Source organism: Monodon monoceros, unplaced genomic scaffold (assembly GCF_005190385.1).
Source record: "Monodon monoceros isolate NGI ecotype Baffin Bay Population unplaced genomic scaffold, NGI_Narwhal_1 Super_Scaffold_13, whole genome shotgun sequence".
Classification (NCBI taxonomy): Eukaryota; Metazoa; Chordata; class Mammalia; order Artiodactyla; family Monodontidae; genus Monodon; species Monodon monoceros.
In genome coordinates, this window is record NW_021703769.1 from 60,023,738 (window position 1) to 60,095,826 (window position 72,089).

Below are 72,089 nucleotides of genomic sequence, written 5' to 3' on the forward strand. Positions count from 1 at the left end.
CAAAGCAGCTTTACAAAACATCTGGTCAATAATAAAGGAAATTCAGGGCTGGCTGAATTTTTTTCCTCTAAGTTATGACATTTTAATTTAGATCATTAACAGGAGAATTCAACATAGTTTCCCAGTGTGGGTCAGATGGAAGAAAGTATTGGAGTTTTAAAAAATAAAAAATTGAAAGTCAGAAATTATTTTCTTTCCAGACTGATATTTATTTCTATGCAGTAATTATTAACAAAATCAGATGTGAGCTTGCTTGGGTCAAATAGGTCTTGGTGCTGTGCTGGTGCTGGGTAGAGCAGACCAAGTTATGCTGCAGTAAGAGGAAGTACCAACATCTCAAGGGTTTTACCCAAGTTTATTTCTTGCTCCTGCAAAGCTCTCTGTGTCTAGGCAGCTTTCCAGGGAAGCCACCCTCCATGGGGTAGCTGCTTCCATCTGTGGCACTTCCACTTCAACAGACATTTCACTACAGCGGGAGAAAGAAGATGGAGAATCACACAGTGGCTCTTAAATGCTTTCACCTAGGAGTGACAGATGATATTTATGCTTCCAGCCCCTTGGTCAGAATTAGTCACATGTTTATCAACCAGAGGAGGCTGGGAAATGTAGTCTTTTAGTTGCCCAGGAAGAGAAGGAGGATGGGAAATAGTGACTACCACAGTGGAATACCTTTGGTACGTGGAGGGAAGGCAATAGATTTCTTGAAAACCAATGAGGAGGAAGCAGAGAGGAATAAAGGATGCAGGCAAGTGGAGAGGAGACTATATGCGGTTGCTACTCAGTTCAGTTGTTCCTCAAAATGCACCTGTGCACCAGCCTGTCCATGACACTGACATAAGGAACATGTCACAGTAAAGCTAAATTGACAGTATGGTCCGTCATTATTGCTAGGTTGACAATAATGAATGGCTTTACATTTTTTTGGTTTTAAAATGTCTTTTCTTTTACGAAATGATGGTGATCATAGCTAGTAAGTGCTTATTTAATGTCGTAAGCTGGCAAAATTAAAAATTGGCACCTGCCCATAACTTTCCCCATTTTTTTAAAGTTACTGTGTCAGTCTGTAAAATGAGATTCTGGGAGCCACTGATCTAGTTAATGGTTTTGCCTAGAACTTGCTTTAGCTGCTTTTGAGCACCCACTCAGCGCTGTTTAGCATGTTTCCTCATTCATCCCCCACAACAACAAAGAGGAAGGTTTTATTATCCCAGATTTACAGATAAGGCCACAGCGACTGAGAAGAAACTGCTGCTGGTTATAATTTCTCAGCTGTCCCACTTTCCAACCCTATAATAAATTCTTTTTCCCATACTACTGTTTGTGGCTCTGCCTCTCTGATTGAGTCCTTGCTGATGCACACAGCCATCTTCATCCCAGGGTCTGCTTCTGGGGAATCTGACTGAAGGCAAAATGCTTGATAAATGATGGCTACATGACCTTCCAAGGTCACGTGGTTAATTAAGGCAATGCTGGACCTCAGTCCAGATCTACATGACTGAAGTCCATGTTCTGTCCCCAGAGCACACTGCCACTTTAGACACTGAGCTACCCAAAGCAGCAAATTAAGAGGAACTTCTAGGTCACATTCACCTAGATCATATTGGCAGAAATTCCTCCAGATATATAAGAATGATATTTAATATCTAAGCCCATTAATCAAGCACGCCCTGCCTGCACACTCTCACCAGAAGGAGTTACCATCGCAGACTCATGCACCACAGTGCCTGAGAGCAGAATCTGACTAATTCTCAGCACAGGTGCTCTTGTCGAATATTGATAGCTGGTCTGAAGACAAAATAAAGTATTTCTGGCTCTTCCTACACCAGCAGGTGTTTCTCACTCCTGGTGCCTGAAATGTATGTGCCTTCTAAGACTGTTTCTAAGTGTTAGAAACAAACAGCATTTGGAAAGCTGCATACATCATATGAAGTTGTTCTGCTTTTACAAGGGATTTGCTAAGTCTGATGTGTGAGCATAAATATTTGTATATTCATAAATTTTTGGTACTGATGCACCTAAAATTCACTGTTCCTGAGAAAGGCAGGAAGAGGCAGGACAACTATGAAAAAGCATGGCTTTTTTGAGAGTTCTCCAAGAAACAAATTTGTAAATATCCAAATTTCTTTATGTCATTAAAACCCAAAGTGTTATGAATTAAGATTAAAATATCAAACTTTCAGTAGGGTATGGGGAAGCCTCAAATAAAACTTTATTTTTCTAACTTAATAAAACATTACTACCAAAATGAGGTAATTTTTATACCAAATATTTTCCATCTATATAAATTTCTAATAATCCCTCTTATGTCTATACTTTCTTCTCAGTAGATGAGAATAAGTTCTAGAGATCATAAGTTATTTTAAAACTACTTTTATTCTGGGACTTCAAAAAACACACGGAATATACTTTCTTTTGAGTTCTCTGTAACTTGGGACCCATAATCCATTGCCATAAAATATCACAGATCTTATTATTCATAAGCAATATTATGGTGGAATAGTTAAATGATGCAAAGATTTGTTTCTTTAAAATTATGATTCACATTTGAGGCCTATAAAAAGGCACTGAAATGTAAGGAAAGATAATATTACCCTAAAGGCTCAGAGAAAAAGCATAACTTAAAAGTGATTTTCTAAAAGAAATGGAAAGAATTTTTTAAAATACTTGTCGGTAAATAGCAAGTAAGTTTACATTTATCCTTAGCTGATAGGTAGATAGATAGATAAGGAATCAACAATCCTCTATAAAACAAAAGTAGAGAGCCTCAAAAGAAAAAAAGCCATATGAAATTTAAAAAAAAGAACTCAAGGAAATCTAAACTCTAGTAGAAGAATTAAAATCCACACTGAAGATAACTTAAAGCATAAGGGACACTAGAAAACTGTGCTATAGAGAACAAATTTGGAAAATGCTAAAGAGTATAGAAAAAGAAAAAAAAGCAATGAAAATCCATATTTTTGAAAGATAGAAATACAAAAGCAATAACCATAGAACAAAATATCAGATATAAGACCAAACATGTTTATTGTAACAGTAAGTGGGTTAAATTTCTCTGTCAAATGGTTAGGAATTTCAAATAAGGTTTTAAAAACTAAAACTCTATTTTGCTTAAAAAAAAACTCTCTATTTTGCTTTTAAAAAAAAAATATATATATATATATATGTCTTGGAAAGGAAGAGTGAAGTAACTGAAGAAGACCTATCAGGAAAATGCAAACAAAAATGAAGCCATGGATGAGAGATAGAGTAGGTGAGAATTCAGCACGTAAGCACACGTGCTGAATGGACAGGTTGCATGGACAGGTTGTGCTAGAGGCATCCTGTACCGGCTCACAGAGCTGAGTGGACACACCTCTTCCTACCTCTACCTTTGGAGATCTGGTTTGCCGGCATACCACTGTATACACTTCTTTTCTTCAGTCTACTCCTTAACATTTCCCAGTTTTAAGGATACAACTTCTCCTTTTAGATCTTGGTTATGATCATTAAAGAACTTTCATTTATTGTGATGGTTAATATTTATGTGTCAACTTCACTTAACCTTGGGTACCCACACATTTGGACAAACATTATTCTGGGTGTTTCTGTGAGGTTGTTTTTGGACAAAATTAACATTTTAATCAATAGAGTAAAAAGATTGCCCTCCATAATGTAGGTGAGCCCTATCCAATCCACTGAAGGCTTGACTAGGAAACAAAGAACAACCTTCCCCCTAGTAAGAGGGAATTCTCCAGTAGACTGACTCTGGACTTCATTTGGACCATCGATTCTTCCAGATCTCCAGATCGCTTGCTTTCAAACTGGAACTGCACCATTCATTTTCCTGGATCTTCAGTCTGCTGGCCCACACTGCAGATTTGAACCTGGCCAGACTCCATAATCAGGTGAGCCAATTCATTATAATAAATAAATATATATATACACACCCATACACACACACATCCTATTAGTCCTGTTTCTCTGAAGAGCTCTGATTAATACATTTATACATTACATGCTTCACTTTAAAGGTTTTTAAAAAATATTTGTGTTGTAATATGGGCAATAATTATTTAGATTTAATGTAAGCATTAGTAATTTAATTATTTGCCACCAATTGTTTTATACCATGAATTCCACATATTTGGTTTCTTTAATTTGATTCATTTTTTGGTTGTCTGAAATATGATGGCAGGTAGTTATTTTCAGGAAGTGTATGTTAAGGGTATACATCTTGAGCGTGTCTGAGAATGTCTTTCTGTTGCATTCTCATATGAACAGCAGAGGAGGCAGGTATCAAGATCTTAATGCAATATCTCATCCTCTCCAAGTTCTGTGCAAGTTGCTCCATTGTCTTTGATCATTGGTTTGCAGATAAGGAAAATCTTAACCTTAACTTTTTTCCGTAATAAGTAGTGCTCTTCATGTTCTTTTTCTTCTCCTTAAAATGCAAACATTTCACTAGATTAGCCTATTTCATTGATTAAAGATGAAATTTTTTGCATTTTTATACCCTCTGGAATCAAGATACACCTTACAGTTTCTGTCTACCATATGGCAGTAGTGTCATCATTCTGCAAACCCTTCTATCGACACCTCTGAAAAATATCAAGCATGAAACCCTCTTAAACTCAATACTGTATGGGTTATACTCTTTGTTAGTCTATTTTCATTAGTCTATTTTTGCCCATGCTTAGTAAGCCATAAATTTAATACCTAAATCTTTATTCAGCTAAAAATCAAAGTATCTTCTATTATTTATTTAAAATATTCCTTCTCTATTTACTGTTTGTTCCTTCTGAAATTCTTCTCATTCTTCTCCCTCTGTCCTACATTTCCTTTATCTTTTCTTAAGTCAATGTCCATGTCTTTATCTTCTTCTTCTGAGTTTTGGGAGAAATTTTAGAGCATGTCTCCCCCTTCACTGATTCCATTTTCTGCAATAGACAACCTATATATATATGATTGTATCATCACAGATTTTAATTTATCCACTGTGTATGTTTTCTCCATACAATCCTTCCCAATCTCCACCTCTTTCCTCTTTAAGATCACCCGCAAATATAATGTTTACAATGCAATGCTCCAAAGAATTGTGTTAAAACATAATTTAGAAAACTTCTAAACATTGATTTTTCTCCCATTTCTTGCAGCACCTCTAGCTCACCAGGCAATTTTTGTTCTGATTGTTAAGTTTGATCCCCCTCTTTTGAAATCAGATTTTCTTTCATATACCAGTTGGGTTTTTCTTATGTGCTTGCACATCTGTGGTGATGAGCAGCGATGTCAAAGCCATTGTGTCCGGTGTCAGTGGTGTGTCTGTCCGGCTCAGAGTTTGAGTAAAACATGGTTCACCTCCTCCACATTCAACTTTAGGCAGCCTTTCCCCCACTCTTTCCTTCTCCTCATCCTGTAAGCGAAATTCCTCCCAGAGAATGGAACTGGCCAATGTGGCTTTATTAAAGAGAAAGCCAGTTCATCTGGCCCTCTCCACCCTGTCCCTAACATCTATCCCTCTTCCTCCTGGTAACCAGGGTTTTCCCCTCTCGCCTCCAACAAGCCACCTCTCCAGGGTCCAGTCAACAGATCTGACTTGAGTCGTCACATGTATTTCTTTCTGAAGAATTTGCTATATAACTGCACAGCCATTCTCTAAACCCTCATCAGTCATTATTCCTACCAAGGCAAAGTACACCCCAGGGGGACATTTTATATTTCCTAAAATGATGTGAGATAATTAAGATGCTATTAACTAGTCTTGAATCATTTTGGAGTCTTTTAAATTCTTTACCTAACGAGATTAGGGACTCACACTAATATTATGGGAAGGTAATTTATTTCCTTCATCAAAATAAACAAGCAATTGCTCACATCCCAAAAGATGGTAAACACTATCTATATTTGTGGAGTTATATTTGGGAATAGGATATGAAAAGATGAGAAAGCCTGCATAACTTATTGTTGATTTCATCAAGGTGGAAATCTGTATTTACACAAGTCAATTAGAACAAAAATAATAAAGCATACTAATCATTATATGCACACAGATCAAGAATAAGTTTTTGGGGGCTTCCCTGGTGGCGCAGTGGTTGGGAGTCTGCCTGCCGATGCAGGAGACGCGGGTTCGTGCCCGGGTGCGGGAAGATCCCACATGCCGCGGAGTGGCTGGGCCCATGAGCCATGGCTGCTGAGCCTGCGCGTCCGGAGCCTGTGCTCCGCAACGGGAGAGGCCACAGCAGTGAGAGGCCCGCGTACCGCAAAAAAAAAAAAAAAAAGAATAAGTTTTTGCAGCTATATTCACACATGGTGTATGTGCTACATATTGACAAAGCTCAAACTCATTGATCTACAGTATATATTATATAGATATTATATATTGATCTATATAGATCTGTAATATATATTATACACAATCTATATTACATATAGATCAATACAATATATATACCTACATACACATATAATCTAAAATGCATCTATATTTAAACTGAATTGAATCCATAAGTCTATTTTTCAGTTCCTTCCCTTGGATTTAATGCTTACTCAAAATAAATTCACCCAAAAAGTTAATATTCAATTTCTATTTATTTGCAATCTTCTTTCTTGGAACCATAGTAATTTTTCTGGAGGAAGAAACAAGGAAAAGTTTCATCTAAATATAATTTCTTTATTTAATTTTAATAATATATTTTAATATACAACTGGTGTTAGGAATAAAATGTGTGGTGAATAAAATGATTGGGGGAGAAATGTGTATTTTCTCAGAGTGCTAACAATTTGATATGAAATATAGCTCTTTGAAGCTTCAGCTCACACTAACAAAACTACCTCCATACTGTCTTTTGACATCTATGGTTACCAAGTTGCTCTGTTCTTGCAGGTATACACTTCATTCAAAAATATCTTTTCCCTAATATTTACTGAGCTCTGTCTATGCAGCAGATTAACTCAGTTAATCCTCAAAACATTTCCATGAGTTAACTTTCATTTCTGTATACCCATTTCACAGGTGAAAAGTCTGAGGATCAAGAAATTTGCCACAGCCATATAATTAGTAAGATGCAGAAGCAGGACTCAAAGATACAGCTCTCTGGTTCCAGGACCTGTGCTTTTGTGAGTACATTGGGCTGAACCTCCTGGAATGAGGCTTCTTTTTGGCTACTTTGGTTACACAGATACACTGTTATAGACTTTCCAAAAGTGCTGTTATCCAATTAGCTAAAATGCCTATGGAAATCAAGAACGGATTCTTACTAGGAAATCTAAATTTCAATGTTTTTCAATAAATCAAGGAAAAAAATTATATGATCATATCCATAGACGCTTAAGAATATTTGATAAAATCCAACGTCCATTCCAGAATTTAAATAAACTACTAAAAAGGAGAAATAACATATACGAAAACTACCCCAGACCAGAAGAAACATCTTAAAATGGAAACAAACAGTTCCACTAAAGCCAAAGGCAAGGCATGACCATTATTAAACTTTGTTCTGCAGAAACCTCCCAGCCAAGTCCCAGAGCTCTGGAAACCAGACTCATGTGTCCCCAGGTAGAAACCTGGTGGATTCTTCTCCCAAAAAACACTTCTCAAGAGGAAAGACCTAGAGAAGGTGAAGTACGGAGATCCCTCAATGAAACCAATTAGTCCGCCAGCCCCACTCACACACACAGAGCTTCCAGTCATCCCTTTGGTGCCCCACTCTTTAATATTAACAGCGAGCCAGTGATCACCAAGCATGTGATGACAGCCTCTAACAGACAGGATGGAAGTAGGAAAAGGAACTTCTAGGAGACAGAGACTGGCTGTCACATCTCTTTACAGACCATGAAAAGGCCATTTACACACTTTTGCCGCATCCTAGCAGCTGGGGATATGGACAGACATCTCCATTTTGGGCTTTGGATGTGAAACAAGTGATACAAAGAAACAGGGACAGAGGAGAATGTGTCCACCATCCAGTGGTGGCCACAGTGGCTCATACTCCTCCTGGGGAATAGCTCTACCTATGGTCTTGGTCCCTAATTTCCCTGGTTTCTGTTCTTAGTAACCTGATTCTCTAGCCTTCCTGGCAATTCTGTGAACCACAGAATAGCTTTCAACAAAAAGCTTTCTGCTTTTTAATAAACCAGAATCAATTTCAATTGCTCACCCTCAAGCACCTATCTTACACTGATCTCCAAATTATATTGTTAGGTGAAAAGCAATATGATAAGTATAATATCATTCAAATAAAAGCAAAAGCTGTCTACAAAAAATAGTTATGGTTACTTTTTCTCTTCTTCCTTTTACTGTTCTGTATTTTCCCATTTTTGTGCACTAAACATACGTATAATAATGTTAAAATGTGCTTAATAATTGGTAAATGCATTTCCTGTCTGTCACAAGTCAGATTCTCCAGGGAGTAGACTTTGAGAAAAAGATTTCCATACAGGAAATTCATTGGGGTGTTCTCAACACCTATAAGGAAGTAAAGAAAGCAAGACTGATCAAAAGGAGAGGTTGAATTGTGATGCAGTCACAACAAAGGCCTCAGCTGATCCTATAAGGTGTTCTGGAGCTGGGTTGGCCTGAATTGGGGAAAGAGAACTTCCGACCCCTGCATCAACCAATCCTTAGTTGTGGCCACCCCTGTAAAGAGCCAGGGAGTAATCTTGAGCAAAGCACCTCTTTTTAGCTGAAGGCAATTCTTAGAAAGGAACTCAGCCAAGAACTTACAACTGCCAGTATTCCCAGCAGCTGAGAGAATGAATGTTTCAGTACTGGAAGGGAGTGATCTGGTCAGCACATTAAAGTATCCACTACAGTCTACCCCTTGTCAGATCCATGTGTTTCACATAATTAAGTCTGTGAGCAGCTTCTCCAGGATTCTGTTGGGTCTCTTTTCCTGGGGCAAATTTCCACAGGATAATTAATGTGATGAACTATGGCCCCCATCACTAAAGCAGGTCCCAGTGCCAAAACTGCTTCTTTTTATGCCCCCTCCTCCAACCAGCCATTCTAGATTCCCCTCACCCATGGCTAGCACTTCTGCAGGTCAAGGTGGCTTATCTGGTGGAGCAATCTAGACCCTCTTTTTTTTTTTTTTTTACATCTTTATTGGAGTATAATTGCTTTACAATGGTGTGTTAATTTCTGCTTTACAACAAAGTGAATCAGTCATACATATACATATGTTCCCATATCTCCTCCCTCTTGCGTCTCCCTCCCTCCCATCCTCCCTATCCCACCCCTCCAGGCGGTCACAAAGCACGGAGCTGATCTCCCTGTGCTATGCAGCTGCTTTAGACCCTCTTATCTGAGGAGTCTGAGCACCTGGTCACATGTGTTTCTCAGGCCAACCAAAATTGCCATCAAAATTGGGCCAATGAGTATCAAAAGACACCCAAGGATTTCTTCAGTGAGAAATACACTTCTGTTGTTTATAAGCTACCCAATCTGTGGTATCTTGTTATAGCAGCCCAAACAGGCTACAACACATAGATAACATACCACCGCCTCCAAAGTACTTGCCACTTCTTGCCCATTTGGTATGTCAATGATGTCATCAGTAGAGTGAGCCAATAGGATGTTCTATGGGATGTCTAGATGACCAAGGACCTTTGGGACTATATTTTGACAAAGGGAAGGAAAGTTAATAAGACTGGGGCAAGAAAATAAATGTATACTGTTGTCCATCCTAAGTAAATGCAAACTGTTTCTGGTCCTCCTTTCTGATAGGGGTGAAAATCAGCACATTTCTTCCATCAGTAGTCACATGCCATGTACCTGAGGACATATTGATCTCCTCCAGCAAAAGATACCATATCTGGCACAGCAGCTATGTTCCAGTTACCTACTTGTAACAAACCATTCAATGCCTTAAAACAATAACAAGCATTTATTTTGCTCTAATTCTGGAGATCAGCTCAGCTCAGGTGGGCAGTTCTCAATCAGGGTCTCTCATGTGGTTACAGTTAGTCAGTGCCTGGGGTCAGGGTCATCACAAAGCCTTTTTCACTCATATGTCTGGTCCCTGGGCTGGGATGACTCAAATAGCTACAGGTTGAAACATCCAAGGTTGCTCAGGCAAGTCTCAATCTCTCTCTCTCTCTCTCTCTCTCTCTCTCTCTCTCTCTCTCTCTCTCTCTCTCTCTCTCTCTCTCTCTCCTCTCTTCTCTCTTCTCTCTCTCTCTCTCTCTTCCCCTCTCCTCCCTCTCTCTCACCCATATCTCGAAGTAGTGTTTTGACACGGTAGACTCAGGGTAGCCAGACTGGTTACATGGCAACTGAAGGCTCCCAGAGTGAGTGTCCCAAAAGAAACCAACATGGCCTTTACTAAACTAACCTTGGAAGTCATGCAGCAGAATCACTTCTGCCACATTTTAATCATCAGGATAGTCACAAAGCCCCCTCTAGATTCAAGGACAGGGGATCTGAACAGCACCTCTTGAGGGAAGAGTGTCAAAGAATTTGCAGGTAGGTTTCAAAAGCATCCCATGCTGCAACTGGGGCCACTACTTTGCTGAGTTTGCAGTATCCACTCTCGCCTACCAGGATTCATCTGACTTTTGTAGGGGACAGACCAGTGAATTAAATGAAGGTATGATGGGGATTGCTACCCCCTGCAATATTGTTTTTTATATACTATTCTGGCTGAAGTGGGAGAGAAGGGTCATTTTAGACACTTGCAGTTGGCCTGCTCCCACTATGGTAGTTTTTACTCCACAGGCCAGGGAAGCAATGCTGGGCTCTCGCAAACACCTAATATATCCATTCCAATCATATCTGGCTAGCCCCAGGAAGGAGAAGGGATGAGGCAGCTTTCTTCAGCTGAGAGCAAGACTTAGAGACTCAGATGAGAACTGTTGGCCTCCAACATTTCCAGCAGATGAGGAAATAAATATTTCTGCTTTGAATGGAGTATGAGGAAGCACACCACAGCATCCACTGCACTGACTATAGTGTATGATAAAATTTGATATGGTTAAAAAATTCAAGGATTTATCTGGAAGTGACATAGGAGAGAAAAGAGAAAGAATGCCATTTATTCTTTTTTCAAGATTGGGTAAAGAATCAACCTTTTGATTTATTAGTCCTAAAGAATAATCTCCATGAATAAGCTATTCACAATCTCATTTCTCCCACCAAAATGATACACAAACTATCATACTATTTCTTCCTTTCTGTTATTCCAAGCACTTGTCTTGACTTCTAAACATCATTCTCACTCCAAATGTCAATGCTGTATATCATATCTCTCTGTGGAGGCAAAACTAGGCCTGATTAGATTTATGTTAAATAACAATCAATTCTACTTTTGAAATGAGCCAGCTTTGAATTCCCTAAACCTATTTTTTATTGGGAAAGTACCTTCACCCGATGGCATTTCTTAGAAAAATATAAGAAGCAAACTCCAAATCAAGCATCTCAGAGGTCAAGAAAGGACCAGGCCATGAAGAAATGACAAAATGGGATTTTTTTTCAAATGGCTATAATTTAGATTCATTTATTTACTAAATTAATGCTTTTAACCCCAAAATTTAGTTCAATGTATAATAACTGTTTTAGCTTTTATTGAATTACATTTTTATTTGTTAATTTTATTTATTTTTTAATACTTTTTTAAACTATATGATTCAAAATAGCAAAAAGAATTAAAAGATAAACAATGAAAAACAAAAATCTCCCTCTCATCCTGAATCCAATCTGTCCAATTTCCTTCAACAGAAAACCAACTATCTTAGTTTCTTATATCCTGCCAGATTTTTTTATGTATATTCAAGCATAAATCTATATTCACAAAAATTATCTTACACAAAAGGTAGCATATTTTATACATTGTTCTGCACCTTGCTTTTTTCACTCAACAAAATCAATTGTTTTTGATTAATAAAAAACCACAGTGTTTGGGGGGGATTTTTTACAGTAAAATATTATTATTTGGGATTTTTGGATAATCATAGTATTATTGCAAGTATGCTTAAAATGATAGCTATGTATTACTTATAAATTACAAAATTAAGTCTGTATACAGGCCCCACCCCAATGACAAGGTCCTACAATAAAATTACATGATTTATTTCTTTTTAATATTAAGTCAAAAGTCACTACAGGCAATGTGGTCCAATAATCAGACCCAAATTTAATGTCTTCTTCTATCATCCCTGCCCTCTTCTACAAGACGGCAGGTAGAACCACATTTGGAGAAAACATCAGAAGTCTACATTTAAGACCCTTGTGAATAGGTCCCCAGGGAAATGGCCCCTCCCATCACTAGCCCAACTTTCCCCCACAAGACTAACTCCAAATCAGGCAAATGGATTACAACAGCAGAGTCATCAGTGCCTACTAACAAAGCCAGATAACTCTTAGAACATTGTCATTTGCAAGGTCAAACCTCTTTGCCAGAGCCAGTTCCAAGGCATGTACAGTCACACAGGCTCAGGAAGGCCCCATGCTTGGTAGAATGCTCTGCGGTCACCACCTTGAAATTCTCAATTTTTTAACAAGATGCCCTGAATTTTTATTTTGCACCGCCCTCTGCCTCTTCTCAGAATGCATTCTAAGACAGAGGGTGCAGTAAGGGAAAAAGAATGTCTCCAAAAATAAGGAAAAACACACTCTACAAAACTTGCGGGATTTAAGTATTATTTTCCCCGTGGGGTTCCTCCTAAATCCCTACAAAAGGTTAACTGCTAACCCATAGGAACCACTATCATTTTCACAAAAGGCTACTTTTTGCACAGGGGGCAGGTAATTGCTTTTTGTGTTCCACATCATTCTTACTTTTTTTTTTCCTTTTCTGTTAATGATGAATGGCTTGTCAAAGCAGCAATAATATTTTTATTTTAATTACCATCCATCTAAAGTCCTTATTTCCAAGAGAAAAGATTAGTTTAATGATTAAACTCCCTCTGCTTCTATGAGTAAAAATTAGTCAACCAAATACTGTCTTCTTTTAGTGGACTTAACAATACAGCATTAGTACACAGGTGATTTCATTTTCAGACAATTGATATGTGTGATACACACCAATGGATCTCCCACGGACCTTAGGTCGTGAGCAGAACTCTACAGGTTTTGCAACTGCTTCCCCAGTCCTGTGTGTACCAACCATTGCCCACAGACAGAATCAGTAATAGAGGTCCTATACTAAAGTTTCTCAAATGTTTGTAGACGCTGTTAGAATTAATAAGTCAAAAATCTATATGAAATAATGTCATATGAAAGTATTGCTGAATTCATAGTAACTTTTTAAATGCATTGTCCCAACCAACAGACATAAAAAATCCGACTGCCTTCCTGAAGGATCCATCCAAGAGTATTCTGAGTTTATGTTAAAGGGATGCTTAAGCGTGGAAAGGATGGGGACCATCTGAGCCCCGTGTTCAAATCTAAACAACTCAGGATGGCATTCAAGGCCTTCCAGTGTCAAGCATCTAAGGAGGCAGTAGGTGTGAAGAACACAGGTTTAGAAGTTAGGTGGACTGTGTTCCATGCTCCACGATTAGCTGGGTAGCCTTGGACAAGCTAGTTAACTTCTATGTCTTCTTCTCCTCACCTGTAAAATAAGGTGAACATAGCAGTACCTACCTTGTTATCTCAGTGGACACCACCCCAGGACACCTTGATCTCAAAGGAGGGGGATCGTGGTGGTGGAGGGAGCCCCCACTCCCATCTAAGGGGAGGAAGGAGCAGAACAGAGTGAGTTGGGGCTGGGACGGTGCTTAGTGATATGCCCTGCACAGGCATGTAATAGTCTGACCATAGTGTCTGCACGTAGCAAGCCTACAATAAGTATCACTTAGTTATTTTCACAATGGTTAAGTCACTTGCCTGCCTTCTCTAGCTGACTGGCCATCCTAACCTGTGTGATGATTAAAAGCACCTTCTAGAGCAGTGCTTCTCAATCTTTTTGTTCATTACCTTTTAAGACATTACTTTTCCTAATGGACTTCTCCATGATATTTTAACACCACAGATATATTGTAATTCTATTTATGAGGATTCATTTCATGAGCCAGCTTGGCTGAGCCATGGACAGGATGCTGGGATTGCAAACCCCACCCCTGCCATATAGACTGAGTGGTGAGGGGAAGGCTGTAGGCTCTGGGTGGGAGGTTCCTGTGACTCATGGCCTCGTGGGCCTTTTCCTTTAGTCCTGTCCTTCCAGTCAGTGGGCTGGACATCTTTTCTGAGAGCCAGTTCCAGGATTTCCCTAGAAACCTCCTTGATTGCCCCTCATTCCCCACACCCCCAGTCAGTCTTCCCTCAAGTTCTGAGCCAACACCCTCATCATTCCTCCATGTAAATATCTTCTTTTCCTCTCACAATCATCCTTAAGGTGTTTTAAAGCCAGAACCCGAAAGATTAGCAACCACAAGCTACTTTCCCCTTATTGAAGGGCAGGGAGGAGCCTCAGAATGTTTGGTTTCCATCCTTAGAGTACATGTGCCTCAGGTCCTAGAATGGGTTGGATCACTTAAAGCAGCTGTCATTAAGTTTCTGATTTTAAATTGGTTGAATATTCATACCCTGTTATATTCTTTGGCTCGCTTAATCTCTACAACAACCCCATGAGGTAGGTTGTATTATCAGCCCCATTTTACTTTATTTATTTATTTTTTGTATAGTTGATTTACAATGATTACAATGTTATGTTAGTTGCTGGTATACAACAAAGTGATTCAGATATAGATATAGATATTCTTTTTCAGATTATTTTCCATTATGGTTTATTACAGGATATTGAATATATTGGGTTGACCAAAAAGTTCGTTTTCGTAACATCTTATGGAAAATCCCAAGCGAACTTTTTGGCCAACCCAATAGTTCCCCATGCTATACAGTAGGGCCTTGTTGCTTATCTATTTTATATATAGTGGTTTGTATCTGCTAATCCCAAACTCCTAATTTATCCCTTACCCCCTTTCCCCTTTGGTAACCATGTTTATTTTCTATGTCTGTGAGTCTGTTTCTGTCTTGTAAATAAGTTCATTTGTGTCATATTTTAGATTCCACATATAAGTACTATCATATGGTATTTATCTTTCTCTGTCTGAGTTACTTCACTTAGTATAATAATCTCTAGGTCCATCATGTTGCTGCAAATAGCATTATTTCATTCTTTTTTACATCAGCCCCATTTTAAAGATGAGGCAACTCAGGCACAGAGAGGTTAAATAACTTACATAGTTCACACAGCTGGTAGGTAGCTGTGCTGGTTTTCAAGCCCAGGTCTTTCTGATACAGACCAGGGTTCTTGGCCTTCCCCAATCAATAGAAATTGACCAGAGGCCCGACAAGAAATTCAGGCAAGGCTTTACTGGGGCCCCTGCTGCAGCAGGGGGCAGTGAGAACAAGCAACGGGTTCCCTTGCTTGCTACTCCCCAAGGGGGTGGGGGGGAGCTGGATCCTTACATGGGGTGAGGGTGGGGGTGTGTCCAGGGACTGGGCAGGAGGGCTGGCTTAGGTGTTTTGCCCACCCCTCTGGTGATGCTGAGTGCAGGGGGCATGCTCAGTACCCTACTTTTGCTCCCAACACACTGTTTTTGCTCCAGGCTCTTCAGAAGTGGCAGTTGGGTTTTTTGGTCTCTTTGTATCATTTGTTCAGAATTTGCCCTAACTGTGCATACATGCAGTTATTTTTAGTCCCATATAGTTTCTTTGTATTTTGTTGCTGGAGGAGAGGTATGTCCAGGTGCAAGCATTGCAACACTGCAGCAAAGGGACCTGGGACCAGGTCCCAGGCCTGTCTCATTTCTGACTTACAGCCTGAATGCTTAGACGACACAAGTAAGCTCTAAGAGGCCCAGTGGTGATCTGGCCCTAGCAGAGGAGCTAAATCTAGGAAAAGTTCCCTTTATCTTTTCCCCAGCTTCTAGATTTAGTAGGCATTCCCCATATGTATGTGAAAGACTGAGGTTGCTAAGAGAAATTACAGTGGCCTACCTACAGCAGTCAAGCTAGGGTTAACTGAGGTGTGTTAGTTTCTACCTCTGGTCAGGAGGAAAATAATGCTTAATCTCACTCCCAGCCCAATGCCAAAGACCAATGGACTGCTGCCTGAGCTGTGTCCTTGTGGGCAAAACTGAAACTTGCGAAGTGATCTGGAGGGGAGATGGCTCTGATGATCAGAACAATCTAAAAATAAGGAAATGTTTGAAGAATTGTTGTGACAGTGACATAGGGGAAAAAAAAGAATCCTTTACCTTAAGTGGAAAACTTTTGCCCACGGACAAAACTACAATGTCTAGATACCTGTTAGAATTTACAAAAGTCTGTTTCCCCAGATACCAACTTTTGACGTTGTGGGCCAGCACACACATATTAAATCTAGAATTCACGAGGTAATACTATGCAGTGCTGATGACGTATTTATTTAGTACCTGGGAAGTTTTTTCTTTTGTTTTCATTATAAAAGCAATATAAGTTCATGGTAAGAAAGTCAAACAGAACAGAAGGGAGTAAACTGAAATGTAAAGGTCTCACCCTACACAAACCACCCATTTCAACTCCCCAGAAGTAATTCCTTTTGTTAAGAGCTTTTCTATGCAATCATAAGGAAATAATATCTGTTGGCTGGTTTTTTAAACAAATGGGACCATCCTATACATCATTGTTTAGAAATTACTTTTTTAGTATGTAATAGCATGGATTGGGTATCTTGTCACCTACAGCTTATAATTGTTGTATGATATCCCACTTATGGGATGCAGGAAGAAGTTTTGACTAGTCTCCTAGTATTGGAAATTCAGGAGAAATGCCTGAGAAATAATGATAGTTCACAAAATTATATGATGAATAAACACCTTCATACACAAGTTCCCCATTAGAATATAAGTTCTATGGTGGCACAGATTTTACCTGTTTTGTTTACTGACACATAGTGGGTGCCAAATAAACATTTGTGGGGTAAATATCATGTGTATATGGATCTATACAGATATTTTTTTAATTTCTATATATATTGACCAAGCACCCTCCAATATTATTGTTTCATTATATACTCCCATGTGCTTTGTTTTATTTTGCTTTGTTTTGTTTTGTTTTCACCAGCTGGGGACTTCATCTTTAGAGCTCAGTGTAGTAGTAATAGTGAATGTTTGTGTATTAGTTTCCTGTTGCTGCCATAACAAATTACCACAAATGTCGTGGCTTAAAACAGTTCATTATCTTCCAGTTCTGGGGGTCAGAAGTCCAAAATGGGTTGGCAGGGATGTGTTCCTTCTGGAGGCTTTACAGGAGACTTCATTTCCTTGCCTTTTTCAGCTACTAAAGGCTGCATTCTTTGGTTTGTGGCCTCTTCCACACCATTCCAACCTCTGCTTCTTGTCACATCTCCTTCTCTGACTCTGACCCTCTTGTCTCTCTTCTTCCCTTATATGGACTGTTGTAATTACATTGGGCCCACCTTGATAATCCAAGGTAATCTCTCCATCTTGAAATCTCTAACTTAATCACATCTGCAAAGTCCCATTTGCCACATAAGGTAATATATTCACAGGTTCCAGGGATTAGGACATGGACATCGTTGGAGAGCCATTACTTTGCATATCACAGCTGCGGAATCATGTTTGAATTTCAGCGTTGTCACTTCAACATGCATACCCTACATATGTTGAGTCCCTACTTATCATGTCCTGAACTAAATCTAAGAAATACACTAACTAGCTCAGTGGTCTTGCCCAAGTCACATAACCTCCCTGAGCCTCCAATTCTCAGTTGCAAAAGTGGAGGGATTCATATCTGTCTCATAGGAACTGCTGTATGGAGAATGTCTCCAGTCTTTTCCATTTGACCAGCATTTAGGAACTACTATATACTGTTTTAATCTTGAAAAAATGTGAATGTAAAACACTGGATTAAGCAGTAAGAGGCAGAGAAACAGATCTTCTTGTAAACTTCTGATGTGAATGTAAATTGGTACAGGCTTTCTAGAGGGCAATGTGGTACTATGAATATAATGAAAAGGCTTATATATGTTTGTTCTCTTTATCCTAGTAAGTATCCACTTCTAAAGTGCATCTTAGGGGCATGGTTGAATTTATGTCCAAAGATACTCAGTGAAATATTACTTACAATATGACAGGGGGAACAGAAACAGACTAAATGTCCACTAATAAGGAGCTGGGTAAATAAGTATGGTACATCCTCATTGCAGAAATCTCATCAGCCATATAAAAGGATTTTGTAAAAGAACATTAAATACCATGTTCAGAGGCTTGTCAAATGATAGTGACAAACCCGGGATTTAAGTCAGGGTTACTTATTACATCAGCAAAAGAATTCTGTGTGGTGAGAGAGCTTTTATATACCAAAAAAAAAAAAGACTAAAAGTGTAGATATCATGATGTTACAGTGGTTATTTCTGGGTAATGGAATAAGAAGTGGTTTTTATTTTTGCTTACTTATAAAGTATTTTTAATTTTCTAACAATGAAGATTGGGGAAAAGGGACGTCGACACAGAACAATTCCTCTAGTGAAATTAACAGGCGTTTCTAGGTATAGAACCAATACTACCGAAGGTGTCCCCCTAGTGGAAGACGGGACGCGGCGGCCGCTGGAACACCTGATTGCGACTTTTCACATAGCTAATTGTATTCAAGACTTTCCGAGAGAAACAAGAGCCTAAAGTTAGCAAGCTATGCTGCTTATTCAAAATTTTTTTAAAAAGAGGGGCCCATTGCAAAAGAAAGGAGCAAACCTCACCCTGGGAAGCAGGTGCTACCAATTCTAGGCGCAATCCTTAGATTGACAATTAACTTTTTCAATTGTCAAGGTCGGGGAACTAAGCTCCTTGGGTTTAATTCTCCTCTCTCGCTTGGTGGTAGCTTATGTTCTAGGTCCAGGTCTAGGTCTAGGTCTAGGCCGCCTTACTCCCAAATCAAAGGTACAGACAAGGTGAAATAACTGAAGACTGGGGCGCAGCCTGAAGCCTGAAAAGAGACACCTGTTGGGAGCGCTAGCACCTCCCCGCGACTCAACGAATCTTCGGTTCCTCTCGGCTCCTCTCGGCTCCTCTTCGGCTGAGTTCGGCCTCGCTCGTCTTCTAGGGCTCGGCTCTCTTCGGCTGCGTTCGGCCGGCTCGCGTCCTCTCGGGCTCGGCTCTCTTCGGCCGCGCTCTGTTCGCTCTCGTCTCGGACTCGGCTCTCTTCGGCTACGTTCGGCCGCGGCGCCGAAGGGCGCCCATGGAACCGGGTTTGCCGGCTCGAGAGACAGCTATGGCGCCGCTGCTGGAGTATGAACGGCAGCTGGTGCTGGAACTACTGGACGCGGACGGGCTGGTGGTGTGCGCCCGTGGACTCGGCGCGGACCGGCTCCTCTACCACTTCCTCCGGTTGCACTGCCACCCGGCGTGCCTGGTGCTGGTGCTCAACACGCAGCCAGCCGAGGAGGTGCGGCCGCCCGCGCTGGGGGAGGGGACCCCGGGAACGCTGGGGGCCTTCGGAGCAGACGCAGGCCTCGGCGCGGAGGCCAGCCTTCTGAGGGCGATGCGGGTCCCTGACGCGGGCGGGAAGGCGTTGAATAGGGGTCCCTGAGACAGATGCAGGCCCCTGACGCGGGTGCGGGGACGCTGAGACGGTGGGCGGGGTCGCAGGACCCTGACACGGGTTCGAGGACCTGAAAGGGTTGGAGGGTCTCTGAGAGGAGTAGGGGAGTCATTTGAGAAGCGTGGAGGTGGGAAGGATTGGAGGTCTCTGAAGAGGGTGGGGAGTTGTCTGGTGGAGGATGTGGAAGGGAATAACGAGGCAGTCCTGAAGTTGTGTATTAAGGGACTTGCTGGAGGTAGAGGAGTGAGGTCTCTAAAAGGGAACAGTGATGGGGATGGAGGAATCTCTGAAGGGAATGGGGAGACGTGAAAGGAGACGCTGAGGTTGGGGAGAACCCTGTAGGGAAGAGGAGGGACTGGGGGTTCACCCAGGCTGTGGGAAGAGGGGCATAGGGTCAGAAGGGAAGGGAGCTGGAAGCTGAGGGTATTGGGGAAGGGTACCTGGGTTAGGGAGAGTAGAGAACACTGAGGAAGACAGAAGGGGGATACACCTTTGCTGAGGGGCGACACAGCTTGATCTGACAACTCTGATGAGCCCTTAGATATCTAGAGCAGATGGCCAGAAGGAAAATGCCAGCTGAGAAGAGTGACCACACACTCCCTGACTGATCCACCTAGGTATCCCTAGTGCTTGACTAGCGCTTAGCACAACATGGGGCCCCCCCAGGAAAGGTGGTATCAAACTTAAAGGACCAAGGGTCCCATTGACATGATGAAATCCCCTCTAGGGTGGACCAGGACAGAATAGTCTAAAACACCACCTGGGGAAAGGATTCCCTTGTTATCTTCTCACATGGTATTTACACCTGCTTGCAGAGTTGCCTCTGGTGGGCAGTATTTTCTAGGTAGCAGAAGTCTTTTAACTCAGGATTTTAAAAGTCTTTTGTTGTCGTTAAACTGCTAATAACATCTCAAGTGCAGTGAGTCCTTAGTGCAAACCCCAAAACAAAAACAAAACCCTAGATAAATGTCGATTGTTTGGTTGATCAGCGTAAAGTAATTTAGTTTGTATGTTCATTAAGTTCATGATCTCTGAAAAAGGCAGCATATCATTTTAAATACAAATACTGGTAACCTAATAAAAACTGCCCTCTATTAAACGGTCTACTAATCAAGTCTGATTTAATTTAGGAATATTTTATCAATCAGCTGAAGTTAGAAGGAGTTGAACATCTCCCTCGCCGAGTAACAAATGAAATCACAAGTAGCAATCGCTATGAGGTGTACACACAAGGCGGTGTGATATTTGCAACAAGTCGAATACTTGTGGTTGATTTCTTGACTGATAGAATACCTTCAGATTTAATTACCGGTAAGAATTTGAAGCCTTATTGTTATTTGTATATACGTTTGCACTTTCTTTTTTTTCTGTATGTATCTGTTCCCTCTGCTAAACTCTAAACTAGAACCTTCTTGTGAACAGCATTGGATGTTTTTGTTCAACATTGTGCTTCCAGGTGTTAACACAATACCTGACACATTTTGGATGCTTAGTAAATATTTATGGCCTGAATAAGAAACTAAATGTAAGATTGACGTTTCCTTGTTTTCTAAGCTCATATTCAGTCAATACTTAGTAATTGACAGGCATTTGCTTTTAGAAACTACTCAGATTTGAAGTGTTTATAAATATTCTTTATATATTTCCTAAAAGAGTTTGGTTTTCCTCTTTAAAGAATATTTTTTCCCATGATTTGAAATTTTCAAAACAATTTTTTTCAGTATAGTTAGCATACAATATTATATTGGTTTCAGGTGTATAGTAATTCAGTATTTTTATAGATTATGCTCCATACAAATTTATTATAAATATTGACTATATTCCCTGTGCTGTACATTACATCCTTAACTTGTTTATTTTATACCTAATAGTTTGTACCTCTTACTCCCCTTCACCTTTTTTGCCTCTCGCCCCATCCCTCTCCTCACTGGTAACCGCTAGTTTGTTGTCTGTTTCTGTTTTGTTGTATTTCTTCCATTGTTTTATTTTTTAGATTCCACATAAAAGTGAAAACACAGTATTTGTCTTTCTCTGTCTGACTACTTCATTTAGCAAAATACCCTCCAGGTCCATCCATGTTGTGGCACATGGCAAAATTTCATTCTCTTTTTATGGCTGAGTGATGTTCCATTGTATATATATTCCACATCTTCTTTATCCATTCATCTATCCATGGACACTTTAGTTGCTTCCATATCTTGGCTGTTGTAAATAATGCTTCTGTGAACATTGGGGTGCATATATCTTTTTAAGTTAATGTTTTTGTTTTCTTCAAATAAATACCCAGGAGTGGAATGGCTGAATCATATGGTACTTCTCCTTTTAGTTTTCTGAGGAACCTCCATACTGTTTTCCATAGTGGCTGCACCAATTTACATTCCCACCAAGAGTACACGAGGGTTCCTTTTTCTCCACACCCTCAAAAAACACTTGTTATCTCTTGTCTTTTTCACGATAGACATTCTGAGAGGTGTGAGGTGATATCTCATTGTCCGTGTCTGTTGGCCATCTGTGTGTATTCTTTGGAAAAATGCCTATTCAGATCCTCTGCCCATGTTTTAATCAGGTTCTTTGGTTTTTTGATGTTGAGTTGTATGAGTCTTTGGTATATTTTAGATATTAATCTCTTATTGAACATATTGTTTGCAAATATCTTCTCCCATTCAGTAGGTTGCTATTTCGTTTTGTTGGTTGGTTTCCTTTGCTGTGCAAAAGCTTTTTAGTTTGATTATTTTTGTTTTTGTTTCCCTTGCCTAAGGAGACAGATCCAAAAATTATTGCTAAGACAGATGTCAGAGAGCATACTGCCTATGTTTTCTCCTAGGAGTTTTATGGTTTCAGGTCTTACAGTTAGGTCTCTAATCCATTTTGACTTTATTTTTGTATATGGTGTGAGAAAAATGTTTTAATTTCTTTCTTTTACATGTAGTTGTCCAGATTTCCCAACACCAGTTATTGAAGAGACTGTCTTTTCCCCATTGTATATTCTTGACTACTCTGTTGTAGATTAATTGATCATGTGCATGAGTTTATTTGGGAGCTTTCTATTCTGTTCCATTGATCTCTGTGTCTGGTTTTGGGGCAGTACATGCTGTTTTGATTACTGTAACTTTGTAGTATAGTCGCAAGTCAGGGAACATGATACCTTCAGTGTTGTTCTTTTTTCTCAAGATTGCTTTGAATATTTAGAGTCTTTTGTGATTCCAATCAAATTTTAGGATTATTTGTTCTAGTTCTAGGAAAAATGTCATAGGTATTTTGATGAGGATTGCATTAAATCTGTAGATTGCTTTGGGTAATATGGACATTTTAACAATATTCTTCCAATTGATGAACAAAGGATATATTTCCGTTTATTTGTATTGTCTTCAATTTCTTTGATCAACGTCTTATAGTTTTCAGAGTACAGATCTTTCACCTCCTTATTAAATTTATAAATAGTTTAATTAATTTAATTTAATACCTAAATTTATTCTTAGGTATTTTATTCTTTTTCATTCAGTTGTAAATGGGATTGTTTCATGATTTCTGTTTCTGATACCTCATTCTTAGTGTATAGAAATACAACAGATTTCTATATTAATCTTATATTCTACAACTTTACTGAGTTTACTGAATTTATATATTCTAATCATTTTTTGGCGGAGTCTTAAGGGTTTTCTATATATAGTATGTCATCTGCAAATAGTGAGTTTTACTTCTTCACTTCCAATTTGGATGCCTTTTATTTCTTTTTCTTGTCTGATTACTGAGCCTAGGCCTTTCAATATTATGTTAAATAGAAGTGGTGGGAATGGACATCCTTGTCGTGTCCCTGATCTTAGAGGAAAAGATTTTAGCTTTCACCATTGAGTGTAACATTAGCTGTGGGTTTGTCATAAATGGCTTTTATTATGTTGAGATATGCTCCCTCTATACCAACTTTGTTGAGAGTTTTTATCATGAATGGATGTTGAATTTTGTGAAATGCTTTTTCTGTATCTGTTGAAATGATTTTGTGATTTATAGCCTTCATTTTGTTAACGGTTCAATATCCACAAATCAAGGTTCAGTATTGAACTATCCTTGCATCCCTGGAATAAATCCCACTTGGTCATGATGTATGATCCTTTTATATATTGTTGAATTCAGTTTGCTAATATTTTGTTGAGGATTTTACATCTATGTTCATCAGGGATATTGGCCCTTAATTTTCTTTTTTTTGTAGTATCTTTGTCTGGTTTTGGTATCAGGATAATGCTGGGCTCATAGAATGAGTTGGGAAGTGTTCTATCCTCTTCAATTTTTTGGATAGTTTGAGAAGGATAGGTATTAACTCTCCTAAAGTGTTTGGTGGAATTCTCCTGTGAAGTCATCTGGTCCTAGACTTTTCTTTGTTGGGACTTTTTGTTAGTGATTCAATTTATTACTAGCAATTGGTCTCTTTAGATATTTTATTTCTTCCTGATTCAGTATTAGAAGATTGTGTGTTTATAGGGGCTTATCCATTTCTTATAAGTTGTCCAATTTGTTGGCATATAACTCTTAGTATATTCTCTTATGATTATTTGTATTTCTGTGATATCAGTTGTAAGTTTGTCTCTTTCAATTCTGATTTATTTATTTGGGCCCTTCCTCTTTTTTTCTTGATGAGTCTGGCTAAAGGATCAATTCCTTTAAATAGAAAATTAGGTTGTTTGAGTGTTTTCTTGTTTCTTGAGGTAGGCCTGTATCACTATATACTTCCCTCTTAGAACTGCTTTTACTGCATCAGATAGATTCTGGAAAGTTGTTTCTGTTTTCATTCCTCTCAATGTATTTTTTAATTTCCTATTTGATTTATTTGTTGACCCATTGGCTTTTTAGTAGCATCTTATTTAGTCTTCATGTGTTTGTATTTTTCTTCCCAAAATTGATTTGTAATTTCATACTGTTGTGATTGGAAAATATCCTTGATATAATTGCGGTCTTCTTAAATTTACTTAAGGACTTAAGTCTTTCTAGTGTATTTTTCATTTTAGTTATTGTATTCTTCAGTTCTGATTGGTTTTTTTTTATATTTTTCTAGTTCTTTGTTGAAGCTCTCACTATATTCCTCTATTTTCCCAAGTTCAGTGAGCATTTTTATGACTCTTGCTTTAAACTCTTTATCATGTAACTTACTTATGTCTGTTCATTAGGGTTTTTTCTCAGAATTTTATTTCGTTCTTTTGTTTGGAACATATTCTTCTGTCTTCTCATTTTATTTAACTTTCTCTGTTTGTCCCTATGAAGTTAGGCAAAACAGTTACCTATCCCAGTCTTGAATCCATGTCCCTGTGGACACAGGGAGTGTCCCTGTGCAGTCTGCGTGTGCCCAGTGGTTTTGGTGGGAGAGCTGAATCTGAAGAGGGCACAGGCCGCGTCTTCTCCCAGGGTCCACTGGCAGAGCTTCCTTGGTGGGGGATAGGGCTGGAGCAAGAGCTCAGTACAGGCTGGGGCGGTCAGGCAGGGCCGCCAGAGCACCAGGCAGTTTTCAGTCTGCTGCCTCTGCTGAGACTGGGAGCAAACAAGTCTGTGCTTACTCACTCTCTTCAAGAGTGGAGTCTTGGTTTCCTACAGCCCACTGGTTAGCCCCACTGGTTTCCAAACCAGCCAAGGGAGCCTGTCTTCCCAGTGCTGGACCCCAGGCTGGAGTATCGATGTGGGGCTCAAACCCCTCACTCTTTAGGGAGGACCCCTGAGCTTCTGACATCCCCCTCCTTTGCTGGGTCGCCCACCAGGGACGTGGGTCCCAACTAGATCTCTTTTCCTCCCCTCATGGGGTTCTTTCTTCACAGCCTTTGTTGTAAAAGAGCCGTTCTACTAGTCTTCAGGTCGTTCTCGGAGAGAGTTGCTCCGTATGTGGTTGTAGTTTTGATGTGCTTGTGGGGGGTGGTGAGCTCGGGGTCTTCCTGCTCCACCATCTTGATCCCCCCTCTCTCCCATGATTGAAATTAAACCAATTAGTTGCTTAATTATTTTGAGAAGGATGATTTAATTTTAGCCAGAATTAATATAGAAAAGGAGTCATATTTCATTATTATTTGTCCTTTTGGAAACCTTTTCTGATTTCCCCATGCTTCTCCCCAGTCAGAGCACTTCAGAACACCACACTGTATCTGCCTATTTATTTGTCTGTCTCACTCATGAGATGACAAGCTTCCTAAGAGTAAGGCACAACTTGTTCATCCCAGGGCAAGTAACTGGTACATAGTAGGTACCAAACACATATATATTGGGTGAGTGATGCATGTATGTACGACAATTTTTAATGAACTTTCGAAGGGCAGAGAGGTTGTGGAATTCATAATTGTCCTTCCTACCATATCTATCACATTGCCCTGAACCTAGAAGACTCTCAAGAAATATTTAATGCATAAATGTATGAATGAGTGTTTTATATGGTTCGTGGTGAACTGATTATTGGAAAGTTTTGTTATACTTTTGTATTTCTCATCGTTATAAGCACTGGCAGGGCAGTACAGCTGAGGTCAGACTCACTTGACTTTGAAGGGTAATGCCACTGCTTACAAGCAAGCTACTGTACTTAATTTTCACAAGCCTCAGTTTCTCGTTGCTTAAATTGAGAAAATAGTGCCTTGTGAAGTTATCAAGGATTAAATGAGGTAAAATAAATAATTGCTTAGCATACTGCCTGGTACATAGTAAATCATAAATAATAGCAAAAAATTGGCTCTTTATAGCCAGAAATCTTGATACATTGTAAAGTCTTTTACTGTTTGCTGCTTTCTTATAGATTTAGCTTTATGTTTCCTTATTTTTTCAGTTGATAAAATGAAAAAAAATGTATTGAAATGACCACTAGATGTCAGTATCACTCTGTGTCTCCCAGTAACACTTCAACCTAATTAGGCAGAGAGCAATCTGAATCAAAGAAATATCCAAAGTATAGTTTATAGGTAGTTCCTAATTAAAAAGTGCAAAATGCCATTCCTGTGTCTGATCAAGTCCCAGCCAGTAAGCTGGAGTTGTTACTGCTGCTTCGCTGAATGGAATGTAAATGAGTGGCAGAATTGAATTTCTTCAAATGCTACACCCACTGGGATCATCCTCTACCCCCTCAACCCCCCAGCCCCTGTAGGAACTTTCACCATAGCTCTTACGGACCAGAGTGTCCCAGAAGCATGTAACCCCCTAGAAAATCTTGAATGTACCAGCCCTAACTTGTTCCCCTGTCACTACCCAATGTCACCACCTTACCCCACCCTAGACGTCCCTGCCAGCACAACTCCTCAATAGTGGGAGAACTGTGAAAATATCTCCCCAGATTGTACTTTCAAAAGAATGGGGCAGGAGGATGCTTTCATTGTTAAAACAGATCCTGACATCTCTAAATAGAACTCAGAACACGCTTTCTGTGGGAAACTTTAAAAAAAAAGTTACATGTTAGATTTGTGTACCCAGTGCATAATTCAGCTTTATATTCATTCAACATTATTAACATTAAATGTTGGTAAACATTTCGTTTACTAACCGTCCCTTATTTGGCAGGAATGAGATAGGTGCTGAAGACAGAAAGATGACAGGACGGTAGGGTGCTCTCCTGAGTTAGGCAGCTTCTGGGTTTGAGCTCACCTTCACCAGCTACCAGCTGTGTGACCTTGGGCAAGTTTCTTCATTTCTGTATGACTCGGTTTTCGCATCTGTAAATTGGAGACAGTAATAGTACCTTCCTCCTAGGATTATTGTGAGGATGAACTGAGATAATGTATGTAAAATTCTTAGCATCACGCATGGCACATAGTAAACATTCTCTGATTACTACTTATGATGTTCTTGGTCCTCAAGCAATTTAGTGGAGGAGACAGGTGTAAAGAAGTAATTACAGTGTAGCATGAGATACAGAGTGTTGTGGGAGCATAAAAATGTGGGACTAGAATTGCCCCAGAAGCCTAACCTGCTTGTATTTTTTTAAAGGGGGTGGTGTGGTCCTCGGATGATGTCACTTAACAGGAAGGACATGGCTTTGTTCTCAGACACTTGTGATTTGGAACCTTTGGTCTGCCATTTACTTGCAAAGTGACCTTGGTCAAGTTGCTTCCCTTTCCTGGTCTCATAGTAATACCTACCCCATGGAGTTATTGTGAGGATTCAATGAAATAAAAGTCTATAAAAGTACCTAACCCCAGTGCCCGGGATAGAATATTAGTTCTCGTCTCCTCCTTCTTCTAGATTCCAAAAGAAATGACAACCTTTTGGAGCACACCATTTTCTTAACTTGAGATTCACCTTTTCTTTAGAAGTCCATTTTTATTATTTCTAACTTTGTCATATTTCAGTCCAGGAACTCTGGCCCAATAGAGTACTTGGAAAAACCTACCTGCTAGGTACGGAATATTTTTTGAGCAGTAGATTAGTTATGTACACGTACTGGTGTTATTGAAAATCTTTTGTCTACAAAGTCCTAAATAGCACTGTTAATTTTTACCATATTTGAAAAACAATTTTGCTTAGCTAGAATAAATTTTAGCTCCATCCACCTCAATCTAAAATTTAAACACCAAAATAGTAGAATCTGAATTGAGTCTATTGAACTACTAGGAGTCTTGGGTTACTATTGGTGTCATTTTCCAGATCCTAGGAGCGATGAGCATGGGAGCAAAAACATGCAAGTGCATTTATAGCAAATATATATGGTAACTGGCTTGGTTTAGGTCTAAAAGACTGAGAGTTGTCATAGAATAATTGAGTTTTTGATCCAGAAATGACATCTGTGCACTCTTATGTCATCTCATGTCTCTCCCTAACTTTCCATGAATCCCACTGCACCACAATGGCATGTGTATATCATACATACGTATGAGAGATCGTCTGGTCCAGTACTCTAATTTTATAATTAAGGAAACATGTATGATTGTCCTTGTTTTTGTGATTCAGGGGTGTCATTATCACATCCACCCCACAAAACAGATGTTGAAGCATATTCATTAAAGATTTTTATTTCAGATGGACTAATTTACCTTTCAATTGAGTATACTCTGATTCTGAAAGTTGAATTCTTCTAATAAGTGATGGAGATGTTGCCCAAACTTCTGAAAGGCAGCTATTTTGCATAGTTCACATCTGATTCATATATTAAAAGAATGAGTGACCTGCTTCGCTTTCAGAAATTCTTCCTCCACCAGGCCAGACATGCCCCACCCCAGGCCTTTGCTGTTATTCCCTTGCCCGGAACTCCCTTGGCCCACATGGTCACAAGGCTCACCTCCTCGTCTCCATCCAGGCTTTACTCACTTAAGACCTCAGTGAGGTCACCCTCTCTAAAATTGCAAACCCTAAAAAATACAACAAACTAGTGAATATAACAAAAAAGAAGCAGACCCACAGATACAGAGAACAAATGAGTGGTTACCAGTGGGGAGAGCGAAGGGGAGGGGCCAGATAGGGGTAGGGAAGTAAGAGGTACAAACTATTATAAGCCACAAGGCTATATTGTACAACACGGGGAGTATAGCCAATATTTTATAACTATAAATGAAGTATAACCTTTAAAAATTGTGAATCACTCTATCGTACATCTGTAACATTGTACGTCAACTGTACTTCAATTTTTTAAAAGATTAAATAAGAAAATTGCAAACTGCCACCCCTCACACATACTCCCTCTCTTATTCCTCTGATCGTTTTTTCTCCTCAGCACTTACCCCTTCTAACCTACTAAATATTTTACTTATTTGTATTGTTTATTGTAAATGCCACAGGACAGTTTTATGTGTTTTGTTCATGTCTGTATCCCCAACCTCGAACAGAGCTTGCCCATGCTCAAGTAGGCATTCAAGAAAACTGTGATGAATCAATGGAAGCGAGCATGAAAATGACATGTCTTTTCTGTACTTTAAATTTTGATTCCCGCCCTCCTCCCCACCCACCCCCTGCCCAGGCATCTTGGTGTACAGAGCTCACAGAATAATCGAGTCTTGTCAAGAAGCATTCATCTTGCGCCTCTTCCGACAGAAAAACAAACATGGTTTTATTAAAGCTTTCACAGACAACGCTATTGCCTTTGACACCGGCTTTTGTCATGTGGAGAGAGTGATGAGAAATCTTTTCGTAAGGAAGCTGTATCTGTGGCCAAGGTAAATAGCATTATGTGACCAGTTTCTGTGAGAGAACCTGCCGTAATTTAATTTTGCACTATAATGTAAAATTTACTGTCATTGCACTTGATACATGCTAGTCAGGTTCATAACAAGTACATCCAAATATAAATAAATGGTCACCACATTTGTGATTCTTTTAACAGGAGAGAGAGGTTTGATAGTTATTTTTCTGGTAGCCCAGGGCTATCACTTTCTTGTACATTTAGTGAAACCGCGCAGGGATCTAGAGGCTCACATACACAACAGCTTTAGGTGAACTGCAGATTTACTGGTTAAGATTCCAACTTCCACTTTGAGGGAAATAAAGCACCAAGATTTTGAAAAATCTATGTAAATTTCCAGGAAAAACATAAGGTATCAATTTTCAAAACATTTTGCAACCTATGCTAATATGTATCTTGGTTATACTGTATGGTATTTGAGAGTAGTTATTGGCAGTCTTTTTCCTTTTTTGATTATACCTTACTTCAGGGATTGACATACTTTTCCTGTAAAGGGCCAGAGAGTAAATATTTTAGGCTTTGCAGGACACGCACCTGTCACAGTTATTCAACTGTGCCGTGACAGTGTGAAAGCAGCCATAGACAATACATAAACAATGGGCGTGGCTACGTGCCAATAAGACTATTTGTAAAAACGGGCACTGGGTTTAGCGCAGACGATAATTTGCTGATCCCTGCCTTATTTGAGTAATACTTCCATTCATAGAGGTTGAAAGTATTCCTGAAAACACTGTCATTTGGCTTTCCATTTTGTTTCTTAATTGCAGTTACAAAAAGCTATTAGAGTATTAAACTGAGACCAGAAACACATAGCTCCTGCAACTCTAGAAAATATTTGAAAAATGTTTGTCTCTTTAGGTTCCATGTAGCAGTAAACTCATTCTTAGAACAGCATAAACCCGAAGTCGTAGAAATTCACGTTTCTATGACACCTGCCATGCTTGCTATACAGACTGCTATTCTGGACATTCTCAATGCATGTCTAAAGGAACTGAAATGCCATAACCCGTCACTTGAAGTTGAAGATTTATCTTTAGAAAATGCTATTGGAAAACCTTTTGACAAGGTACTCTTTATTTCTTTTCCTTTTTAAGCACCATTTGTTATGTTGTAATTTTTAAGAATGCAAGTTATTTTAATATTTACAATGTTCTTAATAGGAATTTGCTGTTATTTTAAAATTAAATTGGAGGTGATTTAAAGTATAGTTTCTTTGGTTTACTGGAAAGTAATTTGTAGTAGAATACATTGATTGGCGTATAAGCACAACTCTGATTTTTGCAGTTATATGGTGATTATCTCTTATTTTAAGTATATGTAAGAGGACGATGAATAACCTTTTGCTCTGAAATGGCAACATTTGGATAGCTACAGATAGAAGAGTTTACATAAGAATCCTTCAAAATTTATGATCTCTTATTTGGAATAAAAATAATTTGGATGAGTTTTGATTACAGAGGAATGTGAAACTTGCTCTGTCTTAAAATTACATCCTGAATTGAGAAAATAGTCAGACTTTAGTGCAAGGAATTTTTATCTAACTAATTTTTTCATCATGGATCAATATTAATTCCGATACGTAAATGTCTAAGATTGAATTGTACATACAGAAAACGCTGACTTTTAAAAAATTCCAGGCAGCTTTTTTTTTCATATTTTGGTAGAACAAGTTCTTTTCTTTCAAACTCTGAAGAACCTCTTTGTCACTGGAAGTAATGCATATTGATTTTTAAAAAGGAAAATTTAAGTCCTCATTTTTCTGATTCTTCCAAAGTCATTTTACTGTGAAATAATGATACATGAAAGTAATTCCATGTGTTGTGTGCCTCTGTTTTTAAAGTAGAGTTTATTATAATTTAGTGCATGGTATACCAAAAAAAAACCTCTCACATTCTTTTAGTAGGAGGTATATGTCCCTAGAAAACCAAAATATAATCAGATATGTTTTGCACTAAATTTCTGTTTATCATCACCTGGCCAGTGAAAGTCAAAGTATTGTTTTAGGTGTTCTTTTAGTAACCAAGACATAATTTGCACTTGTTAGAAAATTTGTAGATGATTTTACAAAAGAGGCATGTAGATGATTTTTACAAAAGATGATATACAAAAGAATTATATGTCCCAGTTTATCTAGGATAGTCCCAGTATCTGCATGTTATCCTGGAGTAATTATTAATAGTATCATTTCATTTTCACAAGAGTTCCAGTTTGGACAATAGATTATTTGGTCATCCAAATATATATTACTCCTGCTCAGTATTAAATATGTTAGATAAGATGCCATGTAGTGAAACTGCTTCCAAATCATGCTACATTATCCCTTTTAGTTACAGAATCAGCTTGTGAAGGAAACGTGCATATATATAGCTGTGGATATGTAGATACTTACATAGTATATACATAAAGCTGTTCTGTGTTTTAGGCAACTTTTCAGGATCTTAAAAAGTATTCAAATTTAGTTGTTAATTTAACAAATATTTTCCCATACATGAATCACACTTAAAGAAAAAAAAACTAAATATTTTATTATACCAACAGACTAAGGTCCACTGTTATTTAATTTGATTCCATGTAGTTTCTCTAGTTTATGTCCTCTGCTTCCTCGTGCAGCTGGATCTCACATCTCTATCCACCCAGGATGGGGTCTCGACCAAACTTGGCAGAAATTGAATGTATCTGAGCTACATGCTTTCATTCTTCATAAAAGCAAATAAATGATCATCTGATGTTTATCAGGCCTTTTTTCTCCTAATAATGTAAATATGGGTAACTATGAATTGACTCTATCTGATCATAAAGATTCTAGTGATGACACTCTGCTTTATATTTGAAAAATTAAACATTACTATTAGAATCTTATGAACTTAAAATTTCTATTCACTTCCTTGGGAGATAATGTTTTATTATTGTGGCAAAATATACATAACAGAGTTTACCAGTTTAACCATTTTTATGTATACAAGGGATAATGTTTGTTGAAAGTATAATTTGTATTAATTATAGCTATACTGAACATCTTTTAGCAGTTCTAATTTTTTTCTTGTTTTAGACAATCCGCCATTATCTGGATCCTTTGTGGCACCAGCTTGGAGCCAAGACTAAATCCTTGGTTCAGGATTTGAAGATATTACGAACTTTGCTGCAGTATCTCTCTCAGTATGATTGCATCACGTTTCTTAATCTTCTGGAATCTCTCAAAGCAACAGAGAAGGCATTTGGTCAGAATTCAGGTGGGAGATAAAAATACTAATATTTATCCTAAGAGCTCATTTGAATAAAGTACTGGATTTTGGGGGGGAATCAGGTGTGGGGAGTGCTATATTCAGCTACATGGTATAGTAAGATTTCAAATTACGTTTTATGTTCATAGCACAAGGATGTAGGTTTTATTGATAGCTAATGTTTCCACCTACTTCTGTATAATAATATTCATATCCATTACAAGAGATTTTATTTCTAGAAAAGACTGTGTATATCACAGGCAGTCCCCAACTTAGAAATAGGTTGTGTTCTGGAAGTTTAGTTGTTATGAACTTAAAATTAATATTCCCTGAAGAAACAGGAAGGGAATATGGAGTTTCATCAGCTGAAGTGGTGAAGAATGAGAAGAGGTTTGTAGGGAAACATACATACGCAGCTGTCCACCATCTTGTTTTTTTACAAGTCACATCCTTCCCCCACTACCATGAACTTTCTCACTGTCTGGCTAAACCAGTGTTTTCTAAAGTGTGGTCCAGGGGCCCTGGGGCCAAGATTTAATACAAATAATGTTTCTTAACTGCTTCACCAGGAATATTCTTGAGTCATAAACTACAAATGTGTAGCATTGAGGAACATATTGACTACTAGTACGCTTTGGGTTCCACTGCCTTCATCTGTGCTTGGACGCCAGCAGCGATACCTGCCAATGCTTCTGCACCATTATTGGAAATGTCAACACAGTGGAAAAAAGTCAAATAATGAGTTAGTATTATTATGAGAGTAGTTTTGAGGTCACAGACCCCCCCTTCCCCCCAAAAAAACAGCTTGGGGGCCCCCAGGGGTCTATAGGCTGCACTTTGAAAACCACGGTCTAGCCAAACAGTGACAGAGGCCATAACAAGGGAGAAGGTGTGGTTGGGGGATGAATAAGCTGGTGACCGGTTGATAAACAGGTCATGTGACCTTCAGAGATTCTCTGAAGTAAACTATAAATTGAAGGCTTTTTTTTTTAAACTTATTAGGTTGGCTGTTTCTTGACTCCAGCACCTCAATGTTTATAAATGCTCGAGCAAGGGTTTATCATGTTCCAGATGCCAAAATGAGTAAAAAAGGCAAACTGCCTGAAAAACTGGAGATTAAAGAAGAGCAAGGTATCTTGTATGCTTAAGTCTTCAAACGTGTCTTTTATTTAAGTATTTGGTGTGGAAATGCTTATCAAGTTACAGTATAACTTTAAATCTCCTTCGGCTGTGTGAAGAATGTGTAACTGCATGTAACATATATAATGTATGGTAAAAGTATTTGGTATGGATTCATTGCCAGGGGATTCCAAATAACAAACGCCAAATATCAATCAAGAGTATTCTTGCTAGGACTTCCCTGGTGGTCCAGTGGTAAAGAATCCGCCTTCCAATGCAGGGGATGCGGGTTCAGTCCCTGGTCAGGGGACTAAGATTCCCACATGCCGCAGGGCAACTGAGCCTGCGTCCCACAACTGGGCTCACACGCCTCAATTAATGAGCCTGTGTGCCGCCAACTACAGAGTCCATGCGCTCTGGAGCCCGTGTGCCACAACTAGAGAGAGAAAACCCCCGCGCCACAACTAGACAGAAGCCCGTGCACCACAGTGAGGAGCCCGCGTGCTGCAACGAAAGATCCTGCATGCCGCAACTAAGACGTAACGCAAAAAAGAGTATTCTTACTACTACATAAGAATTACAGATTTTTTTTTTTAACTTCAGAATAATTACTATTTGGGCACTTGAAGTCTTAGTGGGACATTTTAACATCCCTTTTAGCTTTTAGGGGACATAAATACTAGAATGAGGCAAATAATGGGTTTTATTTCACACTCATCTAGTAAGTATAATAAATATCGTTGGTTTTTTAAAGCATGGGATAGGGTTAATGTTTACTTTCTGCCTAGTTCAAAGGTCTGTTTCAAAACTTAATTAAATACATTAGTAATATGTTTGAGTACTTACGGAAATAAAAGTTTTATTGTTGTCTGCTTATATCCCATGTTCAAGATTGTGAAAATCTTGGGGATTTTAGAAATAATAAATACTGTTTTTTTAGAAATAAGAAATACCAAGTCCTTTATTTTGTGTAGCAGTTTATATATAATGTCACAGTTGACAACTAACACATAATCATCTCTTATTAGTGACCACTCATATCACTTTCTCTCAAGGCATTATGGAACCTGTGTTAATGCTGGTTTGAGGTGTCTTCATTTAGACCATAAGGAGACCTTTCTCAAAGAAGCAGATTCTATCTATAGAGTATTATGAAAGAAGCTCAAAGGAGTGGGTTTATGGAGTGATGCCTGTGTTATCTGTTGTCTTAAAAGCCTTTGGAATACTTTATAGATAAATATTATCACATAGAATGAGGTTGTCTTTTATTTCTATACAGAAACAAGAAAGGAACTGGTCCTAGAAAACAACCCAAAATGGGAGGCACTCTCGGAAGTATTGAAAGAAATTGAGGCAGAGAATAAGGAGAGTGAAGCCCTTGGTGGTCCAGGTAGGAAAAAAGGAGATAATGATATTTGCGTTCAAAATCTAGCAAATGAGTCTTTTTGATTAGCTCTTTACAAATAATTTATACTGTTATCTTTATCAAATGTAGAAGAGTAAGTGCCACATGAACACTGAAATCTTAGTGACAAGTGCCTATCTGTTCATTTGATGTGATTTTCTCCAGGTTGAATCACTGTATATTCATGAAAGCAGGTTGTTTTACTGGTTGGGTTCTCAGGACTTCTATTTAAAGATGCAACTAATCAACTATCATATATAGGATGGATAAAAACAACAAGGTCCTACTGTATAGCACAGGGAACTATATTCAATATCCTGTGATAAACCGTAATGGAAAAGAATATAAAAAAGAGTGTGTGTGTGTGTGTGTGTGTGTGTATAACTGAATCACTGTACAGCAGAAATTCACAGGACATTGTAAATCAGCTATACTTCAATTAAAAAAAAAAAAGATGCAGCAAAATCTCTACATATATATTCACCAGGCTTTAAATTTGGAATCCTCAAGGAGAAAGCTAATGGGCTTAAGTTTTAGGTTCTCAGCAAGTGTCTTTTCAAAGAAGCCTCAACTGTATTATAGAATGACATTGACCTAGGGCTAAAAAAATTTCAAGTTTTGGGGCTACTCTCTTCAAACACAAGTATACTAGTAGACTGAACCTGAACTGTAGACTGAACCTGAATTAAGTTTTAAAAATAAAACCAGATAGAAAATAAAACTAAATTAAAAAAAGTATCTGTTGAGGGAAGTATGTGGCACATATACACAATGGAGTGTCTCTCAGCCACGGGAGGAGACGAAGTTGAGCTGTTTGTGATGGGTGGACGGCCCTGGAGTCTGTCATGCGGGGTGAAGTGGGTCGGAGGGAGAGGAGCAGGTGCTGTGTGCTGGCGCATGTGTGTGGAATACAGAAAAAAGAAAGAAAAAGGGGCGGTTCTGAGGAACCTAGGGACAGGATAGGAGTGGAGACGCAGGCGTGGAGTGTGGACTTGGGGACACGGGGACGGGGAGGCGTGGGCTGGTTCGAGGTGAGAGAGTGCCATGGACGTGTATACACACTACCAAGTGTAGGATGGATAGCTGGAGGGAGGGGTGGGATGGGGAGGGTGGGGGGGAGGCGCAGGAGGGAGGGGATGTGGGGATGTGTGTGTGTGTGTGGCTGATATACTTTATTGTGGAGCAGAAACTGACATACCATTGTGGGGCAGTTGTGCTCCAGTGAAGATGTTAAAAAAAAAAAATCTATTGAGACTTTGAACTCCTTTAAAGCAATAAAGGCAAGCACATAATCCTTATATGAGTAATTATGCTGTGATATTATCCCAGAACTTACGGTGCTGTGATTTAAGACCCAAAGTCATACATGTGTACTTAGAAAAAAGCATAAAGAATAAAGAAGGGGAAAAAATTACATCTAGCAGCCACTGTTGACATTGGCATATTTCCTTCCTGGTTTTCTTTCGTGTATTTTCTGTTTCACATTGTTAAAGTTATAGTGTAGCTATAATTTCTGGATATAGAATTAATGAGCCAAATGATACTGACATTTTTAAAGTTCTCAAGACATATTACCCCATTGATTTATAGAAAGTTTTTATCAATTTTCATTTCTTTTGGAAGTATAAGAGCTTATCTTTTTTTACCCAGCTAGCAATGACTGGAGATTCTGTATATATTTGTGTGTGTATCTACATATATTACATATGTATAACAATTTTATTCATTTGATTGGAGAAAAATGTGATGTTGTTTCAAATTTTGATGCTTGAGGAGCTCAGTTTTTTCTCAGATGCATTTCTTCTTTTGTGAGTTGTCTTAGTTTCCTTTGCTGGTTTAGAGCGTGTCCTCAGTTTGTATCAACTTTTTATATATTAAAGATATTAACATTTATCATAGTTACATAAAGTGGTTTTTTTGTCTTTAGCTTTTTTTTTTTTTAGGCAAGAAGTGGATTTATTTAGAGATGCACATTCCATAGGCAAAATGTGGTCCATCTCAAAAGGCTTGGGAGCAGCCTGTCTTTAGCTTTTTTTAATGCAGTTTTTTATTCTCATAGAGTCAGTCAATTGATTGATCAGTTGATATCTTCTCACAGATATCAGTCTTCTCTGAGATTTCTTCCATTGCTTGTAAGCCTGGAAAATCATCTTCATATGGAGAGGTGGACAATAGTCATCTTTTTTTTCATGATGTATCATTTAACATTTGACTGTAATCCATTTGGAATTTATTTTGGTATTTCCAGATCTATTTCCAGATCCTCTGGAAAATTATTAATTAAAAAGAGCTTCTTTAAAGCCTCCATTATACCACAGCTATACTTTCGTAAGACTCTAAATATTTCTGGCTTCACCTTTACCCAGAAGATTTAAGTAATCCTGCCAGGGAGGCGAAAGCCTTTGATGAGCATCCGAGACCCTTTTTAAACAAATTGTAAAGTTTCTTTAGCGCCAAGGGGTGAGCTGTGTCTCTGGGGAGGAAGGGACGAGGGGGTGCGTGGGGTAGGGCGACAAGTGCGGTAATCAGGACATAACGTTGTTTCTAATTTTAGGACACGTTCTCATTTGCGCAAGTGATGACAGGACCTGTTCCCAGCTGCGAGAGTACATCGCTGTCGGAGCAGAGGCCTTCTTGTTGAGGCTGTACAGGAAAACCTTTGAGAAGGACAGCAAAGCCGAAGACGTGTGGATGAGGTTTAGGAAGGAGGATGGCTCAAAGAGAGTTATGAAATCCAACAGAAGGCCCAAAGGCCTCCGAAACAAAGACAGGGCTTCTGCCAAAGAGAGGGCTCTCAAAAAGAAGAAACCAAGGCTGACTTTAACTCAGATGATGGAACAATCTGAAGAACTGGAGGAGGAGGGGGTTGTCGAGGAGGGCTGTCCGAGAGACCTAAGCAGTAGCTCCGAAAGCTGCTTAGAAGAAATTAAGCACGAGGAGTTTGATTTAAATGTGTCCTCTGATGCCGCGTATGGAATCATGAAAGACCCTCTCACCATTATCCACCCACTCCTGGGCTGCAGCGACCCCTACGCTCTGACACGGGTGCTGCACGAGGTGGAGCCAAGATACGTGGTCCTGTACGACGCAGAGCTGACCTTCGTGCGTCAGCTTGAAATTTACAGGGCAAGTCGGCCCGGGAAGCCCCTGAGGCAAGTTGTAAGGAATATGAACTGCGATCGCATGGGCTTCAGTTTTGCAGTTCTTTAGGATTTAGCACAGATAGACCAGTTGCCCATGGGCTTTCTTATCTTTAACGTTACATTGTTATGATGTTGGTTGAGTTTATGAAACCTTATTTGGCATTCTGATCAGTCTGGGAAGTACCAGTGTGGGAAGTACGCATGGGAAGGAGGTCGAATGTTGTAGTGGATCCAGGAATCTGAGGGAATGCCCCCCTTCTTGTTACTTGCTCTTCTGCTGTTCTGTGCCATATTCTTTATGCATCGGTTGTAGCCTATGGGGCACCGTCTCTGAACAAGCCTAGGAAATTTACAATATCCTAACTTTTACCAAATGTTAATGTAATTATGACTCAGCTAAATTTCATAATTCTAAAACGTCTTTCTTGTAAATCCGAAAAAGTGACTCTAAGTTACAGCCACATAAAACTAAAGTATTTGGGGAATTATTGTACCATGTATTCTTGAGTTTCAGGAAATATCAGATGAGAAAATGATGCCTCCCAAAGAATATAGTGTTCTGGCTCTCCAATTATCTGAGGCAAATAAACCTCAAAGTTAATATCCTGAACTCAGCCTGAACCAAAAGCAGAGCCAAAAGAAACCTCTCTAGCCAGTTTAACGAATGCAGCCTTTCAGAGTAGAGGTGAATGGAGGAGGTGGACCAGAAATAACGCAGGATGAAGAGATGAGACAAAGCTGGTGAAATAATTATAGGCTGATAAATTTTTCATACTTTGCTGTTGATCAACATTGGAGATAGCTTGTGTGCACAAAAGTTCTCTGTTGCCTGAATATGGAATAGTGTGATATTTAGAAACAAAAGGTCAGAACCAGAAGGGACCTCAGAGTTCAACCACTTGATCCATCAGTGGGAAACTGAGGCCCAGACATGGTGAATGGCTTGCCCTTGGCCACATGATACATTCGTGGAAGAGCTCAGGTCTCTGGACTCATTGGCCAATGGTTTTTTCCCTGCCCGCACTTCAAAGAAATATAAACTAGGAAAATGAAGACCAAAAGAAAAATCGAGGGCTAAAAAGGGAAAATGTCTCTGATAGAAGGTGAAGAAAAGGGGCAGAGGAGGTGCTTCATTCAGCTTCTTAGCAACCAACAAGATAGGAAAGCTGGCCTTTTCTAAGAGAAAAGAATATGTCAAATTATTTTTTGAGGAGCTTGATATAATCCATGTCTTCTCTGTCTGTGTGTTTATATAAAATGTGTGATGACTCGGTTCTGTTAAGACATGAATAAAAAGGAACTGAGAAATTACTTGTGAAGGTAAAGGTCATATAGATTTCATTTGTTTATTTTTCACTAACATGAACTTTCATATGCTGGCCTTTATAACCACCATCCAACTTTTTAAACGATTGTTTGGCAGAGATGCAAAGAAAAAAATTGAAAAAAGAGAAGCTGCTAAGATTGTGTTTTCTGATTTGTTTATAGTTATGAGGAAAGCATTATTCTATCCCTCTTTGTTATATTTCAGTGTTTACCTAAACTGCTCCTCCTTTTGATGTAAGAAGAAAAAAATAAACCCATGTGGTGATGAGACCTTTAACAGGTGGGGTTTAGGCTGCTTAATTTTAGTAAGTGTGTGATTAATGGAACCTTTTCTTCTCAGTCAAATATTTATTATTTGAACACTCTAGGTTGCTGATTTCAAATGCCATGCTCCTCCTTCCAGGAATTAAAAATTATGTGTTTGCAGCCTAAAAGAGTTCTGTCTTAACTTGCAGGGTTTACTTTCTTATATACGGAGGTTCAACCGAGGAACAGCGCTATCTCACTGCTTTGCGGAAAGAAAAGGAAGCTTTTGAAAAACTCATAAGGTAAATACGTAGAAGATCAGTATGAAGGAATCAAAGGCCTTTGAAGATCCAGAGGCTTCTCTGAGTGGGGGAATATCTACTAGCCGTCAGGAAAGATGGAGAGAGGAAGCTGCTGGGGAGGGTCACATCAAGATACACCTGTAGTCTGATTCACTCCAGGGTTTATATACATCAATACACATTTCCTTTTCTCTTCCCCTGCTTCTCCACCATCTCCAGGTGCTTTTCAGGGGTTTAATAGAATAGAAATGTGAAGAAAACTGCTTTTATGTTAATAAAGAAATATAAAACACCAGCAATAGAACTGAAACACTCTCTCCCCCTCCCCCATGTACAAGATTTCTCCCTTCCCTTGGAATCATTTTTTTTCCCTTGTAAAGTTTCCATTGTCCATGGGTGGGTGACTGTTTTACTGTTTACTGGGAATTTTTTTTTTTTTCTTTTTTGCGGTATGCGGGCCTCTCACTGTTGTGGCCTCTCCTGTTGCGGAGCACAGGCTCAGCGGCCATGGCTCATGGGCCCAGCCACTCCGCGTCATGTGGGATCTTCCCGGACCGAGGCACGAACCCGTGTCCCCTGCATCAGCAGGCGGACTCTCAACCACTGCACCACCAGGGAAGCCCAACTGGGAAATATTTTTATGACCTGGTCAGTTCAGATCAATAGAATCACTCTGGGAAAAATATTTTTTTAAAGGTGTGACATTGGTCTGAACAGATGTGTGTTTTTTGAGAATAAGTAGCCTTTAATGTTCCAAATCCAAATAGAAAAAGCTTTTGGTTTAACGTAAGGAAAATGTTTCTAATTGAGATATTCACAGACTACATGGCTACCTCTTACTCCTGCAAGCATTTGAGAAATCTAATAGCCTCCCCCAAGGGATGTTATCAAGGAAATGGCAGCTTGGTGAGAGAAGATGGATCAGATGCTCTCTAAGGAGCCCCAGAAGCCAGGGCGGGGGCTGGACAGGGCATCCTTGATCCGAGCCAGAGAAAAGGCTAGACCGGAGGAGACCATGGCCTGGCCTGGCAGTGGTTGGGCCAGACCAGTCTTTCAAGCCTCAGACATTGGCAACATATCAGTGACAGCGAGAGGGCAGAAATCGTTTGTAGTGGCAGTTAGCCAGGACCTAGACAGAATTTCAAAATTGACGGCCATCCTTCAACACTGGCTGTGGGCTCTCAGTATATGCTTAAAATATGCAGATACCCCAGTTCATCCAGGGCATGCGTTCCCAGAAACAGGAGTGCTTATTGAATCAGTGTCATTGAGTCCCTTTGAAGAAACTCAGCACGGTTCGTGGGCAGTTCTCTTCCCTTCCTATCCTCTGTGATTGTGGCATGCCTTAGCCATGGATTCTTGCAGCTATTGGCCCTACAATTATTGGTCAGTCCTTTCAGCTTATGAAAATATGTATTTTTTTTTTCAATTTTGATTGAAGCATAGTTGTGTTAATTTCTGCTATACACAAAATGATTCAGTTATACATATATGTACATTCTTTTTCATATTCTTTTCCATTATAGTTTATCACAGGATATTGAATATAGTTCCCTGTGCTATACAGTAGGACTTTGTTGTGTATCCATCCTATGTATATACTAGTTTGCATCTGCTAATCCCAAATTCCCCATCCTTCCCTCCCCTAGCCCCCTCACCTTTGTGAAGTCTGTTCTCTATGTCTGCGAATCTGTTTGCATTTCGTAGATATGTATTTTCTATTAATGTGCTCTATGGGATAGTTTATATGTGTGTACATATGCTTTTTGAAAAAGTATTCCAGAAAGTGTTATAAAAAAACAGGTATTATGCAGACTACCTCTTCTTATCTAGAGCTTTTTAGCGCCTCTCTGTGTCTCCTAGACCTTCATCTCCCAAGACTCAAACAGTCAACAGATATTTCTTGAGCATCTATTATGAGCCAACCCCTGTGCTAATGTTAAAGTGCTGGAGTTACAGTGGTGCAGAAAAAGGCTCTGTCCTGCCTCCTAGAGCTTATCCCCTAGTGGAAAAGACAAACATTGAATGATTATGAATAATATCATAAATAGACATGGGCAGAGGGCGGCAGGCTACAAAGGTAAAAGAAAAGGGTATCCTACGAGAGTCTGTCAAAGAGATCTGACCCAGTGTGGGATGTCTGGGACGGCGTCACTGAAGGAATGACCTTTAAGCTGACCCGTGGAGCATGTGTGCTGGTTGCTAAGTGGACAAGGTGGATTGCTAAGTGGACAAGGTGGGCCAGGGGTTCTGTTGAACAAGGGTGTGTGAAAGCTCCGAGGTGCACAAGGCCTGTTAAGGATTTAGAACTTGACTCTGTAGCCAGTAAGATAGCACTGAAGAGTTCTAATTAGGAAAGTGACATAGAGTATTTTTTAAAGGCTCTCTCTGGCATCAAACTGAGGAATGGATAGAGCAGGGAAGTAGTCAGGAAAGCTGCTGCAATTGTCTGATAAGAACCGGTGGCAGCCAAGATTAGGTTGATGGAGAGAAGGGGACAGATTTAAGAGATATCGAGGAAATGGCATCAAAGAATTGGTGCTACGGGATGTGGGCCAGTACCTCCTAATTGCTCCTTCACTCTTTTTAAAATATCCTTTGCCTAAGGCTTCTCTGATTAAAGTAACTGTCTCTAAATCACAAATGAGCACATGGAGCTAAAATATTCGGATTAGGTTGTTGGTGTTCATGTTGAGGGTCCCCAAGACCACCCCCAGGCTCAGTGATTCACCAGAAGGACCCCCAGGAGTCAGAAAAACGGGTATTCTCGCAGTTACGGTTTATTACAGGGAAAAGGACACAGAGTAAAATCAGCAAAAGGAAAGAACACACGGGGCCAAGTCCAGGAAAATCCAGCATAAGCTGCCGAGTGTCCTTTCCCAGTGAAGTCACAGGAACGTGCTTAATTCTCCCAGTGGCAGTGTGTGACAGCACACGCTCAGTGTCGTCCACAGGAAAGCTTACCTGAGACTTGGAGTCCAGCGTTTTTATTGGGAGTCAGTCGTATAGACATAGTACTCAAGTGACAGACTCCAGCTCCCTGGAGCAAAAACAGGTATTCACTAGAAATCACACTGTTGGCATAAACCATCTGATCACACTGGTGCCGTGTGGCTCCAGGCATATAAAAACCCTCTTATCAGGCGTTGTATTCCAAGAGCTCAGACCTCAACTGCCAGAAGCTGGCCAAGGGCTTCTGGGAAGACAAGCTGAGGAGACAGGCCTTTCTTGGGAATGTGCAGGGTTTGAGCAGCCCAGGCCTGCTCCCTTAACCGTTTCCTGCACAGTGTTGTAGCCAAGGGGGGCCTGGTAGGCTCTGAGTAGGTGAGTTTTATGCTCCAGGCCTCCTTCCCGTGACTGCCTCTTCTCCAGTGCATCAGAACCTGGCCTAGAAAAACAGTGCCGTCAGTGGATTGTAGCCAGGTATTGGGGACCACATGCCATTCCCGGCTTATACAAGTGATTTTACACTCGAAGGGCTCAGTGACAAAGCTCGGGTAAGCCTGGCACATACTGGAAACTTCACTCAGCAGAACCAAGGATACGGACTTTCTCCTATGTTTCAATCTCTACAGTAATTTCCATACCAGGTTTTGATGTCATTTTATCTATGGTCTGGCATAATTTTATAAACTGTCAGTGGTGATTGTCTACTTATTATGTTAGATCTTCCCATATTACACAGATAGTTATGTCGTTCAGAATCTTAAGATATTTACTTTCCCAGAAAACTTGGGGAATTTGAGAAGTGTTTGTTTTGAAAAGCAAAATATATGTGAGGTGCATGGCCGAAAGAGCATTTGCACTAAGCCTGGACTTAGAGAAAAATTTGATGTGAGACCGAGGGAATGTGCTTTTGCCAGGACCTCCATGAGTGATGTTGTAAGAAGAAAAGCAATGCTACTATTTAAAATAACCAGAGAGGAATGAATCAGGCGAACTGGCAGTGAAAGGACTGTTTGACTGGACCGGAGATCAGTAGATTACAGATGACAAGTAAAGAGAAAAAAAGTTACACTTGTAAGTATTGCTAATAAAATGCTCCCTGCGTCAAAAAATTAGTAATAACATTCTGAGTATACATAGTTTTGGAGAGGTCACCACTTTTCAAAGAAAAGGGTTATTAGCTTATTTGAAATTTTACAGTTAGAAAATATCACAAAATGGGTTAGCATGAGGGCTTGAATAAACGCCCATTTGAAGAGACTTCTAGTCCAGTGTCTCCTCCCTGTGTTATCACATTGTACAAGCTATTCAAATATCACTGAAGATGTTAAAGCAAAATTAAGAAACCACAGTACTTTAAGTGGAAATAGGGACCTGAATTGTTTAATTATGATTTTGTGTCTATCACAAAGAGTAACTTGAAAAATTATGCAAATGTTGAAAGCAAGAGACTGAATATAAGTATGGCAGATTTCTGTTAAACTAATTTGAGTTACTGATTAGGAAGACTTAACTATTTTCTTCACAACCCTGGTTTCATTTCAGGAATATATTTTTTTCTCAGATTCAGTTTGCAGTTATAACATTTCATAGTAAACTAGCTGTTTTTTAACAGGATTAACTGAAATAGTTGTGGAATCATTTGAAAGAAAATCTTCTGTTTTTTAGCATAATCGTGGATAATTAGGGGATGAGGTTACTACATGTAAGAAAAGTACGGTTATAATAACAGCTGACATTTATATAGTGCTTCCTATGTGCCAGGCACTCTTCTGAGTGCCTTACATATATTATGTGATCCTTTTAACAGTCTCTTTGAGGTTAGATTTTAGTATCATCCCCATTTTACAGACGAAATTGAGGGACAGAACCATTAAACAACTTGCCTAAAGTCACACAGCCAGTAAGTGGTTTCAAATTCACGAAACATGGGCCCAGAGTCTGCATTCTAACTCGCTGTGCTCTACAGCCACAGTTACAAATTAATCAGGAAATGAGGATGCCCTCATGTGTGATAGCTTAGCCAGTAAGGTAAGTGGAGATAAAGAAGAAAAAGAATCCCCCATGTTGATCCCAAATATAAAAGAAAAAGAAATTTAAGAGCAGTAAGTTTTTTGAACGGTTTGCCCCTTACCCCCAGCTGGAGTCTAGTAGGTGTAACGGGGCAGTAATGAGTGGCTGCCAGAGCCATTGTCACTGCAAAGAATCCTTCATCAGCAACACTTGACAGCGATACTGAGAATGACGAGGGAGCACGGAACTGGAACTATTGCCTGCCTCCTTGCGATCTATTCATAAAATGTTATACTGATAATAACCTTGCATTTGTATATTGTTTCAAAGAGTAAAGGATTTAAACTTGGAGTTTCTGTTCTCTGGTGGAATCTCTTCGTGGTACCCTGCCCTAAAACATCACATATCCAGAGTGGTTGGGGAATCGCTCCATCTGATTTTATTTCCTTTCATTGGAAAATCCTTTTTGTTGGAGCCCTTGTTGAAATCATTAGTTGCTGATGAAGATTCCTCTTGTTTCACCTTCCCCGGCCTCTTTTATTGCAGTCAGTCAGTTCCACGGTTTTCACGTTGCCGTGAAACTCAGTAGCAAGCCCAGCGGGGGCAGAGACCCATCCTTATACATCTTTTCTGTCAGCCTGGCACAGAGGAACACACAGTGCTTGCTCTTTCCTGAACTGATTATAGCATCTCTTACTGGTTTTGAAAAATAAGACTGTGGCACACCTGGCCTCCTCTCCCTGTGGTTATTGAGGATCTTGCCATGATTCTGGTTCCTGATTACAAATCTAAGTTAGGATTGTACAGGCTTGTCAATCTACCGGGTTTAAGATACTGAGCTTCCTTGAAGACAGGAATTATCGGATACAAATAACCGTATTTGTATCCAAAATACCTCGCACAGCATGTGGGAGCCCTCTGTAAATGTTTTAAGTAAACGCACGAGTGAATTGATGCTGCTCTACTGCATAACCTGAGATGTTGATTTTTTTGTTTAAATCTTTTGTTGGAAATTTGCTTTCTAATATTAATCTTGATTTTCCTTTAAAACCGAGGATGTTTAATGAGGCCTCCCACCTGGAGTTTTTTAAATCAAAGTTTAACCATGTATTGTTTTCATTTCTTTAATCATTGATTTTTTTTTTTTTTGGCTGAGTTGGGTCTTTGTTGCTGTGCATGGGCTTTCTCTAGTTGTGGCGAGCGGGGGCTTCTCTTGTTGCGGAGCATGGGCTCTAGGCACATGGGCTCAGTAGTTGTGGCTCACGGGCTCTAGAGCGCAGGCTTAGTAGTTGTGGTGCACGAGCTTAGTTGCTCTGCGGCATGTGGGATCTTCCTGCACCAGGGCTCAAACCCATGTTCCCTGCATTGGCAGGCAGATTCTTAACCACTGCGCCACCAGGGAAGTCCCTAGTCATTGATTTTTAACCATCCTATTTATGATTACTCTGAAAATATTGGGATATAAATTATTTGAATCCTTTTCAATGTTTAGTAACACATTTAGCACATTTTAATAAAAAGTCTCAATAATCTCTCTGTGGCATTTTTCACATGCTTATTTCATGCCGCAAAGTGTTTAGAGGACATACAGAATAGAAAATAAATAACAGTGTTTTTTAACTCTGGAAGATGAGCAGGAGTACCCAACCAAGAAGCTCTTTCTGCTTCCTTTACACATCACTTGACTGTGCATATTTACTTCTAGTGTTTCCTGTATTCTCTTTTACCACTACAGTTATGTAGATCATTTTGTATATTATAATTTACAAGAGATTAAAATCTGGAATTTTGAAATTAGCTCAGAAATGTTGAAGATGTTTTTCTCCCACCCCCAGGGAAAAGGCTAGCATGGTTGTCCCTGAAGAAAGAGAAGGCAGAGACGAAACGAATCTCGACCTCGTAAGAGGCTGTGTATCTGCAGGTGCTCCCACCGACACACGCAAAGCCGGTGAGTCCTGCCCTTTGCCGAACACTCCTGCTGCCTGTGCAGGAGGCTGTGAGGTTCCGGAGTTTCTCTGCAGAAGCTTGGTTTTTCTCAATAAGCTCTTAAACGTGGCTGTCTGCTCCCATACCCTGATCTCAGTTGGCTGTTCACTAGCCACGTGTCCTCCCTGGATCTCGGGCTCCTCACCTGTAAGATAAGTGGGGTTGTGATCTACGCACCGGCATTGGAAATCAGTTACAGTCCAGCATTGGTTGAGATTCAGAATGTACTTTTGCCAAGAAACTTTTGTAAATGGTGACTAGGTTCTTACCTTTACCTGAAGAGGCCAGTTTGCCCATAGATAAAGAGTCAGGATTGTTTGGGGTGCGTTCCCACTTCCATATCTGTGTTTGTTGGTTGCTTCTTGGCGCTTTTCCAGATCCCAGGTGTGTGGTACTCTCACTGCCGTGCAGCGTCCCAGCAGTGGCTTCCACCAAGACCTGCTGGATGCCACGTGCACCGTGGTTCAGGGTTAGCCATGTCCCACGCCCCAGGCCCCGTTTTCCCATGTCAGCAGCTGCCTTCAGCCAGGAGGCGTGGGAAGAACAATACAGTTGAGCCCTTTTCTCCTTTGGGGGGTCCAGCGCAGTTAAAGCAGTGGGTCTCAGAATTTAGCGTACTTAAGAATAACCTCTGATGCTTGTTAAAACTGTAGATTCACAGACCCCAGTCCATAGCAATTCCAAATCAATAGATCTGAAATGGGGTCAGCGTCTGATGGACGCGGTCCTTGGACCGTATTGGGAAACACTGCCTCAGCGTATCTTTCGAAGGAGATCCCTATTAACTCAAATAGGCTGTGGACATGTCATGCAGAACAGCAGGATGTCAGGCAATATGGATGAGGTAGTTTGGAGCAAGTAGGTACCACACAGAAAGCTGTTCACAGAAATCTGCCCTTTCGAGTTCAGCCCTCTAAGCGCTTGTGTTAGCTTTCCTTTGCTGCTGTAACAAAGTGCCACAAACTTAGTGTCTGGAAACAACACACATTTATTATCTAACAATTATTAAATTACAATCCGAAGTCCGAATGGGTTTCACTGAGCTCAAATGAAAGGTGTGTGCTGGGCTGTGATCCCCCTGGAGGCTGCAGGGGAGAATCCCTTCCTCTTCCAGGTTATCCAGGCCACCTGCATCCCTTGGTCCATGGCTTCTTCCTCCCACTTCAAGGTCAGCAGCTCCAACTCTGAGCTTCCTGCTTCCCTCTTTCATTATAAAGACCCTTGGGCCTACCTGGATGATACAGAATAATCTCCCAATCTTGAGAGCCTTAATTTAATCACATTTCCAAAGTCACCTTTGCCGTGTAAAGTAACATATTTGCAGGTTTCAGGGATTAGGACATGGACATCATCAGGGGGCCACCATTCTGCCTACAACAGCACTTTTGAGTCCTTCAACCAGCAGCGTTGGCATCACGTGGGAGCCTGTTAGAAACGCAGGGTCTTTGACCCTATTCCAGACCTACAGAAATAGTAGGTACTTTAACTCCATCCCAGGTGATTCATATGCACGTTAGTGGGAGAAGCTCTGTGCTCTTGTTTTTCCCAGCTTCTCCCATTTTCCCATCTCTGGAGTCATTGATACAAGCACTAAAAGCTCCAAATTTTTTCACAGCAGTCCACAAGGCAGTTTATGCAGAGAACATTTCTAAGCATCTACTATGTCCTAGGAATTGGGACGACGATGATCAGTAAAATGTGGTCAGTGCAACAGTGAGGGACCATAAAGCAGGGGTCCCCAACCCCTGGGCCACAGACCGATACTGGTCTGCAGCCTGTTAGGAACCGAGCCGCACAGCAGGAGGCGAGCAGCGGGTGAGTGGAGCTTCCTCTGCAGTTCCCCATGGCTCTCCATGGCTCACATCACCGCCTGAGCCAGCCCCCCCGCACCCACACATCCCACCCCCGTCCGTGGAAAAACTGTCTTCCACGAAACCAGTCCCTGGTGCCGGAAAGCTTGGGGACCGCTGCCGTAGAGGAACCACAGAGGGAAGATGGCAAATGCTGGTATTTGTGAATTCTGAGTAAGGAAGTACCGCGAGACCCCAACTTCCTACCAGCTCTATTTAGTTTAAGGGAAATAGCCTTAAACTGTAAATAAACCTTTTTATAATATGGAAAAGTGTGGAATAACATGTCATACTGTGTAACCAGGCATCGGAGATTAACAGTGGAAACATAGATTTTTAACTTTGTGCTCTGCCACCTTTGAGAGCTATTCCTCAGTGACGTTACTTAAAGTGCTTCTTTTTCTTCATAGGCGGCCAGGAACAGAATGGTACCCAGCAAAGTATTGTTGTGGACATGCGCGAGTTTCGAAGCGAACTCCCATCTCTGATCCACCGTCGGGGCATTGACATTGAGCCAGTGACCTTAGAGGTCGGAGACTACGTTCTGACTCCAGAAATGTGCGTGGAGCGCAAGAGCGTCAGTGATTTGATCGGCTCTTTGAACAATGGCCGCCTCTACAGCCAGTGTATCTCCATGTCCCGCTACTACAAGCGGCCGGTGCTTCTGATCGAGTTCGACCCCACTAAGCCTTTCTCTCTCATGTCCCGAGGTGCCTTCCATCAGGAGATCTCCGGCAACGACATCAGCTCCAAGCTCACGCTCCTCACGCTGCACTTCCCCAGGCTCCGGATCCTCTGGTGCCCCTCCCCGCACGCCACCGCAGAGCTGTTTGAGGGGCTGAAGCAGAACAAGCCACAGCCGGACGCAGCGACGGCCATGGCCGTGACAGCCGATTCCGAGACCCTCCCCGAGGCAGAGAAGTATAATCCCGGTCCCCAGGACTTCTTGTTAAAAATGCCAGGGGTAAATGCCAAAAACTGTCGCTCCCTGATGACCAACATTAAGAACATCGCCGAATTAGCAAGCCTGTCCCTCGACAAGCTGGTGCTCTTGCTGGGGAACGCGGCAAATGCCAGGCAGCTCTACGACTTCATTCACACCTCCTACGCAGAGGTCATCTCCAGAGGGAAAATGGAAAAATGAACGGTGGTGCCTGTTTTCTTATCCCGTGACTATGCTTCTCAGCTGCTCCTTGCCTGCCCTCACAGGTCCTTATTAATTATTAGCCCAGTAGCTCATTCTCTGCCAGTCTTTGAATGATTAGGCTGTTTCCTGGGTCAGGGGACCAGAGGCCAAGGCTGGGCTCTGAACTTTGCGTTCAGGAATCATTTTTACTTCCCACGCCTGCTCTCCTCCTTCCCTGCACCATCCATGCCAGGTCTAGTACGTTCCATTTTTACATGAGGTGTCAGGATCAGGGAAGGTGTCTGCAGGTGTTTATAGAAGGCCATTTCTGAAACATGCAGAAACTTAGGTTTCCTCCACAGACTGAAAACGCACCATCGTGTTCTTACCCTCTGTCTACAGAGGGGCTCCCAGGACACTGAGAAGGGAACATCTCTGCCATTGCCGACCTGTTCTCCCCTCCAGGTTTTCCTTAGCTGCGTGCTTCTCCCACCTGTCTGCCTCTGGGATAAATTCATGGGGACTTCCTACTGCTAATTTAAGAAAGGCAGCCACCTCTAAAACCGGCCAGTCGGTCTTCTGATCACCTGAAGATATGAGGCACATACTATAACTATAACTGGATTGTTCAAAACCAGTATTTTTAAAACATAAAATGAATTACCAATTTACGGAATTGGATGGCGTGGGTGAAGGAGCCCTGAAAATGCTCCGTTTTTATAGCTGTTTATCCTCCTAAGTCCCAGCAGAGTCTCTTAGACTTCCTCCTTCCCAGCCTCTCCTCACCTGTCCTGGGACCCCCAGCTCGGGTCCTCTCCTGGGTCTCCGCCCCCCACGTCCCTGTGCCAGAGCAGCCTCCTGCGTCTCTGTGTGGGGACTGGCACACAAGCAAAGGAGGGACCCACAGCTTTTAAGATTTGATTTTCCTTCCATGAGTTGAGTCAGAAGGGTTGTAAGGAGATGGAAGATCAATGCATAGAATATGTAAAAATCCTAAAGAAATATATATATATTTGAAAATCCATAAAGAAAACAGTCTCATTCCAAACCTCCTTCTGGTCCTTACTGAAGTATATGTACAGGACATTCACAGCATCTTTGTGCAGTTTTTAAACTTTTATATAGAAACATTATTAACTTAGGTATTATTCACATATTTAGTGATGTGCAGTAAGTTTTTACCTCAAGAGCTGCTGTAGACATCAGTTCTGCTGGCCACATCACATAGGGTCACATTTTGTCGGCCATGTTTTTATTTGTTACACTGTTGGAACTCGGAGTCGACAGTGGACCATGTAACGCAAAATGGTCTTCAACTTTAACAGAAGCCTTTCAACTGTCCTCTCCAAACCGAACCTTTCATCTTGATTTCTTGGTATGTCGACATATGTTGAAGTATATGGATTTTGAACTCTATACAAGGATACCACAAGAATGAATTAAGGGGTATCAAGGAACCATATTTGTTGTCGTCTAACTCTGTAGAGTGACTTGGAGAGGAGAGAAGAAGACAAGAAACAAAAATTAGTTTAAGGCAGAATAAAGATTTGGGCTACTAATTTTGTCCCAGGGTTAAAAATATACCCTTGAGAATAGGAAAACAAAAATGTCAGGCACATATGTTAACTTTCACTTTTGTATGCATTTATTTATTTAAGCATTCAGTCATAGTTAAAAGTACATTAAAATAGATACCACCTCAAATAGTAATGGTTATTATAATTTTGCTTCACTCTATCCTAGCACTTCTGCTTGAGAGATGTAATTTCTGTTTTTTTCTTCTGGTATAATTCCACCTGCCTTTTATTCTTTCATTACGTAAAAGGAAAATCCTAACAGAGCACATTTTTTGGTAAGGGTTTCACTCCAAGTTAAGTTTTCAAAAATAAGCTCTCAAAGCTACCATTTTAAACAGTCCTTGTTATCTGCTACAACATAGAAAACAGTCTTAGTTGTATTTAGAGAGCCAGTGTCTTCTGTCTCCCAAATTCTGTTATTTGCTGTTGTACCTACTAGACATCTTAAGACAGTGCACCAGCTCATGTGTGTTTGAATTATGAACGATAGTGTCTAATGAACTCTAAAATGGTCATTATAGTTGAAAGGCTCTCACTGCCACTTCCTCTCCCAACTAAAATATATTTAGTGTCTCCAGTTGTGGAAAGCCTTCAATACAACCATCATGTATTTACTTTTGCCAAATTCTTTTAAAATTTTTACAATCTAAGAATCTTTGGCAAAGAACTAGAAATGCATGCAGTTGCAAAAAACTATCACTTTATTTTCTAGCATCATTTTATTAACTTTGCCTTTTTCTTTCAAAATCACGAACATCCAGTTTACTTATGAACTCATGCTTAGCTTTTTAAAAACCTTTTTTAAAAACTTGAGACCAACATTATTCTAGGTTAAAAGTTTTTTGCATAAAACTTTGAGCATATGAAATATTGTGAGAAGTCATTTTCAGTTTTAAATCACAGTGTCTCTCTTGATACTTTCTTAAAGTTATATAAGAAGAAATCATTTATAATAGTGGCCGTAAATAATATCCTTTTGGCAGTAGTTACTGTTTCGTTAATCTGAGGCTTAGTATGTCTTTATGTCTACGTATGTTTGGGCACGTCCAGAATGCAGTTTCCCAGCTCATGAGGGACTGAAAATAATTGTCTCATTTATCAACCCACTGAGACACAGAGCGTTAAGTCTAGATTCAGTTGTGTTGAGATAACAGAATATAGAGTTAATAAATGGCCTCCAGCAGGAAAACCTACACTGAAGCGAATCTGGAGAGGTGGGTGAGGGGAGAAAGACAGGAATTATTAGTCTTTGCTTTAGTTTTTCAAGCATAATTTGATTTTCTTTTGGCTCAGAAAACTTTAGGGAAATTCCCTTTTCTTTTGTGTTCAGTTTAACCTACAAATGTCTCCTTAAGAACCAACATTTTAGGAAAAATTCTTTTCTCAGGCTTGGGCATATTAAAATTTACCCAGACTTTGACATGAGTTGTCACTTCTCTTCATTATTTTGCTTTCTATTTTGGTTTATAGCTATTTCCTGTCTGATTCTGGACTTCAGTGCTTAAGTTACCATCTTTATCCATGGGTATTTGGTGGCCTACACCACTGTTGTTTTTTTAATGTAAGGGTATATAAGCCAAAATTTGTATGGGAGGGAGACCTAACCATTTACATCAATTTGTAACAGAGTTGTTTGTGTTTTAATAACGTGTATTTATTCAGTATTCTCCTCAGCATTCTGTGGGCAAAATAAAAATAACCACGTATAGTGAAAGGGAATGTATTCCCAGTACATTATAGTTACCAGTGTGTTGGTAAATATAATTTAAAATTCAGAGAATATTTAATTGGTTTTTTTTTACGCAGAGTAAACGATTAAAGCTGAAATGCACTTTGAACCACTGCTTTGGCATTTGACTTGCTTGGTAAACCCAGTTTCTAAGGCATCAGAGTATTTTTCTTTTGGTTATTTTCCTTTACTGTTTTTCATTTTGTAACTAACATGTGTCCTTAAGGAGGGGGGAAAACCATTCTCCTTTTGAAAATACTCATTTGTTGACAATGTAATGAATATGGGGTAAGTATAATGCCTGGGACACCTTAACTCAACAAAGATTAATTTCCTGCCACCCCTGACTCATATGTTTTTGTTCCTTTAACATTCCTTTTAAAGTTAAAAGAAGTAAATTACTCTTTTAGCACATTGCGAATTTGTTGTAGCCTCTTAAACAAGTTAATCATTAGTTTACTAATTGACTCATTTCGATGATTTAAGTATTTTGCTTCTGCCTTGAAATGTAGAACCGAAACCCTCTTTAACTAAGGTGTCAGACAGTTTATTTCTCAAAATGTTTTAATGTCCGAATACTCTGGTAGAATGATGAACCCTTACTCAGTAGTAATATAACTCACATGTATTAGCATTTGTGCTTTATCTCATTTAATCCTCATGGTAAAGCCATAAAGGTACTATTACTTAAAATCCTCTTTTACAATGATGAAACGGAGGCACAGAGAGGTTAAGTAATTTTTCCAAGGTCACCCAGTAGTAAATGGAACCATGATTGGAACTCAAGCAGTTTGACCCCACAGCCCATGATGAAAAACTGGGGGCAAAGGAGGGCCGGTGGAGAGTGGGAGACTGTGCTTTGTGTCCCCTTTCATAAATCTAATGACAAATAACAGAAAAAGCAGATTGGTTTGTTTCCATGCCTGTCAGAGAAAAGTGTCAAGAGCAGGTATGCAAAACTTGGAAAGAGGTCCAAGAGAGTACTGAGTACCCTTACTCTGTAGACCTGGGTGTTGCCTAGTGACCTCTGCTGCCCAGGGATTATCTGATTTTCTAGGGCTGGGAACCTTTTGCGGACTGATTAGGAAGGCTGTTTTGCAAGCTTATAAGAATAGGGGTTAATTTGCAGAAAACTGATAGCATTGCAAATGATTCTTGTACCGTAACACCACAAAGAATATTGCCTAGTGGGACATTAACCAGTTTTGCCTTTGTTAGCAAATTTATTCTGAATTCCTTTGACCAACTACAAATCTCCAGGTCCTTGAATTTTCTCTTGAATCAGTCTTGACATCTTACTGGTTTCCTCATTAATTGAATTGAAAAAAATCTTTGACTTCTGTTATTTTTCTATTTGTATGAGAGTCATGTTTTTAACCTTTTGAAAATTGTGCTTTGCAAATGATGTTGCCAACATGAGCTCCCATGTAATGATGAATCCATATTTCCAGCCTCATTCATCCTAGAATGAAACCTTGTAAATTAGAAGGTGGATTTTATTACATATATATACACATATATATATTTAAGAACTGTACTTTGGAACTAAGACATTAATATTAAAAACTATAAATTGATTAAATATTTAAGAACTATAGACACACTTTAACATGCTGGTTTAGTGGCCCTGTCTTTCTCATTCCGTTTACAAAAGCTTAATGGAATCTTTAATCTGAATTCCTTTTCTGTGTCATATTATCAGTGTTAAAGAGACTTGATTCATGAATGAGAAAAAAGAGAAGTTTCAGATATTCCCAAGGATCCATTTGCATGAAGCAGGTATTTCTACACGGAAAGAACAGTGCTCCCTGGGGGCCTGGGAGACAGGTAAACAAAATCAACTTGTGATTTCAAACAAGGGAATTTCCTGGGGTTCATGAAAATAGTAAATAAACTGGGTCTGATGAAATGGTGACGCGGTATATTTGAGATGATATTTGGGGACACTTTTCCTGTAATGATAACCTCCAGAGTTTTGGTGTCAATGAGAGAATGCCTTTCACTGAGTAAGAGATTTGCTTCCCTGTGCAACTTTGTTTTTGGGAAAAGTGACACCCGGCAGAAGCTTAGGGAAGAAGAAAGCTCGGTAGACCAAGAGAAGCGTGACCAGGCAGGTTTGTTTTTGGCATAAAGCGTTTATTGCATAAGGCAGAGAGGTAAGGCAGAGGGCTCTCTCTGGGTTCAGTGCTGTAACAGTCCGTGCCATCAAGGACATTCAGTCGTGCAGTAAAGAGACGTCAAACAAAGAACATGAGCAAGTAGAATAATAAAAATGCCACAAGAGAGGGTGTTCCAGGGGCCAGAGGAAGATGTCATATCCAATGGTAGGGAGCAGGGATGGCCTCAGAGAGAAGATAGAATTTAAGAAGACTCTTAAAGAACAGCTAGAATTTCATCAGACGGAGATGCAGACAGTGCACTTAAGTCCCAGTCCAGAGCACTAGCAAGGAAGCAGATGGGAAATAGAATGGTGTTTAAAGAAAGAGTCGTGAACAGCAGAGTTGGAACAAGACACGGGGGCCATACCGTAGGAGCCTCTCAAGTGCTAGGCTCAAGGAGTTTGTCCTCATTTCAGTAGAAAAACGAATGCTTGAGTAAGGGAAGGACGTGACCAAGAAGTCTGTCTTAAGATTTCGGTCTGGCAGTAGTGAGTTTGAAATGGAAAGGAACTAACATCAGTTGAGCACTTAAAGTGCACCAGGTATTTTATGTATGTTACGCCATTAAATCCTCACACCCTGAAATATACGGATTATACCTGCTTTACAGGTGAGAAGACCAAGACTCAGGGATTAAGAAATTAAAGTCACAGTGGAAGTAAATGGCAGAGGTGGGACTCCAACTCAAAGCCTGCTTTCCTTCTACCATACCTTGCTACCTCAAAGGAAGGGCTGGAGGTGAAAACACCATTTCAGAAACTGTTGTAACAACCTCAGCAACAGGTGCCGATGGCCAGAACTCAGATGATAGCTTTGGAAATGGAAAGAAGGACATAAATGGAAGAAGCATCAAAGGACAGTCTATGGAATGTAGCAAAGAAAATATCTGCCTAGGAAGAGTCTAAATAACACTTAGCCTTTAAGCCTCAGGAAATGATGAAGCCATTAACAGAAACAAAGAGTCTGGAGAAGGATCCTATTGTGTTGGGGAGATTAAGCTCAGTTTTGACCAAGTTGGTTTTGAGATAACCGATAGTCAGGTGGACAGTCTCAGCTGAAGATGTGGTAGACAACTGCTTAGAAATGAGAATTGAAGACATCAGATAAATGGTTAAAGCAAGTATGAAACAGACAGGACTTTAGAAAATGCCTAAATTTAGGAAGTGAGACAATAGAGGAGACAGACTATAAAAAGAAGATTCTGAATCATGCAGCAACCAGAATCAAAAGCAGGAGAGAATTTCAAGGGAGTGACCCACAGCATCAGGAGTGGAACAGTAGGAACACTGGTGGCCTCAGTTTGCAGCAAGGCAGAGAGCTCTGGGCATCCCGGGACACACACCAGACTGAGGGGCCAAAGGAACCCCTGGACGGTGCGGATGCAGAGAACAATGGGCAAGCCCCATGGCCAAGGTGATTTTGTAGGTGATCAGAAGGAAGGAACAGAGCCGAGTGAGAGAAGGAAGATGCTAGAGAGAGAACAGATAATCAATGGAACCAGAACTCGGTGCTGGGGGTCCAGGGGGTGGAGGGAAGAAAGAGTGGTTTTGCTTTTCTCCTTTTCACACCTACATAAAACCTGTTTTCATACTGATTTGGCTCTTCTTAAAACCCAGCATTTAGCGTACCATCTACTCCCAACTTGGAACGGAACTGGCAAGCCGCAATAAGTAACAATGAGCCCTTTCCCGAAGTCTGTTTTAAGGACAAATGCTGCTGTTTGGCGGTGAAGTCTTCTTGTGTTTAAGCTGGAGGGGGGATGGCCCAGAACCCCTCTGTTTGTACCCTGGCTGGATAGTTTTATTATTATTTAAAGCGTCCCTTTCAGTGATTTAGGAAGCCAAAATACGTGCTGGCTCATGCCGTCTGGAAACTGATATTCTGTTCAGCAGCTCTCACTAGCCAATCCTGTGACTTGGTAAGGATTTTTATTTTGGTCGTCCTGCGCCTACTGTAACTGGGGCAGCTGAGTTGCTATGGTGATTTGTTCTCCAAACAGAGCACTTTGCCGCAATACCTTGAAACAGCAGATCAATCTACTTTACGTTGACTTGATCATGACATTAATTCTAGTTGAAACATCCCCACTGCTCCCATCAGGACTTGTGTGCAGGAACTTTAAATCGGGGCCAGGAAGGCACTGGCTAAAGGAATCACAACTTGGGCTTTTTAAACCCCGGCCTTCACTATTCCTACCACTGAGACTTGTTGGCTCACAGCCTAAAGCTCTACCAGGGGAGGCGGGTTGCAGCTGGGGGAAGGTTCATCACTGAAGCAATTATGTGGTTAATCGCTCCAGTGTGGGCACCGGCTGCAGGCTGTGACTCACTTCCCACTCTGTCACTAATAATCGGTGAACAGGATGCACAGAAAACTCAGCTGCTTTTTCCCAAGTCTCTTGCAAATCTGCAAGTCGCTAAGATCTGGCCTTGAAGTGTGGGGAGAAAGGCAGACCTCCACTCCATGACGTGGCCCTCTCTGTCTCCACCGGTAGGGGTCCCCATTGAGTCACCGGACACTTTAAGGAGGACTGCACTTTGAATGGGGTGTATCTGCCTCTGATTCTTGTCCGTGACATGGGAGAGAACCATGACATGGGAGAGAGAAAAAAGGAGCTGCCTGATTTCCAGCATGACTCATAAACAAACGGAGGACAGACTGACTGCCTCTTATCAGAGCCTGAGTATGCGCTCCAGGACTGAGGGTGAGTCATACTGGAAGTCCCAAGTCTTTTGTTGGTCAGAGGGATTGTATTCCCTGCGGAAGTGGTGGATTTGGGGAGGTGGAGGGGTGGGGGGTGGTGGGTGGGGGTGCTGTGTTTTGCTATTAATTTCTTCAATACTATCAGTGACCCCATGCTAAGCCTTGGGCTCCTAGGTGAGATCTGATTCCCTCAAAACCAAAAAGGCTTCCAAATTGAAGATAAAAACTGGCCATATCCACAAGGAAACTCATTTGGAGTTGATGGAAATGTCTGGAATATTGCAGTGACAGTGTCACAACATATACATATGCCAGTTATCATTCAAAGTATACACTTTAATTATGTGCGGTTTATTGTATGTAAATTACACCGCAAAGACTTTTTAAAGTAATAAACGCAGTTAACAGTTTGGTGGAAAAAGAAAAGACCTGGCCAACCCATTTTTATGGTGATTTATCCTTAAGCTCTCGGTATATGCCCTCACTACCCCATCCATACCCATCTGTTGCTTTGTATTTGGATGCAAACACAGAGGAAGTGTACACGCATGAAAGGATGATGATGTCATACCACCTAACACTGGTGTGCTGATCCCACACGCCCAGAGTAGTGCTGGTAGGTGAGTTATTTATTTTTACTGACCCAAGACAGCACGGACAGGTAAAGCATAGACTGGCAACAAATTTGGAGAGGGGGTAGATGCTGGGTAGCAAAGGCAGAAAGAAGGACCTGCCATGCACCTGCCTCCACCTGCTCCCCGGCAGCCTCGAGACTGGAGACGTCTGTTTATGCCCTGGGTGCCTTCCCATTTCAGCAAATACAAGTCAGAGCAAGCCAACAGCATAACTGCGCCCAGGAGCTTCGCCGATGGGTGGTGCCAACAGATCCCACACATGTGAAATGACTTAACACTTGGACGCCAGCAAACCCGAGAGCAAGTTAATTTAGGGGGAAAGGAACACATATGTGCTTAGATGACAAAAAAAGAAAAACCAAGTGGTTTGGCAGGTGGGGCTAATCAAGAAAGAGCCACAATGAAGGGAGGGGCGGCCCAGATGTTTTTAGATGTGATCGACCTCAATTGGGAAAATATGAATATGAGTTTATGCAGGGACTGGCTCACGATCTTCTTCTGAAAAGTATGTGATACTTTTCTGCTTTCAGATGACATGCCCGTGGTGGACAGGAAAAGTGACTGTTCCTTCCTCCTCCTAGAGAGATTCTCTCCATAATACCTGCTTCTGGCTGATAACCTCATGGGTAAGGTTTTAATTATTTCTTTCATAGTTCCGTATGTCGGCTGCTGTCTTTTGGTGAACAAATTCAAGGGACACAACAAAGTGATTTGGAAAATTTGTCATCTTTACAAGAAGGTCATTAATATAGGAGGGCTTTGTTTTAATCTCATCTCTCTGTTACTAAATCTGTGGCGGGGGGAGGTGCTTGTGTGTATGTGTGTGTGTATTTTCTGACTCCCTGGATTCCACATATACTTTGAAGGTATGTCCTTGCCACAGAGGCTGATCTCACATATACTAGCTGTGTCCTTAATTTCCAGAGACAGTCCCAAATTTCATCTATTTACCTGACATACCCCCCATGAATGCATTCATTCTTTTTAGACTATTTTTTGCTATACAGGCACACCTTGGAGAAACCGCAGGTTTGGTTCCAGACCACCTCAAGAAAGCAAATATCACAATAAAGCAAGTCACACAAATTTTGGCGGCTCCCAGCACACATAAAAGTAATGTTTACACTGTAATGTCATCTATTAAGTGTGCAATAGCATTATGTCTAAAACACAATGTACATACTTCAGTTAAAGAATACTTTGCTAAAATATGCTTACCATCATCTGAGCCTTTCGTGAGTCATGGCAGTAACATCAAAGATCACAGATCACGACAACAAATATAATAATGAAAAATCTCGAAATATTGCCAGAATTACCAAAATGGGACACAGAGGCATGATGTGAGCAAATGCTGTTGGAAAAATGCCAATAGACATGATTGATACTGGTTTGTAAAAAACGCAGTAACTGCAAAGCACAGTTAAACGAGGTGTGCCTGTGTAAACACGATCTGTAGAAAGGATGACTCAGCAAGTGTTTACTCTTGAAATCCAGGGTCTTCAAAATCATTATTTGGAAAACAATGCCAGTTAACTCAACACTCACGAAGCACCTACTGTGTGCCAGACGGTAAGCAGAACACAGCCCAGGGGCTGGAGTTATAGGTTGTTGATTTTTCCAGATCTTAAAAGAATCTGAAAAGCAGAGCCAACTTTTGAATTTGTAATAATGGAATTACAGTAAATATTACTTGGATTAAACACACACACACTCATTGCCTGGAAATGACCAAACCTTCCAAGCACTGTGATATGCATTACAGAGTTCTGGGATGCCGTGAGCATAGGTTACAGAGGCTGTAAAAGTAGACTTCGTGGCAAACTGCCCAGCTAGGCCTTCGTTCACATTTAATGCCTTGTAGGAATAAGATAGCATGAGACGAGTCTTTCCAGCCGATGAGAGAGCTGAGTTGTCTTGAAAAGTCAAGGAACCAATGTCCTCAGCTGCTGAAGGTCTTTGGGCTATTCCCTGGTTTCGCTGAATGGTGTCAGAGGGTGGTTTTGAAATGGAAGAGAATTTTTATAAAATGAAAGACAAGCCCCAGGTAGGTCTCTATAACTTACTCCTTAAAGCAGTTTAGGAGATACCTTTGCATGTGGTTTGTAATAGGTGCTTCAAACCTTCCATCTATGCCTTCAAACTGAATCTTCAATCTGTCATCCAGATTCAAGCTTCCTATGTTTCCTCTGGTTAATAATTGTGTTTCCTTTATCATATTCTAACTTTCGTTTAACATAGGTTTTTTATTTCTTGTTGGACTCCGGTGCACAGAAGTGCATAACTAATTAATAATCCTTGGTTCCTGAAACACGTCGCCATTGATACATGTATGACCTGCTTTATTTAGTTTGTTATTTTTAATAATGAGAAAGTACTCATGAAGCTACCGCCCCGCCCCCCCAAAAAAGCTAGAACATTGACAATAAGATTATAACTTACATCTAACCACACAGATCTACCCCCAGCCTATTTTCCTGCTTCTCCCAAGCCAAAGCGAACCCTCATCCTGATTTATGTGTTCAGTATGCCCTTGCTTTCTTTTTTATCTAGCCTCACAGTTTTATATATATATTATATGTATTCAGAAAACTGTATGTGTCTATATGTGTGTATATATGTTGTTCTTACTTTTATAGAAAAGACATCGTGTTATATGCAATTTTTTAGGACTTACACTGTTAAGATTCATCTACTGTTGCATGTTGCTGTCTTTTGCTTGTTTTGGCTCCTCTATAATATTTTATTATATAAGCGTCCCACAGTTTATCCAGCAACCCTCTCATTACTGGTCATTTGGGTCATTCACAGATTCTTGATAGTGTAAACGGTACTTTTATGAACATTCTTGTAAGTGGTCTTACACATATGCAAACATTTCTCTTGGGCACGTACCTAGGAGTGAAATTGTTAAGTTGGATTGTGCACATGTGCTCGATTTCAGAGTACAAAGCCAAACTGTTCCCCAAAATGGTTGCCCTAGTTTACACCCTCATCAGCAATGTGTATGAGAAGTGATGGGTCCACAGCCTGTCCGACACTTGATGTTTTCAGGCTTTTTCATTTTTGCCGACTGATTGTGTGTGAAACAGTACCTCACTGTGGCTCTGATTCGCATTTTTACCTTTGATGGTGAGCATCCCTTTGAATTTGATTGGCCAAATACACCCCCTTTCTTCTGAAGAGTGTCTGTGTGTGTTTTTTGCCCATCTTTCTACAATTGCTGGTGCTTTTCTTATAAAAGCGGTCCCTGATACGTTCTCAATACTAATCCTTTGTTTGCTGTACTTCTTTTCACTTTTCTTTAAGGTAGCTTTTGATGGATAAAAGTTCTTAAGATAATAAAATAGATCAATCTTTTCTTTTGTAGCTAATACATTTCTTTAATCTTTCTTGGAGTATAATTGTTTTACATAGTTGTGTTAGTTGCTGCTGTATAACAAAGTGAATCAGCTACACGTATACATATATCCCCATATCCCCTCCCTCTTGCGTCTCTCTCCCACCCTCCTTATCCCACCCCTCTAGGTGGACACAAAGCACGGAGCTGATCTCCCTGTGCTATGTGGCTGCTTCCCACTAGCTATCTATTTTACATTTGGTAGTGTATATATGTCCATGACACTCTCTCACTTCGTTCCAGCTTACCCTTCCCCCGCCCCGTGTCCTCAAGTCCATTCTCTACGTCTGCGTCTTTATTCCTGTCTTGTCCCTAGGTTCTTCAGAATCTTTTCTTCTTTTTTTAGATCCCATATATATGTGTTAGCATACGTTATTTGTTTTTCTCTTTCTGACTTACTTCACTCTGTATGACAGACTCTAGGTCCATCCACCTCACTATAAATAACTGAATTTCGTTTCTTTTTATGGCAAGTAATATTCCATTGTATATATGTGCCACATCTTCTTTATCCATTCATTTATCAATAGACATTTAGGCTGCTTCCATGTCCTGGCTGTTGTAAATAGTGCTGCAATGAACATTGTGGTACATGACTCTTTTTGAGCTAATGCATTTTTTAATTTTCTTTTTTTTTTCAATTTTTATTGGCGTATAGTTGATTTACAATGTTGTGTTAGTTTCTGCTGTACAGCAAAGTGAATCAGTTATACATATACATATATCCACTCTTTTTTTAGATTCTTTTGCCATATAGGTCATTACAGAGTATTGAGTAGAGTTCCTGTGCTATACAGTAGGCCCATATTATCTATTTTATATATAGTAGTGTGTATATGTCAATCCCAATCTCCTAACTTATCCCTCTCCCCCTTCCCCACTGGTAACCATAAGATGTAACTAAAGCTTTTAATTTAAGAAAATTTTTTTAAATTGTCTAATCAATCTTTTCCTATTGCAATATCTAAAAGATATTTATCTGTATTTTATACAAAAAATGAAAAGTCTCTCCTGACAGAAGAAACTAGGAAAGCAGAGGTGGGAAAAAGAAAGCAACAGAACCCCAGGCACTGGTGCACAGCAACCTAAGGAGGGATGGGGGTGGGATATGGGGGGTGGCAAGGCCAGGCCCTGGTAGGATTTATAGCCCTGGTAGGGTTTGTTTTTTTTTAATGACATTTTACAGTTTATTTTTATTTTATTTATTTATTTTTGGCTGTGTTGGGTCTTTGTTGCTGCATGTGGGTTTTCTCTAGTTGCGGCGAGTGGAGGCCACTCTTCGTTGCAGTGCGTGGGCTTCTCAGTGCGGTGGCTTCTCTTGTTGTGGATCACAGGCTCTAGGCGTGCAGTCTTCAGTAGTTGTGACACACGGGCTCACTGGTTGTGGCGCATGGGCTTAGTTGCTCTGCAGCAGGTGGGATCCTCCCAGACCAGGGGTCAAACCCGTGTCCCCTGCATTGGCAGGCGGATTCTTAACCAGCATGCCACCAGGGAAGCCCAGCCCTGGTAGGTTTTTATAATATTTACCAGTTGTATTGTGTTCATCCCCTCCCCCCCAATTATAAACAACACATAATCTCATCATATTTGCTCTATAGAAAAGAATGTAGAAAATAACAACCATAATCCCCTCATTTGGGGATTTTTCTATACATATTCATATGTTAATCTCCTGATATATACATATCTCTTTCTCCTGAAAGGCTGTAACCCTTTATCTCACTACCAGTACCCTGACCCTAGCCATGGACACTTTCTAGATGTGACCATCCTTGACCCAGGAGTAGCTTCCACCAGGGTTGACAATTACTTAAAAAAAAAAAAAAAAGAACTTCTACTAAAGAAACTAAGAATCTTGTGCAATTATTAGAAAATAAGAGTAGGCAAAAAACTACATCTAATTTTACTAGCCAGAGATATCATTTCTGGCATTTTGTCGTGTATCCTAGGCTGTTTTCTGTTTTGGAATCTTCCCATAGATGCTATTGTATATAGTTTTTCAACGTGATAAATGTTCTTCCGCGTCATTATTTGAGCGGTACAGAGTATATCCTTGTGTGGGTGGAATTTAAAATATTTATCAAATGTGCATCAGCGCCACCAACCAATCCAAGCTGCTCTCCCACACTCGTATCAGCCCCAGACTTTATCAGACCAGTTCTGTGCTGTCGACCTTTACGTTTCCAGTGGTTCCCTATTAGAAGAAATGGTGACATGCGTCTCATTTACACTAAGCCTTCGTGCACATCCATGATAACGTTCTCAGAATAAATTCTGCTACGTGGGAATTCTTAATCAAAGAGTAAGAACGTGTTTTCACTTTTTGATATATCCAGTGGACTTGCTCTCCAAAAAGGTTTTATCAATTGATATTCACGTCAGCAGGATGTGAGAACCCATTCTCCTACAAACTCACTAAGAATGGCAGCATTGTGACTTCTATCAAAGTACTCTTAAGTTCAATGTCATTTCACTATTTTAACTTGTATTTCTTCAATTATTATTGAGATTAATTTTTTCATCTGTTTCTTGGCCATTTGTTTCTCTCTCTCCAACCCCCACTCCCCTCCCCAGCCCTTTGTGTGTGTGTGTGTGTGTGTGTGTGTGTGTGTGTATGTGTGTGTGAATTGTCTATTGGTATCATCTCCCCTTTTATCGACCCAATATTCTTTCTCTTATGTCTTTGTAAGAACTACATCTGTTGAGGGTTTTAACCAGTTTCATAAACATTGCAAACATTTTTCTAAATTTGTCTTTTATCTTTTTTTCTACGCTTTTGCATTTCAGATTTTTTTAATCTGATATGTTTTGGTATTTTAAAAATTCCCTTTTCATTCGAGGATATGTAAAATTCACCTGAATTTTAGGGGGGTATTCTTATTTCATTTTGTACATTTAAATCTCTGTTCCATCAAAAACTGATGTCAGTTTATGATGGGAAGTCTGGAGCTAACTTTTTCAAAACGGCTAGCTAGTTGCCTGACATCATTTCTTGAAAAATGTTTTCTTTTTTTAAAAATTTCATTGAAGTATAGTTGATTTACAATGTTGTGTTAATTTCTGCTGTACAGCAAAGTGATTCAGTTATACATATATATTATTTTTCATATTCTTTTCCATTATGGTTTATCACAGGATATTGAATATAGTTCCCTGTGCTATACAATAAGACCTTGTTGTTTATCCTTTCTATATGTACTAGTTTGCATCTGCTAATCCCAAACTCCCAATCCTCCCCTTCCCCACTCCTCCTCCCCTTGGTAACCACGGGTCTGTTCTCTATGTCTGTGAGTCCATTGCTGTTTCGTAGATATGTTCATTTTTGTCATATTTTAGATTCCACATATAAGTGATATCATATGATACTTGTCTTTCTCTGTCTGACTTACTTCACTTACTATGATAATCTCTAGGTCCATCCATGTTGCTGCAGATGGCATGATTTCATTTTTTTTTATGGCTGAGTAATATTCCATTGTGTGTGTATGTGTGTGTATATATCACATTTTCTTTATCCATTCATCTACTGATGGACATTTAGGTTGCTTCCATGTCTTGGTGATTGTAAATAGTGCTGCTATGAACATTAGGGTGCATATACCTTTTCAAATTAGAGTTTTTTCCAATATATGCCTAGGAGTGGGATTGCTGGATCATATGGTAACTCTATGAAAAATGTTTTCTTTACCTGCTGATTTGAAGTAGGACTTGTACTATATTTATGTGCACATTCGGATCTGTTTTTGTGCTTTCGAGTCTCATCCTGTTATGCTGATTGTTCCTATAGTCACATCTTATAAGTTTAATTATCATTTTATAATAAACTTTAATTATTTGTTGGACAGATGCTTCCCTATTATTATGCTCTTTGACATTTTTATTGGCTAGCTGGCTATCCTCAAGCATTTATTCTTCCAGACAAATATTTAAGACCCTCTTGGTCAAGTTTCCCCAAAAAAGTTATGTTTAGATTTTTATTGGAATTGTATTAAATTTATGTTATTTTGGTAATAATGGACATCCTTACAACAATATTAGGAAAATGGTGTGTTTTACTTTACTTGTATTTCCTGTTCTTCAGCAGTATCTTGAAGTTTGAGCCATACAAATCCTGCACATTTCTTCCGAAGTTAATTCAAAGTTTTTTGTTGTTATTGCACATGGTGACTAAACTCTCTTACCTCCCCCAACCCCGAGTCATTCTGCTATATTAATTTTTATGGATTTTGTAACTGGCCATCTTACAGAACTCTTATTCATTTTAAGGGTTTTTCGTTGATTCTTTTGGATGTTGCAGGTAGCTCACTCCCCCCCCGCAAATGATAATTTTGTCTCCCTTTCCACATTTATACCTCTTTTTCTAGTTCTTGGCTTCAGTACGGATTCAGGAATTCAGATGCCTGTGGGGCCCAGGCAAGTAACATAAATGAGAGAACTGGGCCCGGTGAGGCCTTTGGCAAACGGGAGAGCACAAGTCTTACCTAAAGGGAGAAGTTCTTACTCAGCTCCAGCCATTTTGTGCCGTTTGAGAAACAGGCCACGTGTTGACAGGTGGTCAGATTTTTAAAAAAGATATACCAAAAATCAGGTGTTTTTTAAAATGTGAAATCTATAAGTCTTTTAAGTGTTGAAAATGAATTCAAACGTTTTAAACAACAGGCAAGTCAAATATAGAATATCTGATGGTCAGGTTCAACCCAGGCTCAGAGTATGACCCCCTTTGGCTAGAACTTCCAGAATATAAGAATGTATTGAGTTGGAATACCAGGCATTCTTGCCTCATCCTGGTTTAGTAAAAATGCCTCCACCGTTTGACCAGTTAGCTATTTTGTAGACTCCTGAGTTATTCTTTTTCACGTGAAGCCTCCGTCTCTCTCCAATCTAGCAGGAATATTATATGAAGAGAGAATTTTGAATTCTATTAGCTGATATGGTTTTCTTCTTTGCTGGATGAATGTGATGAATCCGTACATTTTCTAATATTGAACCATCCTTGCCTTTGTGATGTGTGGAACTAAGCTATAATTAGTCACATTATGTTATTCTTTTATTATACAGTTGTATTCCACTTTCTGTCTTATTGAAGAGTTACAAAACTAGGAGGGAAAAGGTCTATTTTGTTTTGTTTTTGCAGCAAAACTCACCTATTGCCTCCATCGCACGACCACCACTATCTCCTCCTTGTTTTCTTGGGTAAATAGTGTGACACTTAGAGGGAAGGGAGAGGTAGTAAAGCTTCACCATGGCCACGCGGACATTCTAGAGGATTGATGGATGATTATTCGGCTTCTGTTTTGCTGAGGGAAAAATGTTCAAGCTCGATTCTTCTCAGTACAGAAATCTTGCTTTTTTAGAGGCTCTTTGAGGAGGAGGGGGAAAGAACTCTGGGGGCAGGGACCGAGATTTCTCACAGTGTCTGCTGTGGTTTGTAATTTGGTTCCTTTCTCTGATGTCTCATAAAGCTATTAATAAAGTATCCATTGTCTTCAGTGTACTGTAGAATTGGGTCTTTTTTTGCAATGTGACAAACTATTAAGCAAAACCACCCTTAGACCCAGGCAAGGGCAGCTCCTGCCTTTGCCTTACAGGGCCCTGCTCTGTCCCTCTTTTGGCCACACTCCTCCGCAGAAGGTAAGGAGACCACAGGGTGAAGGTCCTACAAGTGGGTGCAGGCCTGTTTGGGTTGGGAATTCTGGATTACTGAATGCCTGGGCCCTGTGCTCCCTGCCTTCTACCTAAATGGCCCAAGCCTGCACCCAGGGCCTGTGCAGGCCTCTTTCCTATGTCCGTTCTTCCAGTGGAGGACAGCACGGCACGTGTTTGCACTCCCAGGCCTGGAAGAATGACCAAGGATGACTGATTTTTTTTTTTTTTTGCATTTGTTTTTTTTTATTTTAAAATATTTATTTATTTATTTTTGGCTGCGTTGCTGTGCGCGGGCTTTCTCTAGTTGTGGCGAACACGGGCTACTCTTTGTTGCAGTGCGCAGGCTTCTCATTGCAGTGGCTTCTGTTGTTGCGGAGCACAGGCTCTAGGCACGTGGGCTTCAGTAGTTGTGGCATGCAGGCTCAGTAGTTGTGGCACACAGGCTTAGCTGCTTCATGGCATGTGGGATCTTCCCGGAGCAGGGCTTGAACCCGTGTCCCTGCATTGGCAGGAGGATTCTCAACCACTGCGCCACCAGGGAAGTCCCAGGGACAGCTGATTGTGTGGAGGGTAGACAAAGCTTGGACAAGTGGGCTGAAATGTCCACAGTATTCCCATAGGCCCATTATGATGTAGGATGGAGCTGGGGACCATGAGGAAAGGGTGTTCAACTGTCCTTATGCCACTCAATAATATCTTAGAATGCCAAGGAGACTGGGAGAATTCTCAGTTGAAACTTGGCTTCCCAAGTGGTTATAAAAGTATATCCATCAAAGCAGAAGTGCAACAATTTTTAAGCACAGTTAGCTTACTTTTATCTCTTAATCACTCTAGCCATATGGTATACAGGCCTCCCATCAAACTCTTGCTCCAGGTCCCATAATTGCTTGGGGAAAAAGTATTGCTGAGTCTAAGTCCTCCAGGTGATCATGAGACCACCAGGGTAGACCCACAGGAGGGAGCAATGTAGGGACTTCTGTATTCATTTGTTTCCCAGATAGTAAATTCAGCCCATATATTCTCTTTCCTTTCAAAATGACTCAAATGACCAAAGAAATAGAAAAATACCTGCATCCCTATCTGTCTTAGTCTCTGAGAGCTGCCATAACAAAGCACCACAAATTGGGTGGCTTAAAACAACAGAACTTTATTCTCTCCCAGTTCCAGAAGTTGGAAATCCAGGTGTCATTGGGGCCATGCTCCCTCCAGAGGCTCCAGGGGAGAATCTTTCCAGCTCCTGGTGGCTGCTGGCGACATTTGCATTCGTTGACTTGTATGTAGCTGCATCCTTCCAGTCTCTGCCTGCATCTTCACATGGCCTTCTCCTTCCGAGCGTATCTCTGTGTGTCCTCTCCTCTTCTTAGAAGGACAGCAGTCACCGGATTTAGGGTGCACCCTAATCCAGTATGATATCATCTTAATAATTACATCTACAAAGACCCTATTTCCAGTTAAGGTCACATTCTGAGGTTCCAGGCGGATATGGATTTTGGGGTGACACTAGTATACTATCCCTAAATAAGTTTGGTCTAAGGCTCTTGTTTTCTGTCTCTGTCTCTTTTTCTCTCTTCTCAGGATTTGGTTACCAAAGCTGGGTTAGTTTGTAAAATCATCTGAGACACTTTTAAACATTTTTTATGCTCTGGAACCAGCTCGGTCATATAGCAATTCTCTCTTCCCTTAAGGTTTGACAGAATTTGCCCACTCCCCCACTCCCGCCCAAATCATCTGAGTTCTCATTTCAGCAAAGTTGCGGAAAGCTCTTTATCAGCTTCTTCTGTGACTTTTTTTGTCTTGAATTTTTCCACCTCTTCTTGAGTGGATTATATTGTCTTATTTTGGTTACTATTTTATTAGTATAAATTTGAACAGAGCGTGCTTTTAACTATAATCTTCTTTCATGTCTTTGTTTCTCATCCCTTTCATATTTCTAGGGCTATTTACTTGTATTTTTTCTTTTCTTCTCATGTAACCTTGCCAGAGGATTGTCTGTTTTATTGGTTTTTTAAGAGTTAGTTTTTTAATTTATCTTACCAATCCTATCGTTTTTCTGTTTTCTAATTTGCTTATGTCTGCTTTTATCTTTCCTTATTTCCTTCTACCGTCCTTAGATTTATTAGTTTTTATCTCAGTTGTTTAGTTAATTGCTCTTTTTATTTTCATTTTTATTGAATAACAAAACCACTTAAACGTTATCTTTTCTCCAGTGAGTAGCCAGAGAGATGGATGCACTGTGAGAATGTCATAGCTAGGACTGAGGCCCTGGAAATAGAAAAGATCAAAAACACATTTCTCTGTTGGGGACCTGGCTGTGGGTCCAAAATGCCGGTTGTTCAGATGATGCTACTATACACATTATCTCTTTTCTACTGTTGCTTCCTGCGGAATGCTAACCAAAGGGCCACGGTGGTCTCTAGTTGCTAGAGACTAAATGTTTATATCCCGTTAAGTCATATTTGGGGGCTTCCCTGGAGGCACAGTGGTTAAGAATCTACCTGCCAATGCAGGGGACATGGGTTCGATCCCTGGCCCGAGAAGATCCCACATGCCACGGAGCAACTAAGCCTGTGCGCCACAGCTACTGAGCCTGCACTCTAGAGCCTGCGAGCCACAACTTCTGAGCCCACGGGCCACAACTACTGAAGCCCACATGCCTAGAGCCCATGCTTTGCAACGAGAGAGGCCACTGCAATGAGAAACCCATGCACTGCAATGAAGTGTAGCCCCTGCTCACCACAACTACAGAAAGCTAGCGCACAGCAACGAAGACCCAATGCAACCAAAAATAAATAAATTAAATAAATAAGTTTTAAAAAAAGTCATAGCTTGAAACCTAACCCCAACTGTGAGGGTATTAGAAGGCAGGGCCTTGGGGAGGTGATTAGTCATGAGGGTGGAGCCCTCATGAATGGGATTAGTGCCCTTGTAAAAGAGGCCCCAGAGAGCTCCCCACCCTTTCCACCATGTGAGGTTACAGGGATAAGATGACAATCTATGAACTAGGAAGTGGGTCCTCACAGACACGAAATCTGCCAGCACTTTGATCTTGGACTTCCCAGCCTCCAGAATTGTGAGCAGTACATTTTTGTTACTTATCAGCCACCCGGTCTGTGATATTCTGTTATAGCAGCCTGAACAGACTAGTGAAGGGCTGGACTCCATCTTTCCATCAGTGATACTGTAACTGTGACCCTTCAAACTTTAACCCACTAGGATTCAAGGCCTCTCTGAATCAGTTTTGTCTTATCTGGGGAGCCCTAAGGCCTAAGTCATAATTGTTTGGAGTTTCATCAGCTGGTCTGCAAATGCTACAGCTGCACTTGACAGACAACCGCGTGTACCAGGCCGGTTTCCTGCCCTTCCCCCACTCCAACTTTTTTTTTTTTTCGTTGTACCAGGTCTTAGTTGCAGCAGGCATGCTCCTTAGTTGTGACTCACCAGCTCCTTCGGTTGTGGCTTTCTGGCTCTTTAGTTGTGGCATGAGAACTCTTAGTTGCAGCATGCATGTGGGATCTAGTTCCCTGACCAGGGATTGAACCTGGGCCCCCTGCATTGGGAATGCAGAGTCTTAACCACTGCACCACCAGGGAATTGTTGTTGACAATACAGGTTTGAGGATAGGGTGCAATGGAGAGTGAAACACTTTTCAGCCAGACCAGGTTAAGTCTGCTTGTAGCATCTTGAAAAGGCTCAGTTTCAAGGCATCCTGGAATGTCAGCAGAGGACAGCAATAGTCTGGGGCTAGGATACCTGACCCTGACCCCTGGTCTCCAAGTGGAACTTGGTGCAGGACAGTGTAAGTATCCACTGACCTGTTAGAGGTGGTGGTCAGCATAGAGGACATACAAAATTGGGGGGTATAAGAATGGGGTTCCCTGACAAGCCCCAATCGCCAGACCTCCCTTCTTCACTAAGTGC

At 40.4% G+C, this 72,089-nt stretch overlaps 1 protein-coding gene across 1 annotated transcript; it reads left to right on the forward strand.

The window, feature by feature from the left end:
* Positions 1 to 19,153: 19,153 nt before the first annotated feature.
* ERCC4 (ERCC excision repair 4, endonuclease catalytic subunit) lies at positions 19,154 to 50,914 on the forward strand. The gene is made up of 11 exons (XM_029219261.1): positions 19,154 to 19,360; positions 20,647 to 20,827; positions 29,418 to 29,613; positions 30,498 to 30,705; positions 32,689 to 32,869; positions 33,863 to 33,991; positions 35,259 to 35,369; positions 37,939 to 38,536; positions 40,309 to 40,401; positions 47,196 to 47,308; positions 49,607 to 50,914. Exons 1-11 carry the CDS (start codon positions 19,154 to 19,156, stop codon positions 50,338 to 50,340), a joined length of 2,751 nt encoding a protein of 916 aa, XP_029075094.1. The 3' UTR covers positions 50,341 to 50,914.
* The last annotated feature ends 21,175 nt before the right edge of the window (positions 50,915 to 72,089 follow it).

Bases quoted from the DNA above. Each gene is read 5' to 3' on its own strand.
- ERCC4 (XM_029219261.1), top strand. From the start codon at position 19,154: ATGGAACCGGGTTTGCCGGCTCGAGAGACAGCTATGGCGCCGCTGCTG. The intron at 32,870-33,862 runs GTGGGAGATAAA...TAAACTTATTAG, and splicing joins GGCATTTGGTCAGAATTCAG to GTTGGCTGTTTCTTGACTCC. The intron at 40,402-47,195 runs GTAAATACGTAG...TCCCACCCCCAG, and splicing joins GCTTTTGAAAAACTCATAAG to GGAAAAGGCTAGCATGGTTG.